Source organism: Lathyrus oleraceus, chromosome 4, assembly GCF_024323335.1.
Source record: "Lathyrus oleraceus cultivar Zhongwan6 chromosome 4, CAAS_Psat_ZW6_1.0, whole genome shotgun sequence".
Lineage (NCBI taxonomy): Eukaryota > Viridiplantae > Streptophyta > Magnoliopsida > Fabales > Fabaceae > Lathyrus > Lathyrus oleraceus.
The window spans coordinates 19,079,881-19,151,969 of NC_066582.1; the positions used below are offsets into that span (position 1 = coordinate 19,079,881).

Genomic DNA, 72,089 nt, shown 5'->3' on the forward strand with positions numbered 1-72,089 from the left:
AGGAGAGTCTTCTTCAGCAACTTATAAGTTATTACGAGGATCACATGCCATGAGCCTTAAGTAGTAAATGAGTCAGAGTGGAGCATTCATATCCTCATTTTGGATACCTTTGGGTACGAGACGAATGACTCAGTTTCTCATCGTATTCATCTTTACTCATAGACTTTAGTGTGATTTGTAACACCCTTCTACCCCAAACGACATAATTAAATAGATTATCAGAGTACAACATGTAGAAGAGTTTACATTTCTTACAACATAACACTTTTATCATATCACAACATAAAACATATTATTTATTAAAATAAAAACTTCGCAGCGGACAACAACACAATTATAATCTTTCAACATATAACAATTCATAATAATGTTTCATTATCGTCTCAACAAACATCTCAACATAATAGTCATCATAAACAACGTAATAATAATCAATTCTCTATCGAATCCCATAACCCCGGTGTCACATGACCAGAGCATTTGACTCGACTCTGTAGAATAACTCTACACTTATTCTTCAAACCTCAACAATAGCTACTCCTCTTTATCTGCACATTGCTCATCATAGATGAACATAAACACATGCAGAAGGGGTGAGAATTACATTATTAAATAATAATATAACGACAGAAATATAAACATAATATATTTCCCCTATGCCAACACAGCTCATCATAATCATCATAATCAACATACTCATGAACATCAGCAAAACAACATATCAAATGCAATGCACACACCCATGCATGACTCAACACGACTCGGTATACCCATTTTGTGACCACTACAGGATCACCACTCCCAGATTCACCACCATAGAATCCGAGTTCCCCGCAAGGAACCAAGTCTCTCAACAAGCCCGGAGTCAACATCATCATTGGAACTCAGTCCGTTAATCACTAGGCATCGGCCTTTCATGAATGCATGCACACCAAACATGCATCATCATCAACATAGCAACAACAGCATCATATAGTCATGTTATCATCATCATTAATAGCATGACATACAACTCAACAAAACAACAACAACATTACAACAATATCATATCGTTACATAACACATTTATAACTAAACACGTCAATTCAACATCTCATCATCATAAACACCTCATACACAATCATATAATCACTATTAATTGTTATAATACAATTACAGCGACTTACTAAGAGTCTCGCAACTCAACGCACTCAAAAACTCACCAACATCAACTTCTGCACAGCACAGTTCGCGCCGCGCAGCAGGGTTCGCGCCGCGAACGGTGCGTTACAGAACTCCTCTGGATTCTGCCCAGTTCGCGCCGCGAACTGGGCTTCGCGCCGCGAATCGCGCGCGAACAGAAGCCCTCTGCTACAGAACCCAACGCAGCTTTGCTTCTCTACTCGCTATAATTCATACCCCACGGCTAACAACCCAATATCAACATTTAACAGTCATATATACACAACATACTTCGATTATAATGCCTATAACTCAACCAGACTCACAGATCGGAGAATTTCCATCAAAACCCCAACTTTCCCAATCTCCCTAAAATCCCCAAATTCATCAACAATCCAACATATATCATGAATTTGCTCGCATATTATCATTTAATAAGGTTCAGACCCCTTACCTCTTTGGATTGAAGGAAGCTCTGAGCAATCTTTGGCCTTTTCCTCTTCCTTCTCTTTCTCTTCAGCGGTTCCTCTCTTTCTCTGACTCTGAGGCAAAATACGTGACAAAACTTCTGAGTTCTCACTTTGGCCTCTTATATCCAATTCCACTTTTACCCTTCCACTCTTCATATTCCATTTATTTTATTTATTTAATTAATATTAAAATAAATAACATCAATAATAATATTTCCCAATATTATTTAATAATTCCTTTTTCCTTCCAATAATCTTATTAAAATAATATTTAAATTAATCCAAAATATTGGGGTGTTACAACTCTCCCCCACTTTAGAAGTTTTCGTCCTCGAAAACATACCTCAAGCAAATAGAGCCGGATACGACTCCTTCATCTGATCTTCACGCTCCCAAGTCAAGCTCTCACCAGCTGGACCTTCCCAAACAACTTTCACTAGAGCAATCTTCTTACCTCTCAGGGTCTTCTCTTCTCGGTCATCTATCCGAATTGGCAACACCTCAACGGTCAAATTATCTCTCACCTGGATATCATCCAACTGAACAACATGCGAAGGATCCGCAATATATTTTCTCAACTGAGATACATGAAACACATCATGCAGATTAGAAAGCGACGACGGTAAAGCTATCCGATACGCCACTTCCCCAACCCTCTTCAAAATCTGATACGGACCCACGAACCTCGGAGTAAGCTTTCTAGACTTTAAAGCTCTACCCACACCTGTCGTCGGAGTAACTCTCAAGAACACATGATCTCCCTCTTGGAACTCAAGTGCCTTTCTCCTCTTATCATGATAACTCTTCTGACGACTCTGAGAAATCTTCATCTTCTCCTGAATCATCTTAACCCTTTCAGTCGTCTGCTGCACAATCTCAGGTCCGAGTACAACACTCTCACCTGACTCATACCAACACAATGGAGTTCTACACCTCCTACCATACAATGCTTCATATGGAGCCATACCGATACTAGCATGAAAACTATTATTATAAGTAAACTCCACCAACGGCAAATAACTATCCCAAGAACCACTCTGCTCCAACACACAAGCTCTCAACAAATCCTCCAAGGATTGGATAGTTCTTTCAGTCTGACCGTCAGTCTGAGGATGATAAGCTGAACTCAACCTCAACTTAGTCCCCAACGCTTTCTGCAAACTTTCCCAAAATCTAGAAGTAAATCTGGGATCTCTATCAGACACAATACTGGATGGAATACCATGCAGCCTCACTATCTCCTCAATATACAACTCTGCCAACTTCTCTAAAGAGTGATTAATCTTCATCGGCAAGAAATGCGCCGACTTAGTCAATCGATCCACAATCACCCAAATAGAATCATTACCTTTCACCGTCCTCGGCAGTCCCGTCACAAAATCCATGGAAATGCTATCCCACTTCCATTCAGGAATCTTCAAAGGTTGCATCATACTTGTCGGTTTCTGATGTTCAATCTTTGACTTCTGACAAGTCAAACAGGCATACACAAACTTAGCAACATCTCTTTTCATACCAACCCACCAAAACAATTTCTTCAAATCTTGATACATTTTAGTTGCACCTGGATGGATACTCAATCCACTCCTATGGCCCTCTTCAAGAATACTCTTTTTCAATTCCGACACCTCAGGAATACAAACTCTACCTTTAAATCGCAGGATGCCATTCTCATCAATCTCAAAATTACCACCATTACCCTGGTTAACCATAGTAATATGATCAACTAGAGCGACATCAACTTGCTGACCATTCCGAATATCTTCCAGAATTCCACTAGTCAACTTCAGCATACCCAACTTTACGCTATCAGCGGAAACTTCACAACCCAAACTCATATCACGGAACTGTTCAATTAACTCAAGCTCCCGAACCATCATCATAGACATATGTAGAGACTTTCTACTCAGTGCATCTGCAACTACATTAGCCTTACCGGGATGATAACTCAATTCAAAGTCAAAATCCTTCAGTAATTCTAACCACCTTCTCTGCCTCATATTTAACTCTTTCTGATCAAACAGATACTTCAGACTCTTGTGATCACTGAACACTTCGAATCTGGAACCATACAAATAATGCCTCCACATTTTCAACACAAATACAACAGCTGCAAGTTCTAGGTCATGCGTAGGATAATTCCTCTCATGAACTTTCAACTGACTAGAAGCATAAGCTACAACTTTACCATTCTGCATCAAAACACCACCAAGACCCATCAAAGAAGCATCACAATAAACAACGAAGGACTCACCAGGATTAGGCAAGATCAACACTGGAGCACTGGTCAACCGCCTCTTCAACTCAACAAAACTCGCTTCACAAGCTGCATCCCACACATACACTTGACCCTTCTTAGTCAACTGCGTCAACGGCAATGCCAACTTAGAGAAGCCCTCAATAAATCTGCGATAATAACCAGCTAACCCCAGAAAACTACGTATCTCAGTAGCAGACTTCGGAGTCTCCCACTGTGATACAGCATCAACTTTAGCAGGATCAACAGAAATCCCACCACCCGAAATCACATGGCCAAGGAAACTCACTTCCTTCAACCAGAACTCACATTTAGATAACTTTGCATATAATTTCTTTTCTCTTAACACCTGCAGAACAATTCTCAGATGTCCTGCATGCTCTTCTTCCGTCTTAGAATATATCAATATATCATCTATGAACACCACAACAAAATTATCAAGGTACGGATGAAATATACGATTCATATATTCCATAAACACACCTGGAGCATTAGACACACCGAACGGCATCACAGTGTATTCATAATGACCATACCTCGTACGGAAAGCAGTCTTCGCAATATCCCCTGACTTCACTCGGATCTGATGATAACCCGACCGCAAATCAATCTTACTGAAAACATGAGCTCCAACCAACTGGTCCATCAAATCATCAATCCTCGGCAATGGATACCGATTCTTGATAGTCACCTTATTCAACTGCCGATAATCGACACACAACCTCATCGTACCTTCTTTCTTCTTCACTAACAATACTGGTGCACCCCAAGGAGAAACACTTGGACGCACAAACTTCTTCTCCAGCAATTCCTCAAGTTGCTTCTTCAGTTCAACTAATTCAGTTGCCGACATTCTATAAGGAGACATCGACACTGGACTCGTACCTGGTACTAAGTCAATGGCAAATTCGACTTCACGTTCTGGAGGTAAATCACTTACATCCTCCGGAAACACATCCTGAAATTCACAGACAACAGGCAAATCTACACTCACTACTTTCTTATCTGCTTGCAGAGACGCAAATAAAGCGAATACCTGAGCTTCATCTTTCACAAAATCCCCCACCTGCCTAGCAGATAGAAATCTTGCCTCATCATTCTCACCAACTTCAGAAAACCGCACCGTCTTCCTATAGCAGTTGATAAACACGCCATAGAATTCTAGCCAATTCATTCCCGGAATAATGTCAATTTGGTGCAAGGGTAAGCACACCAAATCAACCACGAACTCTCTCTCAAAGATCGTCAAATGACAACCTCGACAGACAACAGAAGTCTTCACAGAACCATTAGCAGGAGTATCTATCACCATACTTCCGCCTAGGGACGACATAATCACACCAATCCTGGTCGCACACTCATACGAAATGAACGAATGAGTAGCACCAGTGTCAACAATAGCAAGCAATTCAACATTATTAATCAAGCAAGTACCTTTAATCAGATTATCTTCTTTAGGAGCTTCAGCCCCACTCAGAGCAAACACCCTACCAGTAGTATGAGCTGCAGTAGCCGCCTTCTTCGGTTTCGAGCACTGCGAACTGATATGGCCTTTCTCGCCACAATTAAAACACGTCGGACCAGCATCCTTACATTCAGTAACTCTATGACCAGCCTGACCGCATCGGAAACATCTCAGCACTCTCTTGGTACAGCTATCAGCACGGTGGCCTGGCTCGCCACACTTGAAACATTTACCAGCTATGGAAGATCCTCCCCCACTTGGCTTCTTCTCATCTACCACTTTCTGCTTACCTTTACCATTCGGAGATGCATAAGGACTACCACGATCCTTATTCTTCTTCTCACTAAGACTCTTGTAATGAGCAGTCCTAGCCTTGCTATCTTCATCAAATATCCTGCACTTATTAACCAGTGTAGGAAACCTACGAATCTCCTGGTAACCAATGCCTTGTTTGATCTCGGGACGCAACCCGTTCTCAAACTTGACACACTTGGATCCCTCAGCACCAGCATCATTATAATGAGGACAATACTGCACCAGCTCCTCAAACTTCGAAGCGTAATCAGCAACAGACATGTTACCCTGTTTCAGTTCTAGAAATTCCATCTCCTTCTTACATCGCACATCAGCAGGAAAATATTTCTCCAGAAAGACCGTCTTGAACCTTTCCCAAGTCATCTCAGCACCTGGTACTGAAATTCTCTGGCGAGTGTTATCCCACCAGTTTTCAGCCTCTTCAGATAACATATGCGTACCAAACTGCACTTTCTGTGCTTCAGTACACGTCATCACCCGGAAGATCTTCTCAATTTCCCTCAGCCAAATCTGAGCACCATCTGGATCATAGCGCCCTTTGAATGTAGGAGGGTTATTCTTCAGAAACCTTCCCAAATTCTTAAACTCGTCGACCGGCGGATTCTGCTGCGCCTGCATAGCCTGCGCTATAGCAGCCAAAGCCTCAGCAATCGCACAGTCATTTTCTCCAGCCATACTCTACACAACACAACCACAACCGTTAAATATCGATAGTGTCATTTACACTAATCGACCAACAGGGAAAACATCACATTATGACTCGACTGGACTGACCATGCTCTGATACCACTAATGTAACACCCTTCTACCCCAAACGACATAATTAAATAGATTATCAGAGTACAACATGTAGAAGAGTTTACATTTCTTACAACATAACACTTTTATCATATCACAACATAAAACATATTATTTATTAAAATAAAAACTTCGCAGCGGACAACAACACAATTATAATCTTTCAACATATAACAATTCATAATAATGTTTCATTATCGTCTCAACAAACATCTCAACATAATAGTCATCATAAACAACGTAATAATAATCAATTCTCTATCGAATCCCATAACCCCGGTGTCACATGACCAGAGCATTTGACTCGACTCTGTAGAATAACTCTACACTTATTCTTCAAACCTCAACAATAGCTACTCCTCTTTATCTGCACATTGCTCATCATAGATGAACATAAACACATGCAGAAGGGGTGAGAATTACATTATTAAATAATAATATAACGACAGAAATATAAACATAATATATTTCCCCTATGCCAACACAGCTCATCATAATCATCATAATCAACATACTCATGAACATCAGCAAAACAACATATCAAATGCAATGCACACACCCATGCATGACTCAACACGACTCGGTATACCCATTTTGTGACCACTACAGGATCACCACTCCCAGATTCACCACCATAGAATCCGAGTTCCCCGCAAGGAACCAAGCCTCTCAACAAGCCCGGAGTCAACATCATCATTGGAACTCAGTCCGTTCATCACTAGGCATCGGCCTTTCATGAATACATGCACACCAAACATGCATCATCATCAACATAACAACAACAACATCATATAGTCATGTTATCATCATCATTAATAGCATGACATACAACTCAACAAAACAACAACAACATTACAACAATATCATATCGTTACATAACACATTTATAACTAAACACGTCAATTCAACATCTCATCATCATAAACACCTCATACACCATCATATAATCACTATTAATTGTTATAATACAATTACAGCGACTTACTAAGAGTCTCGCAACTCAACGCACTCAAAAACTCACCAACATCAACTTCTGCACAGCACAGTTCGCGCCGCGCAGCAGGGTTCGCGCCGCGAACGGTGCGTTACAGAACTCCTCTGGATTCTGCCCAGTTCGCGCCGCGAACTGGGCTTCGCGCCGCGAATCGCGCGCGAACAGAAGCCCTCTGCTACAGAACCCAACGCAGCTTTGCTTCTCTACTCGCTATAATTCATACCCCACGGCTAACAACCCAATATCAACATTTAACAGTCATATATACACAACATACTTCGATTATAATGCCTATAACTCAACCAGACTCACAGATCGGAGAATTTCCATCAAAACCCCAACTTTCCCAATCTCCCTAAAATCCCCAAATTCATCAACAATCCAACATATATCATGAATTTGCTCGCATATTATCATTTAATAAGGTTCAGACCCCTTACCTCTTTGGATTGAAGGAAGCTCTGAGCAATCTTTGGCCTTTTCCTCTTCCTTCTCTTTCTCTTCAGCGGTTCCTCTCTTTCTCTGACTCTGAGGCAAAATACGTGACAAAACTTCTGAGTTCTCACTTTGGCCTCTTATATCCAATTCCACTTTTACCCTTCCACTCTTCATATTCCATTTATTTTATTTATTTAATTAATATTAAAATAAATAACATCAATAATAATATTTCCCAATATTATTTAATAATTCCTTTTTCCTTCCAATAATCTTATTAAAATAATATTTAAATTAATCCAAAATATTGGGGTGTTACATGATTCACATCCAATAACTATGCATTTATCATTACAATCCCTTAGTAGTATTGTATTGTTTCCTCTTTTGATCACTGATTATACTCTCTTTTATATCCATACATCTTTTGGGATCATTACCTTAGCTCACACACCCATTTCATAATCAATTGCTTCATACCTACAGTTACAAACTTTGGCATCCTTTTCTTATTTCTTCATGCCATGCCTACAATTACAAACTTTGGCATCCTCCTTTCATTGCCCATAAAGTGACAAAATTTGGCATTCTGTTCCTTGCCCTACAAAGTTTCAGACTTTGGGAAGCTCTTTTTTCCCCTATGGAGTTTCAGACTCTGGCAACCTTGCTTTTTGCCTACACAATTATAGACTTTGGCAAAGCCCCATTTCATTATACCTATACAATTACAGACTTTGGCACTCTTTCATTCTGCCTACACAGTTACAGACTTTGGCAAAGCTCCATTTCTTTATGCCTATACAGTTACAAACTTTGGCATTCAGTCTTTATGCCTATATGGTTACAAAATATGGCTATCTCTTTCAGTGCCTATGTAGTTACAGACCATCACATCATTTCTCTTTGCCCTTATAGAGTTTCAGACTATGGCATTCATTTCATATTACCTTGTATACTCTTTATTTTACCTAAGGAAGTTTAATTACTCAAAAACATATATTTGCTGCCCTTTTACCACATCCCCTGAGAGATAAATAGCTTTCAACTCTAGAAGTTCCGATGACGGTAACACATGACAAATAGCTTTCAACTCTAGAAGTATCTAAAAGCATAAACAAAAGAACTCAAGATCAAATGCTTATACAAAACATACACTATCAAGTAAAAGTCTTGGGAGCTTCTTTGATGAAAGGTGTGAAAGTTCGTTAGGTCATGCCAGTCTGTCTGTTTGAGTGAATTGAGTAATGTAAAAGTAAGATAGTTGCTTAAGAGTACTAAGGCAACTCACACACACGCCTTAAAATATTTTTCTACCTTGAAAATGATTTTCTAAATAGAGAATAAGTGATTAAAAAGTTATTCAAATATTTTCTTAACCATCTAATCGATTAGAAATATATGTTAATCGATTAGCAAAACTTTTTAATCTATCTAATTGATAAGAGCACTTGTACAATCGATTGGAAAGATGATAATTCGATTGTATAATCAACAAAGATAGCACATTAATGACTTGCAATTACTCTATATCCAAACTTTCTTATTTGGGGTTTACAAACAATTATATTTGAGTTGTTTAATCGATTAGAGTGTTTTTCTAATCGATTAGATAATCAATTCAGTCCATGGATTGTTTCCTTTCTTGGTGTTTCCAACAACTATATAAAGGAGGGCCTCCCTCACTTTATATCACACCATTTTCCAACATTTTCATATTTATTTATAATTTATCTTTTTCTCTCATTTGAAAAATATTTTCTATTTCACTTCTAATTGCATTAGTGCTACTAAGTGAAGTTTTACTTGTGAGGAAGATACTTTTGTAAGTGGTCGTATTGGTCGTTTATATTCTTAAGGGTGTGATACATTTGATAGATAGAGTTTGGTTCTTGAGATCAAAATTTATGAAATCTTTGTTATTGGTTTATTAAGCTTTGCCAGAAAAACTTTGTTTTGGTTATTGAGATCAGCCATAAATCTCTAAACGACTCGATAGCGTAGTCAGGATAAAAGTTATCATTTGACTGGGGATAAGTTTGTATTAAAGGTTTGTGGGTATAACCTTCAAAAGCTCAAATTTTATAGTGAAACTCTCAAGAAGACCTCTTGGGGACAAGACTATGTCAACGTTCGGCCAAATCTGTATAAATCTCTTGTGCAATCTTTCTAACATTATCCTTTTACTTTTCTGCAATTTAGTTTCATTATTTAACTTTTCGCTACAATTACTCACATAAAAATATTAATACGGTCTTAAACGAGAAAAGGTTAAAATTTATCATGAATTTTGAATACCACAATTCATCTCCCTCCTTTGTACTTGAAGTCACTTGTCCAACACTAAGATGATCAGTCAGAGTAATAAGCATATATCACTTAATCATATGACAAAATAAATCATAACATAACATGACATCATACAATAGAGTTACTCTTTATTAAACTTCCCTTAGCTCAACATAAAGAAAGTTAGCTCATAGTGAGCAGAAGAAATACGCCAATTTAAGTCTTCAAGCCTAACATTTCTAAGCGCAAAGAAAAGAAAGTTGAAACCTAAAAGTGTCAATCCTACTCCTTATGGTCTTCAACCAGCAAGAAGAAAGTTGTGGCACACCAGATTTAGTGTTAGCCTTCAGGAATGACAAGGTGAGAGATGCATCAAGAGCTGGTTCAACTTCCTTTCCTTTTGGTGAAATATTTTCTCTTAGTGATTTCTCAATTTTTGAACCCTTTTTCAAATCCCAATATGGCTCTTTTATAGACTCCTTCAATATTAGGGTTAACCTTGGACTTTAGAACATGGGCCTTTTGATAATTGCTTGATGTGGCCCAAAGAATAAGGTATATTTCATTTCTTATACAATAGTACATGTACTAGGTTAGTACACAACTACCTTCAGGAGACAACACGTCTCATAGTCGACTTGTTGTGCAGGGTGGCACCCCAGTTCAACTTTTCAGAATTTATCATTTGACGTTTCATCCTTATCCATTTAACTCCTCCAAATCAACATATTTTTTCTCAAATCTTATCACGTCAGCATTATCATTAATGTTGAGAACTCTTACCATCAACAAAACTTGTCATCAAAACTAATTCTAACACTTGATTTTTTCTCAAATCTTTATCACGTCAGCATTATCACTAATGTTGAGAACTCTTACCAACAACAAAACTTGTCATCAGAACTAATTCTGCACAAACACAAAATTAGGAGTGACAAAACAAATCTGACACGCCTAATATTGTCCGTACTTTTTGAACATAAACAACATAGACTATTCATTTTCACCGAAAACAAACAAGATGCTAATAGGGTGGCATAAATCACTACCAGAAAGGCTATCGGGTCCATTAAAACAAATTCACACCTACTCTATATTGAATTCTAGTGTTTCTTTTACGTGTGAAACATTTATGAAAACGTGTCACAATCAAACACTTTATGATAATATAACAATAAAAATCAATCCATTCCATTTTTATGACAAAATTAATTATATACTGATAATTTAGAAATTGTTGTCAACCAAAAGATTCATTTCAATAAAAAAAACATTTTAGTATTAGTACCAGTGTCGGCAAGCTGTACTTTACAGCTGGAGAAATCTATCCAATCCCACAAAATCCAACGGCTATTAGTACTATCTGTCCTGCACCTCCACTACTCTGATGTGGATCCCATCACTAACAATTTAACCCCCACTTATCACTATCATCTTAGCTGGCTCCACCTTTCAATTCCCTCACTCAAAATCCACCATTCATTACTCCCTTTAGTTTATCAACTAATCAACCTTTAAATCATTCATAATCAATACACACACCATCCGAAAATTACACTTCAACCAAGATTTTAATGAATCAAATATTTAAACACCATTAAAGGAGACAAAATTAACTTCAACTTTCTTTACATATGAGGGAAAAAAAATGTAAAATAATAAATTAACATAAACAAAAAAAAGAAAAGAAATAATCTAAGGAAAACAGCTGTATTATGATTTCGCTGTAACCTCATATGAAGTAAAGAATAAAGAATTGGATTCTTTCTTCTTTCTTTCTTCTTTCCTTTGTTTTTTCCTTTCTCTCCCTTTTCTTCTTCACCGGGATTCTTTCTATTCTTCTTTTCTTCTTCCCGTATAGTATTTTTACATCCACCTTAATTAAAAATTCTAACCGACTAAAAAGATTTAAAAAAAACAAATTAATTTACAGGTTTGCCATATCCGTAATATGAAAGATACCATTTCACGAATTTCTTCAACCCGGTTTGTAAATCGGTTGTGGGTTTATATCCGAGTTCTCTTCGCGCCGAACTAATATTCGCATGTGTAAACGGAACGTCGCCGTTTCCAGGCATATCCAAAATATTCCTCTTCGCCTTCACCTTCAAATGCCGTTCTAAAATACTCACCAACGTCGGAACAGTCACCGGAGAAGTATTTCCAAGGTTGAAAATCCGGTAAGGTGCGGGTCCTCGTTTCTTACCACCGGATCCAGTGCTCTTCCCTGAAGTATCCAACGATCCGATACAACCTTTCACGATATCATCAATGTATGTGAAATCACGAGCTAGATCGACGTGATTCTTGCCGCGGTAAACCGTTATAGGCTTTCCCTGGAGAATGTTCCGGGTGAACGAGAAATAAGCCATGTCAGGTCTTCCCCAAGGACCGTAAACGGTGAAGAACCGTAATCCGGTGATGGAGAGACCGTAGATGTGATTGTAGGTGTGAGTAATTTCCTCGCCGGCCTTTTTCGTCGCCGCGTATAGGCTCGCCGGTTGATCGGTCCGATCTGATTCGGAGAACGGAGATTTCTCGTTTAAACCGTAAACCGAGCTTGACGAAGCCCAAACAACAGACGGCTGAGGGTTAGCCGTTTTACAAGCTTCGAGAAGCGTGACGAGTCCGGCTATATTGCTGTGGACATAAGAGTGAGGATTCTCCATTGCGTAACGAACACCAGCTTGAGCCGCGAGATGCATAACATGAGTGAAAGCCACAACATCGAATAGCTTGGCTAATAGCTTAGCGTCGTTTATATCACCTTCCACGATGAAAACGCCGTGGCTTGTTAAAAGAGCTTTACGAGCTTTTTTAAGTGAAGGATCGTAATAGTCGTTGAAGTTATCCAGTCCAATGACGCCGTCTCCTCTTCTTTTTAAAGCGAGCGAGACGTGGGACCCAACGAAACCTGCTGCGCCGGTGACGAGAACCGACATGCCACCTTGCCGGTGGATTTGAGCGGAGGTTCGAACTTGTTTCTCCCACTGGATTCCGCCCCAAGAGGCGGAAATATAGCGGCTACCGGAATCGACGAAGCTTTGGAAACTTAGATAAGATGCAGTTAGAGCGATGAGAAAAAGGGCCCACAAGAACATAGTGCTGGTGGAAGCGAAACAACGGTAGACTTGCCGGTTCATCATGCCGTGATTTCTCTCGATCTTGAACTTTCCTGGTGTTGATGGGAAGAGTTCATCCTCCAACGATGACGGCATTTTCTTCTTTCCCAGATGAATGGTATTCAATTTCAATAGATATTATCTTGATTTGTTTGAATGATTTTCAGGGAGAAAATGAAAATGATATATGAAAATTGAAAAACAGATGCAGGTAAAGGATATTGAAAATGGAGATTTGAAAATTTCCTGCACCTGGTTTTTGAGAAATGGAGAAGGTTGTTATATATAGTGGTGATTCCCTTGGAAGCGACAAGTATACGCGTGAACGCGTTAAAGAATGGACAGAGTGGAGGAGAGAGAAAATAAGGAAAACAGGGATTTAGCGGAGTTTCTCTCTCTATGGACTTTCCTTAGATAGAGAATCTGCATATGACTCATTAGTCTGAATCCAATTTTTTTTAATTGTATATATATTTTTATTACCTCATTAGTGTGTAATAAATGTCACGGTAAAATTGGGCTATGATTCATTCATTTCATGTGTCGTGTAGCAGTGTACAGTAATAGTATAATAATTGGAGAAAAATAACAGTCAAAATTAAGCAACTATTGTTAGGCCACGTTTGTCACTTACTTATTTTACTATTTTATTATTATTAGAATTTGGAAACGAAATGGATACATTTCAACAAGTATTGAGAGGTGTGAGACGGTAGTATTAGATTTAGATAGACTGTGGTAGGAAGAGAACAGGAAGATGAGGTAACATTATAACTATTGGCTGTTTGTGGATAGAAAGAAAGCAAACCGTGTGCTATTCTCACTTCATCACTGGCTGACAGTAATACTACCACTATATTAAAATAAGTATTGTTATCATGTGATACTATGTTTTAATATATTTATTATTTTTATAATAAGTTTAAAGTAGAAAATATTAAATTCAAATAATATTAATTGAATGATACATTTGAAAAAAAAATGAATTGTATCAAAAATGGAAAGAAGTTCGTTATTATATGACTTTATATTAAATTAAAAATATATCAATTGTTTTAAAATGGATAGTAAAACTTGTTAATTATTTTTTATCTTTTTTATTGAATTAAAATTGACCAGACTCTTTAAAATGATAATAAAATATGTTGGTTATTTATGATTTTTTTATTAAATTAACAAAATAATTATTTAAAAACTTTAGGTCACTTATTTTAAAACAACAACAATTAAATTTTTTTCTATTTGACGGGGTTGACTACAGGTCAATTTTTGTTATGATTATTTTTATCTAAATCATTAATTTTGAGATTTTTTTCAATAATTTTATTTATAATCTTTATGGTTCATTTTTTTAAAAATGTTTGTTTTCTCTCCATCTGATCTATTCTCATTATATAATCTACATATCTTTACTCTACATGTTCAAACCATCTAAATCTATTTTCTATCATCTTCTCTACTATAAACGATATCCCTATACTCTTTCTAATATTTTTATTTATAATTTTTCCTGTCTTTTTGTTAGTCTTTTTTGTTCTAATTTATAAAATATCATTAATATTTTTAAAGAAAAACTATATATACATCTCAAATATTATTTAGCCGCGAAAAACTATATATACATCTCAAATATTATTTAGCCGCCCCAGGTATGAAATTGGAGTTTCTAAATTTGGTCAATATATCCATTTCTTGTCGAGATGATCATGTAGGAACCTCAGATTGGCACACTTAGACCAATCCCAGATGACGGACAACCGAATTGTGATATGGCTGGTGTGTAGTCCGAGATTCTCAGAGTCGAGTTATGAGTCACTAGGTCCGAGGGGTGAAGGTTCGGTACTTGAGAGATAATCGAGTTGCTACTTATAAAAAAATAAGAGGTCGGGTCATAGAGCTCTTAGATGCACGCTCCTAGTCGATATGTACAAATTAGTATAATAATTATTAGGGTATATACTCCAGATCCAGATATGCATAGGAGATTTACTCGGACAGGAGGCATCCATATCGGGTTCTAGAAGGGATAGCCAAAGGCCAGTCATCGGTTATAAAGTTAAGAGATTATCCGTTAGAGCATTCTTCAATGAATTATGAGTGTTATGACATCCATTTAAGAGACGGATGTAATTGTTGGGGTCCTAGGAGAAAGGGAGAATAAAAGTATAAATAAGAAGGTCCTGGAGACCAAACAAGGTTTATTAGAGACCTTGGACCACTAACAATGGTGGTCATGAACCTCTTACCCATTATAGACACTCCAACCAGACATTGACGACCTTATCTGGATAGCATCAAGGAGGTTAACCAGTTTTAATATTTTTAGCAAGAACATTTGACGCCCACTGTGGGGCTCTGGTAAAATTAACATGGGCCACACTATTCTCAAAAAATCAATTTATATTATTGACTGTAGGAGACGATAATGGTACTGTAATAGATCCTTTTCATCTTAACAAATTACTTTGTACATTTTATATTATGTATGTAATATTGATGTTTGTAAATGTTGTGTGTCCATATGTCTTATGTTCTCGGTGCTAATTGATGGATTTGATGAATATCGGCGCCGCCACGAGAACCAACGGGGACGTTATACAAACCAAACGAAACATCTCCAGAAAGGACTTCATTCATGTCTCCATATTCAGATCACTCCTATGAGGGATAATCGAGGTTTTCCATCTGATTTCGGAGTCACCATAGAAGCAACACTCGCGAGTAGATGTATTAAGAGATCGACTTACCGACATGGTAGGTCTACGATCCAAATCGGATGGGTCGATATACAGACGCGTCGGCTCAATTTACCAGAAGAAACAAACTGAGGTGTTTGCGTTCCTTGAAACATTTATCTTATTATCATGTGTTGGTTTTGATTGTTATAAAACATTAGTATTATCATATGCGTTCTATTTTCTCATGTAATATAACCAAACTAATTGTGATTAATTGTTATAAGGTGTCTAAACAAATATTTGTTTAAAGTCGTTACTTTTTCGTAAGCATATTGATACAATTAAGATAATTGGTCTTAATCAGGTTTTGGTTATGGCAATTTCTGAGAAGGAAACAATGAATGGGTTGCGGTGTTGGATTCGAATGACACTGTGTCAGTGAATTCCATAAATAATACTTAGTGGTTAGTTGAAGTGAAATCATGGAGATAAGTTGTTGGATGAATGTAGTCGATCCGTAATGCATTGAAAATTGATCTAGTCGGCCGAAACATCGCGGAGCAAGGTGTATGAGTGATAAAGCTCGGGTTAGAGAGGAGTCATTGTGAAGAGCTCTCATTCGGTGACCATACTAGTAAAGAACACAAAGTATTCAACAGAATTCCTGAGCAAAAATTGGAACAATTCCTCAAAGCTTAAGGAGAAACAGAGCCCAACTTCTGGAAATTAAGTCACACGGACATCAAAATGATGCCCGAACCAGTCGATCACATAGTCAACACCGTCATTCAGAGATAAATCATTCTTACATATTTTGTTAATTGATCGAATTTTGCTATTTATGGATTCTGTTGATATGGTTATCATTATATAATGAGTCATGTTTAAGTGATGAATCAATTATTCTATCTCACAACATATGTGTCACAGAGGGAAAATTTTTGAGATTAAGTTATTATTAACTTAATTCAAAAAAGCAAGAGTCGTCGCCGAACTTTATTGTTTCAAAAAGAAAGGGGGGAAAGGTCGAACAAAACCCACAAAAGGTAAATCAAAAGAGGAATCTGGATACGGGGGTTGGTTATGCAAGGGGAAGGTATTAAAACTCCTCGCATCTATGGTACTCCATAGGGACCACTTGTAAATTTGTGTTTGTGAAAAAGATGGATTGTTTATTAATTAATTTTAATTTGAAAATACATTTTGTCGTATTCGAGTGGAAAACTCAGCTTACTACCCACAAGTATGAGGAAATGAGCATTTGCATCATCTTGATATGGAGAACCTTTACTTGGACTTCCTCACAAGCGCGTCTCAACATTCAAGTGGAAAATGTCAAACATTTCTCAATATATTGTAGAAGTATAATGGTTTGCATCACTACAAGAATAGACTAACATACAATCTTTTCAAAAAAAAAGCTCTTAAAGGAAAGTGCACAAATGCACAAAAAGAAGTTTGATGAAGTTTTTCTTTTTTTAGAAGTTTGAAAAGAGTTTAAGTATACTTAATTATTTTACCATTTATTGAGAAAAAAAATTTCTGGATCACTTGACAAAGTCAAGGTTTATTAAGAAAAGGTGTGAAGTTTGAAAACAAGAGGTTTTTGAAATAGGGAGAAGTTTTAAAAACTGAAGAAGTAAGGGGGAGATAAAGAGACTATCCTAAAGTATAAAGTAAATGACATGAAATAAAATGTCTCATTGTAAGGTAGCCTAAGAGAAAGCCTTTGTGTGTGCAAGTGTACTAATCACAATATGGAGTAAACATTTGAAATTGGTCAAAACAAGCATTCCTTTCTCTTTGGATTGAGACATAAGATAAAAGCACATAAGCATGTGAATATTAAAAGATCCAGATGAACAGAAAAGCCACAGAGCCATTGAGAAACATCCAAAACTTGAATTGGAGATCAAAAGGGTCAAAAGGGATCACAGGGTCTTAGATAACACTCCAAGCAAGGGGATGCACTAAGTCCTAAGGTCCAAAGTCCAAAATACTCCTCAAGCAATGGATAGTAACATAAAGTCTATAAGTTCATGATGTGCCTAAGAGGGGGTGGATTAGGCCCAATTAAAAAATTTGGTTTTAGAGACAAGTTTGTTCTTATTTTTCTAGTTTGGTAATGAGTTTAGAAAGTGATAGAGTGCGAAAAAATAAAGAACACAAGGATGTATCCTAGTTCTGAAGGTAGAGAAGAACAAGAAAGGGGGGGGGGGGGTTGAATTATTTTCACAGACAATAATTTTTTTTGGAATTTCTACACACACACAAACTAAAGATAAATAACACAAAAGTTATACTGGTTCACTTGAAATTCAAAGCTACTCCAATCCACCCTACCAAGCTGATTTCTCCTTCAAAAAGGATTTAATCCAATTATCTTGAAAGATTACAACAACGTCTAAGAGTACAATGATCTTTTAGCCCTCTCAAGTCTATAGACTTCACAAGTCACTTGAGGAACTTTACAACAACTGTTATAGAAATACAAGAAGGTGTTTAGTGCTTCTAGGTAAACAATATTAACACAGTAAGAACAATTGAATCTCATACTAAGTGCAGCAACTCGTGAGATAATGTAAACAAGAATTAGTGAATGATTGAAATTTTGATGAACAAAATTCTTGTAGGATAGCTTTGTGTTTTGGTATGATGATGGTTGGACCTTTTATAGTGCTTGGAGATGATATCATTGAATGTAGCATTGCTGCTGATATCTTATCAATAATGAGACTTAATGACATTAAAAATGTTGTCATTTCCATAGCAGTTTAGGAGAGTATTCAATTTTCTCCATATAGAGATGTAGCACCTCAAATTTGCCCCCCTCATTCATGCATTCATTTTAGGTCATTTAACATTTCATATTGCATTTCATCATGTCAATCAGAATTAAATCCAAGAGTTTGTCTTCTAAGAAGTTTGGATATCATCCAAGTCACTTTGTGGGTTCTATCTGAAGGACCAATCCACACAAGGGAGATTGTGCATCAACTAGAGGTTTTCTTTAAAGGATCAAGCTTAATGGGCTCAGTACAGTTCAAAATTCAACGGTGAAGTCAAAAGTCAATTGTTGGTCAATCGAGGGTCAAATGGCTAGGGAATGACTTGAGTTACTTCCAACATGTTCAAATGGGGTCTATTCATCATTCAAACGTTCATCTTGAAGGGACAAAGGTATGTTCCTGAGCTGTCATGCTCGCTAGGCGAGCAGAATGGTTCACCTAGCGAGTCCCAAGAAAAGCCACCAAAATCACCTGCGCTCAGAAGAACTCCCTGAACTGTCGTGCTCGCTAGGCGAGAAAATTCTTCGCTAGGCGAAGCCCACGCGTTTTGAAAATAAAAAATATAACAGAAAAGATCATGGGCTTGAATTGCCTTCATTCTGAGCCCACCAAGCCACGAAAATCAGAGTATAAATTCTAAATTTCATTGAAACAAAACCCCAGAGAGAGAGAGAGAAACTAACTAATCTGCAGCAGCCTCCATACACTTTGACTCTCACAATTTTCACTCTGACTCACGCATTTCTCACTTCCATCTCACATAAACCCTAGCATTGCTTTGCAAACCCAACCGTGCAATTCAATTTCAATCGATCTCCCCAATCAGTTTTTCCCTATTTCCACTACTTTATGCTTTCAATTTGAAATTTCTGAATGTATGAGGCATTATGGGTGAATTTGGAAGAGTGGGTATCGTTAGGTTTTGCATGTGGGTTTAGATGTGCATGAATGTGGAGAACAATACCTTGAATGTTTAATCACTTCGTTTCTGAGATGGATACCATAGGGTTTGGGGTTTCTGAAATCGGACTGTTATCAAGGAAGAACCCAGAACCCGCAGGCATTCGCTAGCGCCTCGCTAAGTGAACCTGTAGCGAAGCTTCACTAAGCCTTCGCTAAGCGAAGCAGTAGCGATTGCGACAGTAGCTTTTTTTTCTGTTTGCTCTCCAATCTATTTCATGCTTTGTTATGACATGCTTTCTATTGCGTCCGGGCACCTGTTTTAGTATGTATGTCATGTCTTGATGTGCGGATCCTTGCCTCCTGACTTTGAGTTTTGATACCCTTTTGATGCATTTGTTTGACAAGAGGTTTAGGCCTCCTACCCTTGGTTGCTTTTTGTGAGCTTTTTGTAGCATGGTTCATGTTGTTGCTATGATTCTTTTGTTTGGTGTAACTCTTGATTGCATCCATCTTGTTATTCTAACGTGTTTGTTGAGTTTTTGTGAGGGCTCACATGACTCTTGAAGAGATAGCTTGCTTGGTATTCCACTTTATTTGTGGGATACCATTTGGAGATTTATTCTGATTGCTTTGTTGACTTGTTTTCTTTGATGGTGCTAGCCTAAGAGATCTCCGGGTTTCTTATTTCTTTAGTTGTTGTTACTTCGGATCTTTATCCGTGTGGTAGATCTCTTGATCCCTTTTACATCTTTCCCGCATTTTACCGCTTTCTTAGTTGGAAGACCTCGATAGGAGGCAATGTTTTCGTATGTTTACTTTTGTGCCCAAAGACCTCCAAGAAGAGGCACCAGTGCTAAAGACCTCCATGAAGAGGCAATTGACGGATAAAAGGGATTAGTAGTCAATCCCCCGTTATTCAGTGTGTCGTTCTTTATGCTCGCACTACGTGTCGATGCTTCAGAACAAAAGCCTAAGATCTTTCGTCCGGTCAGTCAGTGGAGAGGGTTCCATCTTTCAGAATCCCCACGCTTTGTCATGAGCTCACCCTGTCCAAGGTTAAGAGCTATGAGGTCTTACCCTCATTACCCTTTTGATCTGATCACCCTGACGTTCAATGTCAGTGGTTAAGAGCCCATTTGATTACCTTTCCATGGCTTGTTTGTCGAGGTTGATATGACCCCTCTTGACTAAAGCCCTACCCATGTATGATTGAACCCCCCTTACTGGTGTGTTTATTTTATGCTATATGTTTTTGTATGGTGTGATCGTCTCACCCATAAGACTGCTAGGCTTCGTATAGTCTCTCGTCTGCATGTCAATTAAGGTAGCACGGTTCCTTCGTCTAGGACTTCCTTTTTGCATGAGCATTCCTAAAACGCAAACAAACTCATTGATTTTTCTTCTCCTAAGAATACGTTGAATCCTTCTACTACAGGTGAGTAAGTCTCCCAAGGTCGAGCATCCGGTAGATTGCGTAGTAACGTCGTTCATCTAAAAAACACAAAACAAACGAAAATAGGTTAGTCGAGCTACGGTGCTCTGATTCTCAATCCTTCTTGAGATACGTATGCAGCAGGGTAGGACCTGTGCAAGCAATGACTCTTTCTTTTCCCTAATTTGATTTTATCTCTTTCGCATCGTATATAGGACTTTTTATACACACACTTTAGACATAAATAGCAAGCGTGGATCCTGTGGAGTACCACAGACGTGAAGGGGTGCGATAACCTTCCCTTCACGTAACCGGCCCCCTTACTCAGTTTTCTTTGGTTCGAGACTTTATTTTATCCGTTCCCTATTGGTTATGCAGTACTACCTTTCCCTCCTCTTGGGATAAAAGTACATAGCTGGCGACTCTACTCTTTTTCCGCCACTCTCATCGCGTTTGTACTTGGATTTGGGAAATCCGGGGAGCGACAGCTGGCGACTCTGCTGGGGACTTATTTTCCCTAGTGGGCCTTTCCTAGCGTTTGTTTGTTTATCGTCTATTGTGTGTTATTTATTTATTGCCTTGCATACTTATCTTCTTGCATTGCATCCTATGTGCGCTTTACTATTTCATGCATATTGTGCTGGCTGTGCATCTGTTTCGCTGTTGGGTGGGAGTCACAAGAGGTAAAAGGCCCAATACACAGGCTATGAGTGGACTTTAGGACACCTAGGAATAGAGTGATTCATGGGAAGCGGGTGGTATGGCACCACTTAGCGGAACATGGTATCACGAGCAGTTCAGATTCTGATGGGGTATTATCGTTGCATACGCCTGGTGTGCATATGATGATATTCTTGAAAGGATTGTTTATCCTGCGTTTCTCTTGACCTTACCCTGGCCTAGATTACACCCGTGAGTGGGGCGGGAATGAATCATTTACAGGTACTGATGGTGACTTGTTTTGTTGGTGACCATGTCCTGTTGGTGACTTTTGTTTGGTTCTTGTTGGTGACCGTTGGTTCTGAAGTATGGGTTCTAAGTTGATGACTGTGTTATATGGTTCCCGGTTCTGAATTCATGTTGAAGTTCTGATCCTGCGCCTTGTGATACACAACCGACCATCCATTATTTCATCATTTTGCATCATAGCATGTTCATTTTCAAAAAAAAATAATGCATAAAAAACAAAAACAAAAGTTAACCCGCATATGCATATCATTTTTCGGGTTCATTCATGATAAAACATAGCATATGCATCATACACATATCATTCGTGCATCATTACAGGTGTTCTTGGAGAGGATTTCTCATTCTGGTTCCCGTATCAGGCAGGATTGCTGAGTATCGTCCTCACCGTTACGCAACAAGGAAGAATCGACAGAAGACCATGGATCAATTTCAAGCAGATCTAGCAGAGATAAGGACCAACATGACCCAATTCATGAGCATGATGCAAGGGGTAGTGCAAGGGCAAAAGGATCTCCGAGCCTTGGTCTAGAGACAAGAAACTGTGATTTCCCCTGTCGGTCAGAATCCGCCAGAAGGGACCCCTGTCGATGACGCTGCTATTACCAACCCTGTCAACAATTATGCTATTGGTGACGATTTGCGTGGTATTAGAATCAATGGACAACCCATCATTACAGAGGCTGCTAACGCTCAAGCGGCACGTGCTCCAGTTCACCATCCTTCTCATTTGGTTGACAAGCAAGAAGATATGTTCACTATTCCCAGCGATGATGATGAATTTGGAAAGGCGGAAGAGAGAGATAGAAAGGTTGACGCCCTTGCTGAAAAGATTCGCGCCATGGAGTGCCAGAATTCTTTGGGTTTTGATGTTACTAATATGGGTTTAGTTGATGGTTTGAGGATCCCGTACAAGTTTAAAGCGCCATCTTTCGACAAGTACAATGGCACTTCTTGTCCCTGAACTCATGTGCAAGCTTACTACCGGAAGATATCCGCTTATACTGATGATGAAAAAATGTGGATGTACTTTTTCCAAGACAGCTTGTCTGGAGCCTCTTTGGATTGGTACATGGACTTGAGAAAAGAATCTGTCAGAAGCTGGAGAGAGTTAGGTGAAGCTTTTCTAAGGCAGTACAAGTATAACATGGACATGGCTCCGAGCAGAACCCAGTTGCAGAGTTTGTTTCAAAAGACTGGTGAGAGTTTCAAGGAGTACGCCTAGAGGTGGCGTGAACTAGCTGCGAGAGTACAACCTCCGATGTTGGAGAGAGAATTGACTGATATGTTCATTGGAACCCTGCAAGGTGTATTCATGGATCGTATGGGAAGTTGCTCGTTTAGTAGTTTTTCGGATGTTGTGATTTGCAGAGAAAGAATTGAAAGTCTTATCAAAGCGGGAAAAATCCAAAACCCTGGTTCTTCAAGTTCTTCAAGTACTAAGAAACCATTTTCAGGGGCACCCAGAAGGAGAGATGGTGAGACAAATGCTATACATAATCAGAGAAATGGAAACAGAGGACAACAATACCGTCAAGTTGCTGTTGTGACTATTCCAGCAACCCAACCTCAACAACAACAAAGAGGATAACCACAACAACAACAGAAACGCCAATTCCAACCAAGACAAAGAATGCCAGATCGTCATTTTGTTCTGTTGCCAATGACTTATGCTGAATTACTCCCTGAACTGCTCAGGTTAAAGTTTGTGGAACTTCGCACTATGGCTCCATTAACAAGGATTCCCGCTAGTTATGATGCTAATGTCCGTTGTGATTTTCATTCTGGTGCGCCAGGGCACCACATCGAGAATTGTCGGGCTTTTCACCATAAAGTTCAAGATTTGATTGATGCCAAGACGATTAACTTTGCTCCTACTCCGAATGTGATGAATAATCCTATGCCTCAGCATGGAGGGCCCAGAGTAAATAGTGTGGAAGATGGGGAAAATTTGAACTTGGTAGTCAATGTTAATGATGTTCAGACTTCGTTGTTTGTAGTGAAGGAACGTCTGCTTAGAGGGGAAGTATTCCCAGGATGTGACGAGAATTGTTCAGATTGTGGTAATCATGAAAATGGCTGTGTGAAATTGAGAGAAGATATCCAGGAATTGATGAATGAAGGTTGTTTACAGTTTGATCGAGTAGTGAAAGACCGTGAAGAGGTTTCGACCGTTACCATTTACTTTACACCGTCAGAAGGTCATGCACGTGCTCCAAGAACTATTAGTGCGCCTGTGACTATTGGTACTCCTGTGACCGTAGCTGCGCCCGTGACCATATCTGCTCCGGTGACTGTTGGTGTTCCCGTGATTGTTAATGCTCCAGTAACTATTAGTACCCCTACCATTATTGCTGCTTCTAGTGGAAGACTTGTTGAGAATAGTAGAGCAATTCCGTGGCAATATGACAATGCTTCTTGCAGAAATAGAAGACCAGAGAACCAAACCAAATCAGTAAATCGTACTCCAGTGACGATTGGTTCGTCAAATAAGACTCCGGTAACAGTTGGTTCGGCTGTAGGTAATGTGGGAGGACCCGGAGGATTTACGAGAAGTGGTCGTTTGTTTGCACCACAAGTTCCAAAGGATAACAATGCTGAGGCTCTCGCTAGAACAAAAGGAAAACAAGTTGTAGTTGAAGACGAACCAGTACGAAAGGAAGTGCCCGAGAATTCTTTTGAGAAGGACGTGGAGGAATTTATGAGAATTATCAAGAAGAGTGATTACAAGATCGTGGATCAGTTGAACCAGACACCGTCAAAGATCTCTATTCTCTCTCTGTTAATGTGTTCTGAGGCACATCGTAGCGCCCTATTGAAAGTGTTGAATATGGCTTACGTGCCTCAAGAGATTTCTGTTAACCAGCTTGAAGGTGTTATCGCAAATGTTAACACAAGACATGGTTTGGGATTCACGGATCTAGACTTGACACCTGAGGGTTGCAATCACAATAGAGCTCTGCATATCACGATGGAATGTAAAGGTGCCGTTTTGTCGCATGTTTTGGTTGATACCGGTTCTTCTTTGAATGTGCTGCCCAAAAAGGCTCTGAGTAAGCTTGACGTCGAAGGGGTTGTTCTCACACCTAGTGATCTTGTTGTCCGTGCTTTTGATGGATCCAAGCAATCAGTCTTTGGTGAAGTCACGTTGCCTGTGAAGATCGGCCCGGAAGTGTTTAATATTGTCTTCTATGTGATGGATATTCAACCAGCATATAGTTGTCTGTTGGGGCGTCCCTGGATACATGGAGTCGGAGCAGTTTCTTCGACTCTCCACCAAAAGCTAAAATATGTGTGGGATGGTCAAGTTGTGACCGTGTGTGGTGAAGAGGACATCTTTGTGAGCCATTTATCCTCCTTCAAATATGTGGAGATGGATGGCAAAATTCATGAAACTCTATGTCAAGCTTTTGAGACTATCAGTATTGAGAAGGTGGCTTTTGTTGAACAGAAGAAACCAGGTACCTCAATTGCGTCCTATAAACAAGCTCTGGAGGTCATTCATTCAGGTAACGCGGAAGGCTAGGGCAAGGTGATTGATGTGCCCGTAAAAGAAGACATGTTTGACATTGGTTATCAGTCTTTTCAATCATCAGAGCAAGGTGTCCAGAATCAGAAAGGGCCGTGTACTTTCACTAGTGCTGGATTGATGAATCACGGGGACGTCTTTGCAACAGACAATGAAGATGGTGACAATGATTATGATATGGATAATGGGGTGCGCCCGTGTGCTCCAGGGGAGAAGATCAACAACTAGACTGCTGAAGAAATAGTCCAAGTTACTCTTCAGACAGAGTAATTTTCTTTTGTTTTTCATTTTGCATGAAAGCCCTACGCTCTGCCCAGAGCGTAGTGGTTCATTGTAGGGCCACATCATGTTTTGAATTTTCAATGATTATCATCAATAAAGGACGTTTTGCAATCAAATTTGTGTTCACCGTCTTTCTGTTTTTATTACTTTCATTTTCAAAACAATAAAAATGGCAATGTTTTTTCTGTGACTTCCTTGAACTCTTTTCTAAAATAAAGCATGAAACATCATTCGTGCAAAATTGATCTTGCGGATTCCATTAAAAACAGTTCTGTCATGGCTCAGTATGACTTCGATAATCCCATTTACCAAGCCGAAGAGGAGAGTGAAGAAGATTGTGAACTCCCTAGAGAATTGGCCAGACTATTGAAACAGGAGGAAAGGGTCATTCAACCTCATCAGGAAGAGTTAGAAGTCATTAACCTTGGTACTGAGGATGCAAAGAAAGAGATCAAGATAGGGGTTGCTTTAGAGGAAAAGGTCAAGAGAGGGCTGATTGAAATGCTGCAAGAATATGTGGATATATTCGCATGGTCGTATCAAGATATGCCTGGTTTGGATACAGATATTATGGTGCACAAGCTACCTCTCAGAGAAGATTGTCATTCGGTAAAACAGAAGCTTCGCAGAACTAGTCCTGATATGGCTGTCAAGATTAAAGAGGAGGATCGGAAACAGTTGGATGCAGGTTTTCTAGCAGTTACCAATTATCCCCCTTGGGTGGCTAACATCGTACTCGTTCTGAAGAAGGATGGTAAAGTCAGAATGTGTGTCGATTACCGAGATTTAAACAGAGTCAGTCCGAAAGATGACTTCCCATTACCTCACATTGATGTATTGGTCGATAACACTGCTCAGTCCTCGGTTTTCTCTTTCATGGATGGATTTTCTGGCTATAATCAGATCAAGATGGCGCCAGAAGACATGGAGAAGACGACATTCATTACACCTTGGGGCACGTTCTGTTATAAGGTAATGTTATTTGGGTTGAAGAACGCCGGTGCTACCTACCAAAGAGCTATGACGACTCTCTTTCATGACATGATGCACCAAGAAATTGAAGTGTACGTGGATGATATGATTGCAAAGTCTCAAACAGAAGAGGAGCACTTGGTAAACTTGCAAAAGTTGTTTGAAAGATTGAGAAAGTTCAAACTGAGGCTGAATCCAAACAAGTGTACATTTGGAGTGAGATCGGGAAAGCTGTTAGGTTTCGTTGTCAGTGAGAAAGGGATTGAGGTTGATCCAGCGAAAGTAAAAGCTATTCAAGAAATGCCTGAACCAAGAACGGAAAAGCAGGTTCGTGGTTTTTTAGGGAGGCTGAACTACATTGCACGGTTCATATCTCATCTAACAGCTACGTGCGAACCAATATTTAAATTGCTAAGAAAAGATCAAGCAATCAGGTGGAACGATGATTGTTAAAAAGCTTTTGATAAGATAAAATAATATTTGCAGAAACCTCCAATTCTTATACCTCCAGTTCCTGGGAGGCCTCTGATAATGTACCTTTCAGTAACAGAGAATTCGATGGGGTGTATATTGGGACAGCATGACGAGTCTGGTCGAAAAGAGCATGCAATATACTACCTTAGCAAAAAGTTTACCGACTGTGAAACAAGATATTCGCTGCTCGAGAAAACTTGATGCGCTTTGGCATGGGCTGCTCGCTGACTAAGATATGTTGAACCATACTACCTTGTTGATTTCTAAGATGGACCCAGTAAAGTATATCTTTGAAAAGCCGGCTCTTACCGGGCGAATGGCTCGTTGGCAGATGATTTTGACAGAGTATGATATCCAGTACACGTTGCAAAAGGCCATCAAGGGTAGTATTTTGTTTGATTACCTTGCCGAACAACCAATTGATGACTATCAGCCGATGATGTTTGAATTCCCCGATGAAGATATCATGTACTTAAAGATGAAAGATTGTGAAGAGCCTCTTGTCGAGGAAGGACCGGATCCCGATGACAAGTGGACACTAATGTTTGATAGGGCGGTAAATGTGAATGGAAATGGTGTTGGGGCAGTACTCATTAATCCTAAAGGTGCACACTTACCTTTTTCTGCCAGATTGACTTTTGAAGTAACCAACAACGAAGCTGAGTACGAGGCTTGTATCATGGGGATTGAGGAAGCCATCGATCTAAGGATCAAAACTATGGACATTTATGGAGATTCTGCTCTAGTGATTGACCAAGTCAATGGAGACTGGAATACTCATCAGCCGCATTTGATTCCTTATAGAGATTACACCAGAAGGATCCTGACTTTCTTCAAGACAGTAAAGTTGTATCATGTACCCCAAGATGAAAATCAAATGGTTGATGCCTTAGCCACGTTGTCTTCCATGATTAAAGTTCATTGGCAGAATCATGTGCCACACGTTACTGTGAATCGACTCGAGAGGCCTACGTATGTGTTTGCAGCCGAGTCTGTTATTGATGAGAATCCGTGGTTTTATGATATTAAGAACTTCCTCAAAAGCCAATAGTATCCTGAAGGAGCGTCAAAGAATGACAAGAAGACACTGAGAAGGCTAGCTGGAAGCTTTTACTTGAACAAGGATGATGTGTTGTACAAGAGGAACTTTGACATGGTTCTGCTCAGATGCGTGGTGAGACACGAAGCAGACATGTTAATGCAAGAAGTACACGAGGGATCTTTCGGTACCCATGCTGGAGGTCATGCAATGGCCAAGAAGTTGTTAAGAGCCGACTATTACTGGATAACCATGGAATCTGATTGTTTCAAATACGCTCGGAAGTGCCACAAATGTCAGATCTATGCAGATAAAGTGCATGTACCACCAAACCCTCTGAATATTATGAATTCTCCTTGGCCATTCGCGATGTGGGGCATCAATATGATTGGAAATATTGAACCTACTACTTCTAATGAACATCGCTTCATCCTAGTCGCGATTGATTACTTTACCAAGTGGGTGGAAGCAGCTTCCTATGCCAATGTTACCAGACAAGTGGTTGTTCGATTCATTAAGAAAGAAATTATATGTCGTTATGGGGTTCCTGAGAGAATCATCACTGATAATGGTTCGAATCTCAATAACAAGATGATGAAAGAGCTTTGCAAAGACTTTAAGATCGAACACCACAATTCTTCTCCTTACAGACCAAAGATGAATGGTGCTGTAGAGGCGGCAAACAAGAACATTAAGAAGATTGTGCAAAAGATGGTTGTGACGTACAAGGATTGGCATGAGATGTTACCTTTCGCTTTGCATGGGTATCGTACCTCAGTGCGTACGTCAACCGGGGCAACTTCGTTTTCACTTGTGTATGGCATGGAGGCAGTCTTACCAGTAGAAGTTGAAATCCCTTCTTTGAGGGTGATGAGGGATGTAAAACTTGACGAGGTTGAGTGGGTTCAAGCCAGGTTTGATGAGTTAAATTTAATTGAGGAAAAGCGATTAGCAGCGGTGTGCCATGGACAGCTATATCAGAGAAGGATGAAGAAGGCCTTTGATCAGAAAGTGCGTCCTCGAAGCTATCAGATAGGTGACTTAGTTTTGAAGAGGATCCTTCCTCCCGGTATAGATAACAGGGGCAAGTGGACTCCGAATTATGAAGGTCCATATGTTGTTAAAAAGGTCTTTTCTGGTGGAGCCTTGATGCTTACAACTATGGATGGTGAAGATTTTCCGTCTCCTGTGAATTCAGATGTAGTCAAAAAATACTTCGCATAAACTGACCCGCTGGACAAAAAAAAAAGAGTCCAGGCAAAAAAGGGCATCCCGGCGAACCAAGAGAAAAAGAAAAGAAAAAGGTTCGGGCAAAAGTTAGGGATAAAGAATAAAAAATAATATGTACACCCGGTAAGTCGAAAACCTGCAAAGGCGGCTTAGGCAAAAATGGGTATCCCGGTGGATTGAAAACCTGAAAAGGCGGTCCAGGCAAAATAGGGATTAAAGCGAAAACTATAGTCTGAGTTATCTGTACTTCATCGCGTTTCAGTGTCTACCATCTTGAAGGATATGATTGGTCCAATCACTCTTCTCAGAAAGCAAAGAATTTGGGGAAATTGAAGATCTATGAGTCATAACAGAATTGGAAAATAGTGGAATGTCGTGTTCACATTGCCAATAGGACAGTTTATTTTCTCTTTTGGCGCAATTACCTCTTCCTATGAATTGCTTCCTGATGTATTTGCCTTTCTAGGCCTTTTTCAATCAATAAAAGTCGTTATTCAGTCAAATTGCTCTCTTGTTTTTTTTTATTCTACTGTTTTATTTGCAAAAAACGTCCGAATTTTTTATAATTTTGAATGTTGAGCACACTTGAGTATATTTTGTCCATACGATCCCCTGGGGCATGTATGTCTTGCCGTTTTGCAGGTTACTATCTTTGATTAATGGCTAAAGCAGATGAGCCAAAGTTTGTTCGAAGGAAGACCCTTTTGTTTCAACGCTGTCCAGTCGTGTAAGAAGTTGGGTCGTCTAAGTCGAGTTCAGAATTTGTTTCCTCAGCATGGTCGAGAGGTTGGTGTTTTCCCAACAGGTTACTCCCTAGTTGAGTTGGTTTCTCTACCATTCCGAGAATGTCAGATCAATAAGTATCCTCAGCAGAATTGTTGTATGTCCCCACAGAGTTGGAAGATCGAATCAGAAATTGTGTGCTCAGTAAAGTGATCATTTGCTTTCCCAGCAGGAGTGTTCCTCCCTTTGCATCTTGCATGTAGTAATCATCATTTGCATTCGCATTCTCAAATCGCGTAGCATTTCCATTCAGTATGGAGCATTACGCCATAGAAAACTCAAACATATACATACATGTATTAAACCAGATTGGATCATATCTCCGGAAGAGACGGATCATTTTTCAACATCAGTGTAGCACAGTTGCAGTAGTTGCTCTTGCCAACATTTAGAATCGATAATCCCAGTGAGATTTATTTTCTCACCAATCCGTGAAAGGAAAGCTTGATTCCCTTTCGAGTTAGTCACCAGTAAGTGTCTGCCTTATTTTGACATATGTAAATGCCATCCTTGCGATACCGATAAGTGTCGTGTTGATCCCCGTAAATGTTTGTGCTTTTCTTTGATGTCGGTGAACATCATCTTTCGATGTCGGTAAACGTCGAATTCCAATCGTTGGCCATCAGTAAATGGCATGCCTCTCATGGTGTCTACAAAAATCATTCTGTCAACACCCATGTGTGTCCCTTCCTTGTTCGGTGTCGGTAAACATCATTGATTCGATGTCGGTAAACATCAACCGCTTGTTAACCATCGGTAAATGGTTTTGTCGTTTAAGATTCCCCAGCAGATTCGCTATCCGTAAATATTGAGTATTTCGTTAGCCATCGGTAAATGGTTTCGTTTCATAAATGTTTCCTTCTTTGGTGTCGGTAAACATCACTGTTCGATGTCGGTAAACATCGAGTTCCTTCCCAGTCATCGGTAAATGTCGGGTCGTGTAGCGCCTTCCTTGATATCGGTAAATATCAAATTTGTTTTGACCCAGTCATCGGTAAATGTCTGGTCTTGTTTCACTTTTAAACATCATTGTTCGATGTCGGTAAACATCGAGTTCCTTCCCAGTCATCGGTAAATGTCTGGTCTTGTTTCACTTGTAAACATCTTTTTCCTCCCCATTGAAGCCGCCATCGGTAAATGGCCTCGCCTTCTTTGATATCGGTAAATATCAAATTTGTTTTGAAGCCGCCATCGGTAAATGGTCTCGCTTTCTTTGATATCGGTAAATATCAAATCTGTTTTGAAGCCGCCATCGGTAAATGGCCTCGCTTTCTTTGATATCGGTAAATATCATATTTGTTTTGAAGCCGCCATCGGTAAATGGCCTCGCTTTCTTTGATTCATCACCTACAGAGTGCAAATTCTCCGGTTCTTTTGGTATTCAATCCCTATTTACCTTGAAAGTCTGATAGCCGCTGCTTTCATCCGTTCAGGTCCCTAGTTGATTGAATAGGGGCAGCTGTAGCACCTCAAATTTGCCCCCCTCATTCATGCATTCATTTTAGGTCATTTAACATTTCATATTGCATTTCATCATGTCAATCAGAATTAAATCCAAGAGTTTGTCTTCCAAGAAGTTTGGATATCATCCATGTCACTTTGTTGGTTCTATCTGAAGGACCAATCCACACAAGGGAGATTGTGCATCAACTAGAGGTTTTCTTTAAAGGATCAAGCTTAATGGGCTCAGTACAGTTCAAAATTCAACGGTGAAGTCAAAAGTCAACTGTTGGTCAATCGAGGGTCAAATGGCTAGGGAATGACTTGAGTTACTTCCAACATGTTCAAATGGGGTCTATTCATCATTCAAACGTTCATCTTGAAGGGACAAAGGTATGTTCCTGAGCTGTCATGCTCGCTAGGCGAGCAGAATGGTTCGCCTAGCGAGTCGTAAGAAAAGCCACCAGAATCACCTGCGCTCAGAAGAACTCCCTGAACTGTCGTGCTCTCTAGGCGAGCAAATTCTTCGCTGGGCGAAGCCCACGCGTTTTGATAATAAAAAATATAACAGAAAAGATCATGGGCTTGAATTGCCTTCATTCTGAGCCCACCAAGCCACGAAAATCAGAGTATAAATTCTAAATTTCATTGAAACAAAACCCCAGAGAGAGAGAGAAACTAACTAATCTGCAGCAGCCTCCATACACTCTGACTCTCACACTTTTCACTCTGACTCACACACTTCTCACTTCCATCTCACATAAACCCTAGCATTTCTTTGCAAACCCAACCGTGCAATTCAATTTCAATCGATCTCCCCAATCAGGTTTACCCTATTTCCACTACTTTATGCTTTCAATTTGAAATTTCTGAATGTATGAGGCATTATGGGTGAATTTGGAAGAGTGGGTATCGTTAGGTTTTGCATGTGGGTTTAGATGTGCATGAATGTGGAGAACAATACCTTAAATTTTTAATCACTTAGTTTCTGAGATGGATACCATAGGGTTTGGGGTTTCTGAAATCGGATTGTTATCAAGGAAGAACCCAGAACCTGCAGGCATTCGCTAGCACCTCGCTAAGCGAACCTGTAGCGAAGCTTCGCTAAGCCTTCGCTAAGCGAAGCAGTAGCAATCGCGACAGTAGCTGTTTTTTCTGTTTGCTCTCCAATCTGTTTCATGCTTTGTTATGACATGCTTTCTATTGCGTCCGGGCACCTGTTTTAGTATGTATGTCATGTCTTGATGTGCGGATCCTTGCCCCCTGACTTTGAGTTTTGATACCCTTTTGATGCATTTGTTTGACAAGAGGTTTAGGCCTTCTGCCCTTGGTTGCTTTTTGTGAGCTTTTTGTAGCATGGTTCATGTTGTTGCCATGATTCTTTTGTTTGGTGTAACTCTTGATTGCATCCCATCTTGTTATTCTAACGTGTTTGTTGAGTTTTTGTGAGGGCTCACATGACTCTTGAAGAGATAGCTTGCTTGGTATTCCATTTTATTTGTGGGATACCATTTGGAGATTTATTCTGATTGCTTTGCTGACTTGTTTTCTTTTATGGTGCTAGCCTAAGAGATCTCCGGGTTTCTTATTTCTTTAGTTGCTGTTACTTCGGATCTTTATCCGTGTGGTAGATCTCTTGATCCCTTTTACATCTTTCCCGCATTTTACCGCTTTCTTAGCTGGAAGACCTCGATAGGAGGCAATGTTTTCGTGGGTTTACTTTTGTGCCCAAAGACCTCCAAGAAGAGGCACCAGTGCTAAAGACCTCCATGAAGAGGCAATTGACGGATAAAAGGGATTAGTAGTCAATCCCCCGTTATTCAGTGTGTCGTTCTTTATGCTCGCACTACGTGTCGATGCTTCAGAACAAAAGCCTAAGATCTTTCGTTCGGTCAGTCAGTGGAGAGCGTTCCATCTTTCAGAATCCCCACGCTTTGTCATGAGCTCACCCTATCCAGGGTTAAGAGCTATGAGGTCTTATCCTCATTACCCTTTTGATCTGCTCACCCTGACGTTCAATGCCAGTGGTTAAGAGCCCGTTTGATTACCTTTCCATGGCTTGTTTGTCGAGGTTGATATGATCCCTCTAGACTAAAGCCCCACCCATGTATGATTGAACCCCCCTTGTTGGTGTGTTTATTTTATGCTATATGTTTTTGTGTGGTGTGATCGTCTCACCCATAGGACTGCTAGGCTTCGTATAGTCTCTCGTCTGCATGTCAATTAAGGTAGCACGGTTCCTTCGTCTAGGACTTCCTTTTTGCATGAGCATTCCTAAAACGCAAACAAACTCATTGATTTTTCTTCTCCTAAGAATACGTTGAATCCTTCTACTACAGGTGAGTAAGTCTCCCAAGGTCGAGCATCCGGTAGATTGCGTAGTAACGTCGTTCATCTAAAAAACACAAAACAAACAAAAATAGGTTAGCCGAGCTACGGTGCTCTGATTCTCAATCCTTCTTGAGATACGTATGCAGCAGGGTAGGGCCTGTGCGAGCAATGACTCTTTCTTTTCCCTACTTTGATTTTCTCTCTTTCGCATCGCATATAGGACTTTTTATACACACAACTTAGACATAAATAGCAAGCGTGGATCCTGCGGAGTACCACAGACGTGAAGGGGTGCGATAACCTTCCCTTCACGTAACCGGCCCCCTTATTCAGTTTTCTTTGGTTCGATACTTTGTTTTATTCGTTTTATATTGGTTATGCAGTACTACCTTTCCCTCCTTTTGGGATAAAAGTACATAGCTGGCGACTCTACTCTTTTTCCGCCACTCTCATCGCGTTTGTACTTGGATTCGGGAAATCCGGGGAGCGACAAGATATTTTTACCATTTTTGGAATACTTTGTTGTTAAGTCTTGATCTAATCTGTTGGGCGTGAATCAGAGTGCGCGGAATTCAGATACTCCTCTTAGATCTTGTATTCTTCAGATAGTTGCCTGATGTGTGTTGAAAAGTATATCTTCGGCAAATATTTTTATATCGTATCCACAGAGATTGGTTGTTATTACCACCGTTCTATAATCCAAATTGTTATAAGTTTGAAAAGTAACAAAGTTGTTTTGTTTGGAAAATTATCTTGTGAGTAAATATCACTAAAAACAGTAAAATGGTTTTAATCAAATGTAAAAGCTTGACAAGATTGGAGTTCACTATTCTAAATGCTTATGATTCCTTATGATAACTATATAGATTTAAGATTATTGATGATGTTCAAGTATCCTCTCAAAGTCATTTATGTCTAAATGATATCGTGATAATCACTATATTGATCCTTAGACGATCTCTCCACCTAACTATCAATATAGCAATCTTTAATGTTTAATACCAAAGAAGAGTAATGAATAAACCTATCTCTACAACTTATTCATTACTTGAAAATCTGTTTTATGTCAAGACTCAAATAATCTCTTTCAACAACTACTCAAATCTGGTTTTCAACTTAGGGCAAAAACAGTATTCAATACATCAACAATCTTTATCATATATAAAAGTCAAATGGAATACATAAACAAATGAGAATAGCTACTACCTCCAATCTTGACAAAATGGAGTTTAGCTCCTCATCATCATTGTTACAAAGCAGAATGTTAATGGAAGAAAAACTCTCTTTTTCTCCCTTACCAAATAGCTCAATGTATCAATCTATGAATAATAATAATGAATAATCTGAATAATGTGTTTTTCTCTCCTAAAAGAGTTGACATTTCCTTAATTGATCATTTCCATCAAAAGCAGAAAAACTATTCCAAGACAGACACCAAAATGGCAAGACAGATGGTCATGAAGGACAACACTTTTGGCCCAAAATCAGCTTGCTGGATTCGCAACCTTCGCGGTGCGAAGGAGGTTCGCGGCGCGAACTGAAGCTTATCTAGCTTCCTTGCTTTGCAAGCTTCATCCAAAATCTTCCAATTTGTGATGTTGCTTTCCAAAAGCTCTTTCATCTAAAAATTCTACAAAACTAACAAATATGTGAAATAACTATTCAAAACAAAATAAATTAAATCTAATTGCATTTATACCAATTAATAAGAATAAAAGTGTGTAATTACATCAAAGTTTGGTAAAAGGGACCAATAAAATGATATAAAAAGTAGTACTAATTGGTCCCTAACAATGTGTTTTCTTTAGAAGTTCTTGATTGATCTCTAATTTGGCATTCTTCATATGTAATGATCATTAGAGAATTCAGGTGTGGGATCCTTTAGATGCAGAATATCAGAGTCTTCAGATGTCAGAGCGAATACTTTCAGTTGTTTTGGACTTGTGTGATGTTAGATGTTATTTCATCAGATTCATTTATCGTTAGAGCCTTGCACACTTAGAGAATTTTATTAGCGTACCAAAATGTTTCATCCTTTGTTATCATCAAAACTTAGAGATAAGTTGCAGAACCAAAATCTTGTTCTAACAATCTATCCCTTTTTGATGATGACAAAACTTTAGACTGTTGATGAAGCAATGATACTTCATAACAATTAAAGGAAGGTAATTTCAGAGTAAGATATACTATGACTCCCCCTGAGATAAGCAATCTCCCCCTGAATCTGATACTTCAGAAGGTTTAGAGTTTCTTATCGGAGCCTATTACGTTACTTAGCTTGTTTCTCAGATGTTTTACTCAGATACTTCCTGCAAGAACTTAGACTGCGCAATATATTTAGATGTTTTAGAATGTAAGCAGTGCATTATGAGGTTGAGATATTAATTTCATCAGAAGGCTATTTAATTATTTCTCCCCCTTTTTGTCAGACTCAAAAAGACATAACCAAGAACCATATAGAGCAAGACAAAAAAAACTTCGTTAGATAAAGAAAACAGATACAGAGAAGGAAAAACAGAGAAGCTAAAACACTTACAAGAACAAAATCAAAAAGTAGAAATCCTAAGGTGCCTAAGGATTTGGATGGGGAGGCATCCTCTGAAGCAGTTGAGTCAGGGGATTCTAAATACTGGAGTTGACAGAGTCCTTGTTGATCCAATCTGGCTCTTACAATATGTTGTTCTTTCTGGAGTTCCTCTAGAGTCTTCAAGACCAGTGGAGCAAGATCAGAGTTGGAAGATTCCCCTTGAGTCAGAGCAACTTCTTTTTCCTTAGCAACTTCTTCTGCAGCAATGTGTGCTGCTTCTTCAGCATCAACCTTGGCTTTGGCTTCGGGTTCAGCAGCAGCAGCCTCAACGATAGCTTTTGCTTCGGCTTCCTTTCTTATCTGCTCTTCAGCTTCCTGGCATGTTTTCTCTTCAGCTTCTCTGGCCAAACGAGCCTCTAGCCTCTCCCTAGCTTCTCTGATATAGTCATTTTTGACTTGCTCAAAGAGTCCTTTCAGCTTGAAGACCTCACATGCCATCCATATGAGAAATCCATTCCAGTGATGCCTCACTTTAGAGGGATTATCACTTTGGTTGGATTGTTCAAACAGCGTTCTGAGCTTCACAGCTGATGATTCAGAAAATAAAGTAACTGACTCTTCCAGGGTAGGAAACGATGGTTCAGGTGCAGATGGTGTATTAATGGGTTATGACGAGGTGAGGGTGGTTTCAGTGGGAGGGTTAGAGGCTTGTGCATTAGGGGATTCAGATGTAGGTTCAGTAGGAAGTGCATATGGTGATTATGGTTGAGGTTCAGATTGTGGTTCTGTTGGATGTTCATATGGGGAGTGCATTGAGGTTTATGGCAGAGATGGGGGTTGGTTAGATAGTGCAATGGCTTGGAGTTGGGCCAATGTTGGAGATGGAGGATCAGTGGTTTTTGGCTGGTCAGAGTCAGAAGATAGGTCATTGTAAGGTGGTGATCAGGGAGTTGAAGGGGGAGGTGATATGGGTTCATTCAGAAGTAAAGCTTCAGATATGGGAAGTGTTGTGGTAGTGAGATTAAATAGTTGAAGGGGGTAAGGAAGGGTTAGAGTTGTGAGGCTCGGAGGGAGTTGGAATAGATGTTGTGGGTTCAGTGTTTGTGTAGGTGGATGATGGTTGAGGTAGAGAGGAAGATAGTTGCTTTAAATTAGAATTTAAAGGAGTTTCAGAGGTAACTAACTTACGTGAAAAAGAGGAGTTCAAAGGCACAGGCGGTCTGGTTTCTGACGTTTCTCCTAGCTTTAGAGTCTTCTTCTTTGACTTCCTTTCAGAGGTATCTCTCATCCTCTTCATGAAGTTTGGTGGATGTTCTGGTAGCTAATCCATCGAGAACTCTGAGATGTCCACTCCTTGGCTGCCAGATCCTAGAGGTAATAGGCAATGACCTTAAGAGGATCTATCTTGGAGAACAAATAAAGACCATTTGGAATCTTTCTCTGATCCTTCAGAGCTTCCCAGGATGTATCCAGAGTAGGGTCTAGCTAAGACTCTTTCAATGAACACCATGCTCTTCAGATTCTTGGCATTCAGAGGTTTGCCATCATCTACAGTCATATCTTCCATCAGATTGTGGGATACCATATGGTCCACCAACCCGCTTTCAATCAGAACATCAGAGATGAGCCTTCCCAAAGGAATGTAGTTTTTGGGCTTCATGTGATTCCTTGTGTATCTGACTGAATCCCTTAGGTACTTGAAGAGTAACGTTGGAAGATTCAACTTTAGCCCCTTGTGAAGGCAATATAAGATGCACTTCTGATCGGTGTTGATGTAGTCAGAAGAGTTTGAAGTTGGACGGTGGTGGATGGTACTCAAAATGATCTTCAACCAGACTCTCAGATTCTGGTGAAGTTCCTTGTTCTTAGAGGATTTGCCTTCAGAGCTTTCTTTGAAGATAGTGGGAACAATCTCCTGGGACATGTATCTTGCCCTAGGGTTTATGTTGTAAGTTCTTCTACCCCCAGTTTTCTCCATGTTCAGAAGCTTGGCAATAGATTTCTCGATGATGACCATCTTCACACCCAGAACATATGAGACTATGCAGTGGCCATCGCAGTCTGCGAATCTCCTGAACTCTTTGATGAGGAAGGTATAGATGGGACCATAGAGCCTCTGAAAATAATTTTCCCAGCCTTATTTCTTTAGTTCCTCAGTGAGATCAATTCCATTTAGCTTTATGTTATCAAAATCCGCCAGTGATTCACATAGTACCTCCAGCTTTTCAAAGGGTGTGGTAAGGTTTATATGGGGTGAACGATCAAGGCCGTGGGGTTCCTTCTAAACCGTTGTTGAAGTTATAGTAGTTACAGTAGAGGTTTGTTGTGGAGCTTCAGCAAGTTGTTCATTTGCTTCCATTTGTTGGGAGAAGTTGTATACCTATTGTTATTGAGAAACCATTTGGAGAAGATAAAGTTGTTATTGAAGGTTGATGAAGATTGAAGAATGTTGAAGAGCTTTAGAGATGTTGAGTACAAGAGGGTTTGTGTAGGTTCGTAAAGTGTGAAAGTGAGAGTTGTGAAAGGTATATAAACACATTAGTAGCATGCAAAATGACATCTTTATTATAGAATAGTAAACAACACAATTAATTAGCGCAGAATTTTGAGTTGACGCGCTTGAGGAGAATTAATTTCAGCTAATGATGGATGCCTAATCCCAAAAATATGCACACTGCTCGAGGAGATCTCAATTGTCTGGCTCTTGAGTTTTGTGCTAGATAGTTGTCTAGAAGATCCAAGGTCAGATGCTAGAGAGACCACGTGTTGATATTTCTGACATCAAGAATAGCAAGAGATTTTTGATTCAGAGGGTTTCTAATTCAGATTACATCTAACTGGGTGAAGTATCAGAACCAGATGCCAGTGATAGATTTTAGTTAGAGCCTATTTTGACACTTCAGAGGAGAAACACCGGTTTAGAATCACTTTGGGAAATCTGCCATGTTTAAATGTTTCAGAATAAAGGAGAATCTATCTACAACTAGGGGTTTTGTGAAGATATCGGCCCATTGGTGGTCTGTATCAATAAATTTTAAAGTTATTACCCCTTTCTGAATATAGTCTCTGATAAAATGATGTTTAATTTCTATGTGCTTTGCTCTGGAGTGCAGAATAGGATTCTTACTTAAGCATATGGCAGCAGTATTGTCATAAAAGATAGGAATGTTACTCTTATATATTTGAAGGTCCTCAAGTTGATTCTTCATCCAGAGCATCTGAGTGGTGCATAATGACGCTGAAATGTATTCTGCTTCTACAGTTGAGAGTGCAATGGTTGATTGTCTTTTGCTAGCCCATGAGATGAGGTTTCCTCCCAGAAACTGACAGTTTCCATATGTGATTTTGCGTTCCAATCTGTCTCCAACGTAATCTGCATCACAATATCCAGAAAAACTATACTCTTATGTTTTCTTATACATCAGGCCAAGGTTAGGTGTTCCTTTCAGATACCTTAGGATTCTCTTAACAACAGTTAGGTGAGATTCCCTTGGATCTGACTCGAATCTGGAACAAAGACAAACACTGAATAATATATCTGGACGTGTAGCAGTCAGATAGAGAATAAACCTATCATACCATGATAGAGTTTCTGACAAACCTTTTTACTTACATCTTCTTTCTCCAGAATGCAAGTGGGGTGCACAAGAGTCTTTGCTGGTTTGCTTTTTGACAATTCAAACTTTTTCAGAATGTCTTTTATGTATTTGCTTTGATAAACATAAGTAGCATCTGATGTTTGATTGATTTGTATTCCCAGAAAGAACTTTAGTTCTCGCATCTGACTCATTTTGAATCCAGCCTGCATTAGCTCAAAAAAATCTTGACATACATAGGGGTTAGCAGAACCAAAAATTATGTCATCAACATATATTTGAAAGATCATGGGATCATTTCTGATGTTTTTACAGAAGAGTGTAGAATCAACTTTGCCCCTGATAAAATCATTTTCCAGAAGGAAAGCACTTAGTCTTTCATACCAAGCTCTAGGAGCTTGTTTTAGACCATAAAGATATTTTTTCGGTTTAAAAACGTGTTCTGGACATTTTGAGTTTTCAAAACCAAGAGGCTGATGAACATACACCGCTTCAGAAGTATATTGATAACACGAAATTATATCGCTTTTTAAGACTTAATTCAATTAAATTATTTTATCATTTACGCTAATTTATCCCATTTCATCAGATATTATGCAGTATTTCTTTTCTATTTACATCAGGTACCCATTTTGAAGCAAAAGTGAAAAAGGGAAGAAAAGGAGGTGTAAAAAGCAACAAAAAGGAGAGAAAAGGAACCAAAGGCCAAAGCCCAGCCCAAAGCGCACAAGTCACCAATGATGTGCCTGTGACGGACGTCACAGGACGCGTGACGAGCGTCACGCGAAGTAACCTTGTGACGGACGTCACACATGGTGTGACGAACGTCACACCAGTCCTCTATATTTTTGGCGCAAGGAACTCAACTGACCACGTTGAAGCCCACTTCCACGCACGCTTAACCCTCGGAAGCCTACTACCATGCACGCGGAAACCCTTGAAAAGTGGTTACACCAGCAGCTTATAAATAGCAGCAAATTGGGAACTTCCAGACACACAGTTTTTGCACGCTCAGTTTTGCGGAAGCTCTGCCAAATTTATTTTTTTACGCCTTTGCCTATTTTTCTTCCTTTCCAGCATCGTTCACTTTATTTATTTTATTTTGCAAGCTTTATTTTCTTTTTCCCTTGCAATTTATTTTCCCCCGTTCTTAGCTTTTAGATATTTTTCGCGTAGTAGTTTCTACACCGGAAACTACTGTGCAACTTTATACCGGATTTAACCTTACGTTATATTCGAGTTTTTTTATTTCCTTGATTTAATTTACTGTTTAATTGAAGAATCGAAGAACAAATCCTACCGGCTTGTGGAGGAGTGTTCAAAGACCATTGTATTACGCATTCAGGTTCTTTAATAGTTATTTAATTTTAATGTTTTATTCTACTGTTTATTTACATTGCCTGCCTGAAATGAGTCTGTGTATGCATGATAATAATTATTATTTAGTTAGCATGTCTGGCTAATTTGCCTAGGTATCGGTATGTAAAGTAAGCAGAATAAGGGGTCAAGACTAAGTCGGTCTATTCAAACTTAAAATCAGAATCAATCTTTTTATGGTCTTAACTTACAGGTTTAATAACAAGATTTTTTACAAAAGTAAAAGGCATAAAGAAGTTGAAACCAACAGAGCGAGAGTTTGAGGTTTTAACTGGACAGTGTAGGTTAGTCATTAAGTCTATCTCAGGGCGAGAGCAAGTTTTAGAATTAATTAAATTCTGACTTTTTTCCAAAAAGTATTTTTTAAAGATCGAATGTGAGGACGAGAGTTAAGCATTTGGATTTAATTGTATAACCTAAGTCAACAGAGCGAGAGTTTGAGATAAGGGTGTTTAAAACGGTCAGTATTTTCTTAAAAAGAGTTTCTGCAACTTTATTGTTTTCAAAATATGATTTTTGACTTAATTATAAGTGACAGCTACATTAATATAAGATCATGGTTTCTTCAACAGAGCGAGAGTTTGAGATAAAACCTTTAACCAATAAAGTTAATCGAAACGATTTATTTTAAAACCGAGAGACCGACAAGGAATTGATTCCCTAGTTTTGACGAACTACATACCGATATCCGTTTTATTAATATTTAATCTAGATCTTAGTTTAGCTCTTAGCTCCTTTCCCCAAACAATCAAACATTTTCACCTTAGATTTACGTAGTAACCTTAGATAACGGTACATCGATTCATAAGTCCCTGTGGGATCGATATCTTTAAAACTACGCGATAGAACTGTGCACTTGCAGTTTGTATCCCATTCTCGACTCACACAGTCGAGCGATCAAGTTTTGGCGCCGTTGCCGGGGACTTTTATTCAATCGATATCGTAACTCTTCCGTTACGCTGTAGAGACTAAGGTTTCTTTTTCCTTCTATTCTTTCTTTCGTTGATTTGTATGCCACGCACTCGCTCTCAAGGCGAACCGCTCTATTTACGAATCAACGATATCGAACTATATCTCCGAGTCTTACGACGAATTCGGGAATATCGTGCTGAGAACAATCTCCCTCCTATAAACCTTCCTGATATCAAAAACATTTTTCCTTCTTTAACCGAGATGGCAGAACCAGCTCGTGCTCTTAGAGATTACGCCGCTCCATCGCAAGATGAACCGCATTCAAGTATTGCTCCGCCCGCAATCGAAGCAAACAACTTTGAACTTAAACCTTCACTGTTGCAGGCTGTGCAACAGAACCAATTCTCTGGAAATCTTACCGAAGATCCAAACCTTCATTTATCCGTATTTGTTCAATATGCTGATACTGTTAAAGCTAATGGTGTCACTTCAGAGGCAATTCGACTTCGTCTTTTTCCTTTCTCATTAAGAGATAGCGCTAGAAGATGGCTTCAATCTCTTCCTTCCAACTCAGTCACCACCTGGAACGAGTTGAAGAAAGTTTTTCTTGCCCGATATTTTCCGCCAAGCAAAACAGCTATGTTAAGAGCCCAGATAAACGGATTTAAACAGAAAGACAACGAGTCTCTTTTCGAAGCATGGGAAAGATACAAAGACATGATGAGACTTTGCCCACACCATGGTTTGGAAGACTGGTTAGTAATTCACACATTTTATAATGGTCTCTTATACAATACAAGGTTAACAATAGACGCCGCTGCAGGTGGTGCACTAATGAACAAACCTTATGCTGATGCTTACCAGCTTATCGAGAGCATGGCCCAAAACCACTATCAGTGGGGAACCGAACGAACAACAGTGGAAAAACCTCAACCGAAAACTGGCATGTACGAGATAAGTAACCTTGATCACGTCAATGCAAAAGTGGATGCTTTGGTCCAGAAGATTGAAAGCTTAAACGTATCACCACCGACCGCCGTGGTTGCTATAACTCAGAATTGCGAGGTCTGTGGAATCCAAGGCCACACTCCTGCGGAATGTCAACTCTTGACTGGAATCCAAACAGAGCAAGTAAACTATGCTCAAGGAAGCCCCTATTCGAATACCTATAACCCAAATTGGAAGAACCATCCAAACTTCTCATATAAGAGTAATAATGCTTTATACGCACCTGGACAGTCTCCGAATCAAACCCCATCTATACCTCCGGGATATCAGAAACCAAATCCTAACAATAATACCCCTAGAAAATCCAACTTGGAAATCATGATGGAAAACTTTATAGCTTCCCAACAACAAACCAATAAAGATTTCTTAAACCAGAACATACACACTGGCGAACAACTTAAACAACTAGCAAGCAAAGTAGATGCCTTGGCTACCCATAACAAAATGTTAGAAACACAAATATCTCAAGTAGCTCAACAACAAGCACCTACTGCTGCACCAACTGGTACATTCCCTGGACAGCCCCAACCTAATCCGAGAAGCCAAGCTCATGCAATTATATTAAGAAGTGGAACGGAAGTGGAAGGACCGTCTGATCCAAGGATAGAAAACCAAAACCCTAAGAAATCTACTGAGGAAAGTGAACCTAAGGAAAAGGAAGAGAGTAATAAGGATACCCTAGAAAAGAAGGAACCTTATGTACCTCCACCACCTTACAAACCACCTATACCTTACCCTCAAAGGCTTGTTAAAACCAAAGATGTAAGTCAATTTAGAAAATTTGTTGATCTCCTTAAACAATTAAACGTTACAATTCCATTTACCGAAGCTATTACGCAGATGCCCTCATATGCTAAATTCTTAAAAGAAATTCTTTCTAATAAAAGGAAACTTGAGGATAGTGAAACCGTTACACTCCCTGCCGAATGTAGCGCTATAATCCAAAACATGCCTCCTAAACTCAAGGATCCAGGTAGCTTCTCTATACCCTGTCACATAGGAAAATTTGTCATCGACAAAGCCTTATGCGATTTAGGAGCCGGAATTAGCGTTATGCCTCTATCCATATGTAAGAGACTGGAAATGGGAGAATTAAGACCGACCAAGATGTCTGTACAACTAGCGGATCGTTCCATCAAATATCCTGTAGGAATCCTTGAAAACGTTCCCGTACGCATAGGTCAGTTTTACATTCCCACTGACTTCACAATTATGGACATTAGAGAAGATGATACTACACCTATTATACTAGGAAGACCATTCTTAGCAACTGCCGGTGCAATCATAGACGTAAAACGAGGAAGACTCACCTTCGAAGTAGGTGAAGAGAAAATTGAATTCATTCTTTCCCAATTCTTGAAAGCACCTGCAATAGAAGATACATGTTACTTCATGGATATCATCGATGAATGCATAAAAGAAGCAGAGTCAGGAGAAGACAAATCATCAGACTATCTTTTAGAAGACAAATCTAAACAATGCTTAGCAATAACACCAGATCCTACGCAGTGTCTTAACAAACCAACCCCTGATTTGAAAACACTTCCCAAAAATCTGAGATATGAATTCCTAGACTTAGAACTTGAACGACCTGTGATAGTTAATGCAGATCTAGGAAGACTCGAAACAGAAAAACTCCTACATATCTTAAGAAAATATCCAACCGCACTAGGATACCACATAACCGATCTTAAAGGAATAAGCCCTTCTATTTGTATGCATCGCATCATGTTAGAAGAAGACGGTAAAACCTCTAGGGAACACCAGAGAAGACTAAATCCGATCCTAAGTGAGGTAGTAAAGAAAGAAATAACCAAGTTATTAGAAGCAGGTATTATATATCCTATATCTGATAGCAAATGGGTCAGTCCTGTACACGTTGTACCAAAGAAAGGAGGCATAACCGTTATTGAAAACGAAAAAGGAGAAACTATAACTAAACGAATCGAATCGGGATGGAGAATGTGCATTGACTATAGGAAACTAAACAAAGCAACCCGAAAAGATCATTTCCCTTTACCATTCATTGACCAAATGTTAGAACGATTAGCTAAACATTCGCATTTCTGTTATTTAGACGGTTATTCAGGCTTCTTTCAAATACCAATTCACCCTGATGACCAAGAAAAGACAACATTCACATGCCCTTTTGGTACCTTCGCGTATAGACGAATGCCGTTTGGTCTGTGTAATGCCCCTGCAACTTTTCAAAGATGCATGATGGCAATTTTCGCCGACTTTCTCGAAAACATCATGGAAGTATTCATGGATGACTTTTCTGTATACGGACAAAGTTTCGAAGAATGCCTTGAAAACCTGGAAAGAGTTCTTGAACGATGTGTAAAAGTAAACTTAGTACTTAATTGGGAAAAGTGCCACTTTATGGTACAAGAAGGAATTGTTTTAGGACACATCATCTCGAACAGAGGAATTGAAGTAGACAAAGCCAAAATAGAGGTAATCGAAAATCTTCAACCCCCAAGAACCGTGAGAGAAGTACGAAGCTTTTTAGGACACGCCGGTTTCTACCGACGATTCATCAAAGACTTCTCTAAGATAACTAAACCCTTAACTGGACTATTAATGAAAGATGCTGAATTCATATTCGACGATAACTGTTTAAAAGCATTTCAAACTCTTAAACAAGCATTGATCTCCGCACCCATTATGCAGACACCAGACTGGAATGAACCATTCGAAATAATGTGCGATGCCAGTGATTATGCTGTAGGTGCTGTTTTAGGACAAAGAAAGGATAAAAAGCTCCATGTTATATATTACGCTAGCAGAACCCTGGATGAAGCACAGATGAATTATGCCACAACCGAGAAAGAACTCCTAGCAGTAGTATTTGCGCTAGATAAATTTCGTTCTTACTTGGTAGGAGCCAAAATAATAGTTTACACCGATCACGCTGCTATCAGGTACCTTCTAACAAAAAAGGATGCTAAACCTAGACTCCTAAGATGGATCTTGTTACTACAAGAATTCGACTTAGAAATCAAGGACAAGAAAGGAACTGAGAACGTAGTAGCAGACCACCTCTCTAGACTTGAGAACCTTGAACCAGAAAGAACATCCATTAATGATGATTTCTCGTATGACAAACTCATAGCTACTTTGGAAGAGAGCAACTCCGACATGCAAGTAGAAACCACCTTAGCTATATCTGTCATACCATGGTACGCTGATCTAGTCAATTATTTAGCTGCCGGAATAGTTCCACCTACTTTATCTTACCAGCAGAAGAAAAGATTCTTCCACGACATAAAACACTATTACTGGGATGATCCCTTACTTTTCAAAAGAGGTCCCGATGGTATTTTCCGTCGATGTGTACCCGAAGAAGAGGTAGAAAATATAATCCAACACTGTCACTCCGCGCCTTATGGTGGACACACAAGTACATCCAAGACCTGCTCTAAAATCCTACAAGCTGGCTTTTATTGGCCAACTATATGGAAGGACGTACATGCGGCTATTAAGGAGTGTGACAGATGTCAACGCACGGGAAACATATCTAGACGTGACGCGATGCCACAAAATGGTATTTTGGAAGTAGAGATTTTTGACGTGTGGGGAATAGACTTCATGGGACCATTTCCATCCTCTTTCGGTAACAAGTACATACTCGTGGCGGTCGACTACGTATCAAAATGGATCGAAGCTATAGCTTCTCCAACTAATGACACCCGAGTAGTAACTAGACTCTTTAAAAATATAATATTTCCGAGATTTGGCATCCCAAGGATAGTAGTCAGTGATGGTGGATCGCACTTTATATCCAAGGTACTCGAAAAACTACTACTTAAATATGGAGTGAGACATAGGATAGCAACACCTTACCACCCTCAAACCAGTGGACAAGTGGAAGTATCTAACAGAGAAATCAAGCAAATACTAGAAAAAACGGTCGCCACTTCAAGGAAAGATTGGTCATTGAAATTACCAGAAGCTTTATGGGCATACCGAACTGCTTATAAAACTCCCATAGGGACGACCCCATTTAAGCTCATTTATGGAAAATCCTGTCACCTCCCGGTAGAATTAGAACATAAAGCCTATTGGGCTATTAGAAATTTAAATTTGAATTATAAAGCCGCCGGTGAAAAGAGAATCCTTGACATAAACGAATTAGAGGAACTCAGAAGAGACGCCTATGAAAATGCCAAAATCTATAAAGAAAGAACAAAACAATGGCATGATAAGCGTATATCAAGGAAAACCTTCAAGCAAGGCGACGCAGTACTCTTATTTAACTCCAGACTAAAATTATTCCCGGGAAAACTACGATCCAGATGGTCAGGACCTTTCCATATCACTAAAATCTTTCCCAGTGGAGCGGTAGAAATTAAAGGACAATCTACAGAATCGTTCACCGTAAACGGGCAACGTCTGAAACACTATCACTATGCGGAAACCAACGAGGATTCGCAAATTCTACACTTAGACGAAACGCCCCCAGGACTCGTAGACAATATTTAACAGTTTCTTTGTCGAGCTTGCGACATTTAAACAAAGCGCTTAGTGGGAGACAACCCACAAATTAATCTGTTATTTTATTATTCTATTATTATTATCATTTCTCTATTTCTCTCTTAATTATTCTTTTAATTTCTATTTAGTATTCATTATTGATTTATTCAAAAAAAAAAAAATATATATATATATATATCTATATATAATAATAATAATTCTTTTCTTCTTTCGGCATTTGGCCAAATCCTGACTTAAACTCATGTTTTCTTTTCTCTAGTTAACACTAACCAGATGGGACATTTTGACCGTATGGGTATCAAGTTCAGAGGAATGGCTCAGAAACGAAGGTTTGAAGAACTAGCCACTAGAGAAATGCTACCTAGTTTATATGCTGATGATTGGGCTATGACTGCCCTTGGACTGAGACAGAGTGTCCTGTTTTTGCTGAATCAGATAGGATGGGAGACCTCCCCTATCCTGAGACCTTTCACCACCTACCGGAGACTCACATTAGAATTCCTTAGTTCATTAATCTATCTACCTAGCCATGGAAAAGGAATTACCAGAGGCTTTATCCAGTTCAGAATGTTCAATATGGAATACCAATTTAATATTAGAGACTTCACCAACCTTTTGGGTTTTCCTACCTCCTTTGATACATTCACTATAAGCCAGGATGAACTTTTTGAGTATAGAGAGCTGGAACACTTTTGGGGTAAGCTGACTGGAAATGATGAGCCCGAAGAACATGAGTTTCTCTCTGGAAACATACATAACCCGGCTTTTCGCTATTTCCATAAGATCCTGACCCACACTTTATTTGGGAAGAAGCCAAATAGTACTTCAGTTTCACGTGATGAACTCTTCATCATATTTTGTGCTTCCCAGAACCGTCCAGTAAACGGTGCTACTTTTATGTTAGCTAATTTGGACCACCTTATCCAGGATGAGAGAGCACCCATTAGAATAGGCGGCCTGATAACTATGATAGGTAATGCTATTGGATTACGTCAGCCTATGCTTGACCTGAACCCTTTTTGTGGCATTACCACTATGAGTATACCTTTCCTCTTCAACACTATGTTTATAGCAAACCTAGGGTATGATGAGTTCGAGCTTGTTATTGATAACCAGGTTCTCTGCCTATTCACCCTGCCCGATCCTAGGACTAGTGTTCATAACCAAAAGAACTGGCTCTATAACCTGAATGAAACCCCAACTCCTGCTGGATCCACTGAATCCATCCAGGATTATGAGATTTGTGATGACTACGAGCATTATGTTGACCATATCTCTCTTGCTGAATCTGACCCTCAGACTCCATCCGGCTACCATGATATTGATCCTCCTCCTCAGCCTGTCCTGACCGAAGAATCAGCCATGCCTGATCTCCGACATCATATGCCAGGAACAGATATTAAAACCGTCATTGAAGCTTTGATGTCAGAACAAAACGCCCTCAGGGAAGATTTCCACAGCTTGAGACTTGCAGTCCTAGAACACATGAGCAGTACGGCAAGCCAGTTACGTATGTTACGGCATCATGTTAACTCTTTTACTCCTCCGGCCAGAGATCCGAAGATAGATGGAATTTAGTTATTTTTTTCTTTCTAAGTTATTTAGTTTTAGGCTAGATTATTTCATTAATGCTATTTGAATTCATGTTTATTTCTATTTCATTTTATTATTTTCCCTTCCTGTAATACATTATGATCCTTTTTGTTGAAGCTGTTTTAGTTAATTTGATTATGCAATGGCTATTATGCTCTACTGTTATTACTTATTATTATTATTATACAAAGCAATTAAGCATGCATACTAAATTAAACTACAGACTAAAACGTTCATAAGCTAAATAAAATATTAAATTACGCTACCAAAGTGATTCTGTGAAGCGCTACTAAGCCTTCCCAAAAAGGAAGTGTGACGAGCGTCACACCACCCATAACGAACGGCACGCAACACTCTTGTTACGAGCGTCACAGCTTTGTGACGAGCGTAACGCCCCTCAGACATGTGAACGTTAGGGAGCCGTTGGAGACGAACGTTACACCCTTACCTTTTTACATTCCCCATTCATTTTCTATCTACCACAATTAATTACTTTTCAACCACTCTTTCTTTTCACCTCCCACATTTTTCTCCTATAAATACCCTCCAAACCTCCTTCTTTCACCACAAACAATTCTCTCATATCAAATATACAATTCTTTTCCTTTCCAAATCACTCATTCAAAAATTCATCACAATGGCGGGAAATCAAAATTTCGGAAATATCATCTTCCGATCCGAAGATGACAACTATCAGCAAGAGCAATTCGAGCGCTTCCAACAGCGAGGCGTCGCTCCCACCAGGTACCCCGATTTAACTTGTTTACAACAATTGGGCTTACTCCAAGGTATCGAGTGGATGCTCCGTAAAGCCGATTTAACCTTCCTTTGCACCCATAACCAACCCACCTATCCTTCCCTAACCTTAGAATTCCTAAGTTCTTACGACTACACCACTCCCGCCGGTGAAGGTGAATTTCTAACCGGTACAGCAACCTTCCGAATGTTTAACACCGAGTACTCTCTAACCCAACGCGAATTGAGTGCCATGCTACAATTTCCCACAGAAGGTCTGCTCCATGCCAGAATCCCTCCAACCTCAAACTGGAACACAGTTCTAGTTTTCGACCTTTTTAAGAAAATTTCCGGTATAAATACCTACAACTGGGAAGAACTCCTTCTCTCCCACATCCATAACCCCACCATCCGTTATTTTCTCCGTATCCTGCAAAACACACTCTTTGGAAGACCAAACAACAGTAAGGTCAACTCCAAAGAACTCTTTTTCCTCCAGTGCGTTTTCGAATCGGATACCAAGGTAAACGCCGCCTCTTTTCTCCTTCATCATATCCGCACCTTATGTGCTAGAGGCCGGCAACCATTCATAATTGGTGGACTAATAACCTCCATAGCACTTGGCCTGAACCTAGGGGATAAACTCCAAACTTTAGAATCCCTACCACCCCTGTCTATGGATATCAGCTATTGTCGCTCCAGCCGCCTGATTAAAAACAGAGTAGGCGGAGGATACTATCTTATCGTGAACAACCAAGCTGTCCCAAGTGTTGTGCTACCCAATACCACCCTAACCGATGTCACAAACCCGAACCGCCACCTTTATGATCTCAGCGCTCCTGAAACCACCGAGCCTTCACAAACAAACCAGCAAACAGATGAGTTTGAAGAAATGGAACAAGGTGATCATCCGCCAACACAACAGTCAGTCCCGCTCAACCCTTCCAGTAATGCAGCCGGCCCATCCTCCCAACGTCGTCGACGACGAAGGCCTGCGACCAACGATGACATTATGGATGCTATCGACGGAATGCAGGCACAGAATGCAGATATGATGCAGATGATGCGTCAAATGCAACAGCAACAGGATGCTCGGAATGCCATAACCGACCAGCGGTTTACTGAGTTGTTTAGCAGATTCGACAGCTTAGACATACGTCAAAGATCACCAGGACCAAGAACCAGAGGTGGCAGGCAGCCTTAGTTATATTTTTTTCTTTTCATCTCCATTTTGTATTTCTTTCCCTTAAAACATCGAGGACAATGTTTAGTTCAAGTATGGGGGGGAAATTATTCTTTCCATTCTCATTTTTGTTTCAAGTTTGTACTCTCCCTTTTCATTGTTATTTCCTTATAAAAACAATATATTTTTTTTTTTAAGTCCTGAATGTGAAAAAGTTTCTATTATCTAGTTCCCTCAACTTTCTTGAGCCATAACAAAAATTTTAACACACCCAATAAGTATAAAGGTTGCTCACTTTATAAAATTTGAGTGAAATCAAAACAAAATCATTACCATAACAACGCTCTGAGAACCTCGATATGTTAGATCAGGATAAGTACCTATTATACCGATTCCTTGAACTTTTAGTTCTATGGTAACCCCAAGTAGTTTATACAGAAGTCAGCACCATCTTAATAGCAAACTACGTGGAGAGCCGATGAATATAAGTGAATGATCCCCAAAGTAACCTGAGACACATAAATATATCAAGAAATGCACTAATTAAATTAGGTGATCCTTACCGGATCATTTAATCTAAAGGTTGCAGATCATACAAAAGCATAATATGAAAGATCCATTATGAGTTGGTTCAGCAGGTATCTGGTGCTGAACTTGGTAGGGCGGACTACGGTTCGATCCCCCGCAATTTGCAATGGACTGAATAATGAAGTTATCCGACTTATGTACCAGAACTTCTAGCTAAAAGCGGATCATAGTCACTAACCGGTTACTCCACTATGTGCGCGAAAGGATAAAGGGCTTAATGTGATTTCGCTAGAATGAAAACGGGCAAAATAAGACTAAAGGAACCAGGATAGCTATCATAGGGTACTTGAACTGATTGGCATAAGGTAGGGTTATCTGAGGTTGTAACGGTAGTTGTTGATGTCAAGATTAAACTCAAGTCCTCCTAAACAAAAATCCATTGGCAACCTAGTACGAATTGATGTGTGCTTTAAAATTTCATCCGGCTAAAACTTTTAACAAGTTCTATACTGAATTTTGCTTGAGGACAAGCAAAGATTTAAGTATGGGGGAATTTGATAACACGAAATTATATCGCTTTTTAAGACTTAATTCAATTAAATTATTTTATCATTTACGCTAATTTATCCCATTTCATCAGATATTATGCAGTATTCTTTTCTATTTACATCAGGTACCCATTTTGAAGCAAAAGTGAAAAAGGGAAGAAAAGGAGGTGTAAAAAGCAACAAAAAGGAGAGAAAAGGAACCAAAGGCCAAAGCCCAGCCCAAAGCGCACAAGTCACCAATGCTGTGCCTGTGACGGACGTCACAGGACGCGTGACGAGCGTCACGCGAAGTAACCTTGTGACGGACGTCACACATGGTGTGACGAACGTCACACCAGTCCTCTATATTTTTGGCGCAAGGAACTCAACTGACCACGTTGAAGCCCACTTCCACGCACGCTTAACCCTCGGAAGCCTACTACCATGCACGCGGAAACCCTTGAAAAGTGGTTACACCAGCAGCTTATAAATAGCAGCAAATTGGGAACTTCCAGACACACAGTTTTTGCACGCTCAGTTTTGCGGAAGCTCTGCCAAATTTATTTTTTTACGCCTTTGCCTATTTTTCTTCCTTTCCAGCATCGTTCACTTTATTTATTTTATTTTGCAAGCTTTATTTTCTTTTTCCCTTGCAATTTATTTTCCCCCGTTCTTAGCTTTTAGATATTTTTCGCGTAGTAGTTTCTACACCGGAAACTACTGTGCAACTTTATACCGGATTTAACCTTACGTTATATTCGAGTTTTTTTATTTCCTTGATTTAATTTACTGTTTAATTGAAGAATCGAAGAACAAATCCTACCGGCTTGTGGAGGAGTGTTCAAAGACCATTGTATTACGCATTCAGGTTCTTTAATAGTTATTTAATTTTTAATGTTTTATTCTACTGTTTATTTACATTGCCTGCCTGAAATGAGTCTGTGTATGCATGATAATAATTATTATTTAGTTAGCATGTCTGGCTAATTTGCCTAGGTATCGGTATGTAAAGTAAGCAGAATAAGGGGTCAAGACTAAGTCGGTCTATTCAAACTTAAAATCAGAATCAATCTTTTTATGGTCTTAACTTACAGGTTTAATAACAAGATTTTTTACAAAAGTAAAAGGCATAAAGAAGTTGAAACCAACAGAGCGAGAGTTTGAGGTTTTAACTGGACAGTGTAGGTTAGTCATTAAGTCTATCTCAGGGCGAGAGCAAGTTTTAGAATTAATTAAATTCTGACTTTTTTCCAAAAAGTATTTTTTAAAGATCGAATGTGAGGACGAGAGTTAAGCATTTGGATTTAATTGTATAACCTAAGTCAACAGAGCGAGAGTTTGAGATAAGGGTGTTTAAAACGGTCAGTATTTTCTTAAAAAGAGTTTCTGCAACTTTATTGTTTTCAAAATATGATTTTTGACTTAATTATAAGTGACAGCTACATTAATATAAGATCATGGTTTCTTCAACAGAGCGAGAGTTTGAGATAAAACCTTTAACCAATAAAGTTAATCGAAACGATTTATTTTAAAACCGAGAGACCGACAAGGAATTGATTCCCTAGTTTTGACGAACTACATACCGATATCCGTTTTATTAATATTTAATCTAGATCTTAGTTTAGCTCTTAGCTCCTTTCCCCAAACAATCAAACATTTTCACCTTAGATTTACGTAGTAACCTTAGATAACGGTACATCGATTCATAAGTCCCTGTGGGATCGATATCTTTTAAAACTACGCGATAGAACTGTGCACTTGCAGTTTGTATCCCATTCTCGACTCACACAGTCGAGCGATCATATATCCATTCAGAAACTCACTTTTGACATCCATCTGATATAGTTTGATGGAGTAATTTACAGCAAAAGATATAAGTAAATGGATAGATTCTAACCTGGCGATTGGAGCAAAGGTTTCATTGTAGTCAATACCTTCTTGTTGACTATAACTTTGTGTCACCAGTCATGCTTTATTTTTTACCACTTCACACTTTTCATTCAGTTTGTTTATGTACACCCATTTGATTCCAATCACATGGGTTCCCTTGGGCTTTGGTACAAGATCCTAGACATTGTTCTTTGCAAATTGATCAAGTTCTTCTTTCATTTCTAGAATCCATTATTTGTCTTGAAGTGCTTCGTCATAGTATGTTGGCTCTATCAAAGATACTAGTCTAAGAAGTGTTTCTTCAGAACCCCTTGAATGTTTATCTTGTTCTGACAGGTTCGTCTTTGTTTCCTATAATCCATTATTCAGATACATTTTGTCTAGTTCTATCTTTTCTGATTTAATGTGATTTCAGGTGCTTCTGAAGTTCCCTTTTCTGCTTCTTCAGATTCTTTAGCCTTTTCCTCAGAGCCTGCAAGTGTTATCTCCAATTCTGCAAAATTCTCAACTAGCTTTGAGTTTTCAGAGTCAAGCTTATCATCGAATCTGACATGTACTGATTCTTCCATAATTAATGTTTTGGTATTGTATACTCTATAGCCTTTAGAACGTTCTGAGTATCCCAACATAATACATTTTTGTGCTTTAGAATCAAACTTATTCAGATTGTCTTTAGTATTTAGGATAAAGCAAGAACGTCCAAAAGGTTAAAAATAGGAAATGTTGGGGTTTCTTCCCTTACACAGTTCATAAGGAGTCTTCTCCAGAATAGGTCTGACGAAGATTCTATTCTGAATATAACACGCCGTATTCGGAGCTTCAGCCCAGAAGTGCTTAGCTACATTTGTTTCATTGATCATGGTTCTGGCCATTTCTTGAAGGGTCCAATTCTTCCTTTCTACGACTCTATTTTGTTATGGAGTTCTAGGACGGGAGAAATAATGAGATATTCCATTAGAATTAAAAAGTTCTTCAAAAAATTTGTTTTCAAATTCCCTGCCATGATCACTTATAGCTCTGATGATTTTAGAGTTAAATTCATTTTACACTTTTGAGCAGAAACTCGTAAACATAGAGTGTGACTCATTCTTGTGTTTAATGAATTTTACCCATGTCAAACGACTATAATCATCAACAATGATAAGTCCATACTTCTTACCATTGATTGAGGTTGTCTTAACAGGTTCAAACAAGTCAATGTGAAGAAGTTCCAGAGGTTTAGAGGTAGAAACAACATTTTTATTTTTGAAGGTTGTTTTAGAAAATTTTCCCTTCTAACATGCCCCACAGAGAGCATCTGAAGAAAACTTCAGCTTAGGTAGGCCTCTGACTAACTCAAGTTTATTTAGATGAGAAATCATTCTCATGCTAATGTGGCTCAAGCGTCTATGCCATACCCATTGCTCTTCATTTACAGACATCAAACATTTTACATTTTGATCTTTTAGATCTGAAATTTTAATTTTGTAAATATTGTTCTTCCTCTTACCAGTGAAAAGAATTATGCCATTTTTCTTATTAATAGCCTTGCACGTTTTTTGATTAAAAATTATATCATAATCGTTATCACTTAATTGACTTATGGATAACAAGTTATGCATTAATCCTTCTACGTAAAGAACATCAGAAATAGAGGGAAGAGATTCATTACCAACCATTCCAGATCCTCTGATTCTTCCTTTCTGATTTCCTCTAAAACCTATGAAGCTAGCGTCTTTAAGTTCCAGGCTTTGGAACATATGCTTTCTTCCCGTCATGTGTCGCGAGCATCCAGAGTCCAGGTACCATGATTGGTGTTTTAACTCTACTTCACAGGATATCTGCAACATATACTATTTTATCTTTTGGTACCCATAATCTTTTGGGTCCTTTATGATTAGTTCTCCCATAGTTTTTGGAAACTTTGGGTTTTCTAGCATTATTAAAACTTTGTGTCTGTATGTGTGTAATGATATGAAAAAGGAGACTTTGGCTTATCCTCTGCAGATGGTATTTACTCATCTGCATCAGAGTCATATCCAATTCCTTTTTTCTTATTGTGACTAACACCATAAATCGTAGAAGCCATTTTGATGCTTTCAAGCCCATTTTTCAGAAATTTCTGAAATGCCTTTTCATATTTGTATATGATGGTGTCAGAAGTTTGTGGAGCTTTGGAAAAAGTTTCTTTAAGTTTTAAACATTTTTCGGTTGAAAATTCATTTTCTTTTTCCATAACAAAAATCTTTCCTTTAAGTTCAGAAACTTCTATTTCAAGCTTATCACATTCTTCAACAGTTTCTTCATGGACCCTTTTTAGGATCTTGAATTTCTATCGAATCTTCTGATAGGAGCTTAGAGATTATTATAAACAAGCTTCTAGATCAGAGCGAGAGAGATCAGAAAATACCTCTTCAGAGTCAAATTCTTTCTCGAATGTACTTCCAGATATGGTAGCCATGAATGCAACATTTGCCTGTTCTAGTTTGGAGTCTGATTTTGAGGCGTCAGATTCAGAGTCATCCCAGGTAGCCATTAATCCCTTCTTAGTTTTGAAGGAGTTTTTCTTGAATCCTTATTTTCTGGAACGATCTTTCTTGAGCTTTGGACATTCGTTTCTGTAGTATCCTGGTTATTTACATTCATAGCAAGTTACCTCTTTGCTTGGTCTGCTTCTTGAGGTAGATTCTGAATGATCTCCCTTCTGCTGGGCCTTTTGAAGTTTGAAATCTAGAAAACATTACCTCTACAGCTTCATCATCCTCCATTCTGAAGGCTTCATATTTTTGGATTAGGGCCAAAGCCTTAGTCTCTTTGACTTGATTGTTGCCTTCGTGAGTCATCTTTAGGGAATCAAATATTTCTTTAGTTGTTTCCCTGTTGGTGATCTTTTCATATTCATTGTAGGATATGGCGTTCAACAGAATCGTCCTGGCTTTCTGATTATTTTTGAAGTCACGCTTCTGATCATCACTCATTTTATTTCTAACAATGATAACTCCAGGAGCAGATACATGTAGTTCATAACCATTTGTGACAATGTCCCATAAGTCAGCGTCATAGCCTAGGAAGAAGCGTTCGATTCTGTCCTTCCAATAATCAAATCTCTCTCCATCGAAGACTGGAGGTTTGGTGTTGGAGCTATCTCTTTCATTGGTGGTAGTCATTATGTTTTTCTCATACTGGATCTCTCTATAATGTTAAGTGTTTGATTTGAAAATCAATAACAGATCTGAAGCTCTGATACCAATTGAAGGTAGAGAAAAACAAGAAGGGGGGTGAATTGTTTTCACAGACAATAAAAACATTTGGAGTTTCCATACACACACAAATTAAAGATAAACAACACAGAAGTTATCATGTGTGGGATCCTTCAGATGCAGAATATCGGAGTCTTCAGATGTCAGAGCGAATACTTTCAGCTTTTCTGGACTTGTGTGACGTTAGATGTTATTTCATCAGATTCATTTATCGTTAGAGCCTTGCACACTTAGAGAAATTTATTAGGGTACCAAAATGTTTCATCCTTTGGTATCATCAAAACTTAGAGATAAATTGCAGAACCAAAATCTTGTTCTAACAAGTTCCCTTCACAATCCGAAGGTACGTCTAGTCCCTTTACCACATGTAAGAGATTTTATTATTGTTAGATATTCCTACACAAGACTCTAACCAAGTTATCAAGAACAATCCTCTTGAAAAATATCACCATAAGAAAATAAAACAATCCTCTCTTTTCTTGCAGATACACTTGTTTCCAACAATCCTGGAAAAATAAGCAATACACAATAAACAATCTTATTTTCAACAACTCTGAAAAATAATATATGGATTACAACAATAGTTTTTTAGTGTAAAGTTTGTAGTATAATTATCACACTAAGTGATATCAATGTACTTGATCTTTTCTTCCAATGACAATAATTCACAAACACAAAGGTGTTAGATTGCTCAAGTATTTTCTGGTTTGAATGATGTGAAAATATGCAAAAAATATCTTGAATAAAAGTTGACAATAAGAAATGTGAATTCAGAAAATTCTAAGAGTTTTGATTGGAATTTGAATTTGAAAGATCATGTATTTATATGTGTATAACACCTCTAATGAATCATGGTCAAGGTATGAAAAATATCATGAACCATTGTCAAGTTGAAATGAAATGATTCCATGAAGTAGTGCATGAAGAGGTGTTAGTAAAGCTACTGATTTTTCAAAAATGCACAGAGGTAAATCGGTTTACATAGTGGGTAAATGGATTTCCCAGTGGCAACATTTAAAAAATATTTCAAAAACTTACAATAGGAAATCGATTTTCCTAAGAGGTAAATTGATTTACCTAGTTGAAAAATTAATTCTTTGCGTTTGGAAATGTATCGGCTTCAGTGGTAAATCGATTTCCCTAAGAGGTAAATCGATTTACTTAATTAAAAGCATGAAAAATATAAGCCTAAGACATTGTCCATGCACAAGGAAAGGTTATGCAATGATTGTTTGAGTACTTGATCATCTAAGACTTTAGTAAAGGTAAATATTCTCATTATACCTTCTTGAAATGCAATAGCTTAAATTCTTGAATCATGATGCTTTATCTTTGAGTAACATTTTTGCCTTCTTGTCACTTGGAGCTTTGTTTTCATCAAAATACATTCATCATAGAGAAGTTTGACTTCACATTCCCCCCCTTTTTAATGATGACAAACAATCCTCTTTGATGCATTGCAATTTCCGGGAAACAAATTCTCCCTTGGAGGTGTATAACTCCCCTTTAATTTGAGAAACTCATAATCATGTTGACTTGATCATCTTGAAGGAGTATTTGTATCATTTGTACCTTAGGAAATTCACAAGCATACAAGCATAATTCATAACACCTTTCTCCCCCATTTGACACTATCAAAAAGAAGGGAAAGGTTTTATGAATATGTCAGCAAGTTGATTATGAGTATCCATGAATATAACTTTAACATCTCCTTGAAGCACGTGATCACGAAGAAAAATGACGCTGAAGGTCAATATGTTTGGTTCTTGAGTGCATGACTGGATTTTTGGTAATATTAATCGCACTTGTGCTATCACAACGTAGAGGGATACATCCAAGATAGAATATGTAGTCACCAAGTTGTTGCTTAAGCTAAAGTATTTGTGGACAACAACTACCTGCTGCTATGTATTCCACTTCGGTCGTGCTAAGAGCAGCGCATGCTTGTTTCTTGCAAGCCTGAGATACTAATGCATTTCCAAGAATGTGACATGTACCACTAGTGCTTTTTCTATCAGTTTTACTTCCTGCATAACCCGCTTCAGAATAACCAATTAAATTGAAAATACTACATTTAGGATGCCATTGACCAACATTTGTTGTCCCTTTGAGATACTTCATGATCCTTTTAACGGCGGTGAGATGTGATTCCTTCATATTTTGCTTGAAATCGAGCACAAAGACAAACACTAAACATTATGTCAGGACGACTTGTCATCAAATATAATAAAGAACTAATCATACCTCGATATTTAGTGATATCAACTGGAATACCGAATTCGTCAATGTCAACATAAGATCCGGAACCCATGGGAGTAGCCATTTCCTTGCAATTATCCATATCAAATCTTTTCGACAATTCTTTGCAATATTTGGATTGGTTGATGAAGATGATATCCTTTAATTGCTTAATTTAGAGTCCAAGAAAGTAGTTCATCTTACCCATCATAAACATCTCGAATTCTCCTTGCATCATCAATGAAAATTCTTTACAAAGGTCTTTGTTTGTTGAACCAAATATGATGTTGTCAACATAGACTTGAACCAATAAAGTATTACCTTTGATCTTCTTAATGAATAAGGTTTTATCAACTTTACCTTTTTCAAATCCTCTTCGCATAGAAAGTTGTTAAGTCTATCATACCATGCCATTGGTGCTTGCTTCAAGCCATAAAGAGCTTTCTTCAACTTGAAGACATGTGAAGGATTATTGAAATCTTCAAAACTGGGAGGTTGTTTGACATAGACTTCCTTATTGATATAACCATTTAAGAAAGCGCTTTTGATGTCCATTTGGAAAAGCTGGAAATTTAGTGAACAAGCATAAGCAAGTAATAAACGGATAGCTTCTAACCTTGCAACCGGAGCGAATGTTTCTTCGAAGTCGATTCCTTCTTCCTGATTATAACCTTAAGCTAGGAATATTGCTTTGTTTCGAACAATTATACCATTCTCATCAAGTTTGTTTTTAAACACCCATTTGGTAATTATGATGTGTTTATCACTTGGCCTAGGAACAAATTCCCAAACTTGATTTCTCTCGAATTGATTTAATTCTTCTTACATAGAAACCATCCATTGATCGTCTCTTAAGGCTTCATCAATCTTGGAAGGTTCTACTTGAGAGATAAAATCCATGTTCAAGCAAGCATCCTTGAGATTTAGTCTTGTTGAAACTCATTTGCTTAAGTCACCAATTACTTTGTCTATTAGATGATCACGATGGATTCTCCATTCTTGAGGAAGATCATTTGGTGTAAGCCCTAGAGGCCAATACTTTTGGTACTTGTATCGAATTATTTATTAATAATAAAAGGCATTTTCTTTATTATGGTTGATTAATAAAGTCCCTAGAATAGATAGTCCGTTTAATGTATTAAGTGTGACTTAATCATGAGAACACATTAAACATAAGGGCACTATTCTTAAAGTATCCGTAGTCGAGCTTTAATGTGAAGTGGGATAACATTAAAGCATTAAGACTATTATGTTTGTAGACTGATGATCACATCTCATGGATCATGGATAAAGAGTTATCAAGTCTTAAACATAGGTATGAATATTAAGAGTAATATTTATACCGGATTGACCCGCTATGAGAATACTATATAGAAAGTTATGCAAAAGTGTCATAAGTTATTCTCATGGTGATAATAGTGTATACCACTCTTCGACCTGAAACCGCTATGGATCCTAGATGTAGAGTCGAGTGCTTTGTTGCTGATCTAACGTTGTCCGTAACTGGATAACCATAAAGACAGTTGATGGGTACTCCACGAAGCATGCTGAGGGACATGAGTGTCCTAGATGGAATTTTCCAATCCTGCGTAACAGGATAAATGTCTATGGGCCCAATATTGAACTGGACAAGGGTGACATGGTCTATACCTTGTGTTCAATATAGACATAAGGGCAAAGGGGTAATTATACACATAATTATTATCACAGGAGGTTTTGTCAGATCACATGACATTTTCGTGACTTGGGTAGCAGTGATGTGTTGCTAGATACCGCTCACTGTTTATTATGTTAAATGCGTGATTTAATATAATTGCCAACGCCGCGAAAACCTATAGGGTCACACACAAAGGACGGATTGATGAGAGATAGAATAATTAAGGAACATCGTAAGGTACGGTGTACTTAAGTAGAATACGAAATATGGTAAGGTACCAAGTACTTAAGTGATTTTGGCATATTATGAGATATAGGCCAAAATGCACTTAAGTGGGCTTTTTGGCTTGAAGCCCACACAAGTGGTTCTATAAATAGAGCTCTTGTGCAGAAGCTTTGTATGGGAATACAACACAACTGAAGAGTTGGAATTTCGTATCTCTCTTTCTCTCACTCAAAGCCTTCATTCACAAACAGCTAGCACTGCGATTGAAGGAATCCGTTCGTGTGGACTGAGTAGAGACGTTGTCATCGTTCAATGTTCGTGATCGCCCCGTGGATCTGTATCAAAGGTTTTGATCATTATCAGAGATCTGCACCAAAGGTTTGAATCGCCACAAGAGGTAACGATTCTATCACTGATCATGCCCATTCGTAAGGATCACTAAATGGAGAAATTTTTAAATTCCGCTGCGCCTTGGATGGCAATTCTCCAACAGTGGTATCAGAGCCACTTACGAAACCATGAATCTGATAGCTGTTTTTGTTCTGTAATAATATGATTAAAACAGAATGAATCAAAGGTTAAATTGAGATCGATCAAGTTACATATATGTGATATATGTAACCCTGATGCAAAATACATTATATATGATATAGTGTTCTTGTTTCGTTCATTCAAACCCTCGATGATTGTTTTCCTTTGAGCGATCAATGGTCGTTTGCTTCTTGATCCGACATTAGTATGGTGAAGCAATGACGTGTTGATCAATCATACTGAATTAACAATCGAGATGTGTTTGACGGTCTGAAATTGGTGCATCAGGGTTAGTGACGACACAAGGGTTGTGTTGTCAGAGAGTTATGCGATTGGGGTATGACTGCACAAGAGTTGTGCGTTCTAAACACTTTTCCGAACAGTGTTAACCGGTTAACGCGTATGGTTAACGCAATGCGAAATAAAAAAATTTGAGTTTTCAAACAGTGTTAACCGGTTAACGCTTTTGGTTAACCGGTTAACGCAAGACGAAATTCAGTTTTCTGAGTTTTTCAAACAGTGCTAACCGGTTAACGCATATGGTTAACCGGTTAACGCAAGGCAGAAAAGAATTTTCTAAAAGTGTTCAAACAGTGTTAACCGGTTAACGCATATGGTTAACCGGTTAACGCAAGGAAAAATTCACCGGTTCGGCTAGAAAAGGTGCTTTGAAGTATCAAGTGTTGATACGAAAGACGACGTCAATTTTAAATGAATTGTTCATTAAAATTTTCGAGCAGGGGCGCTGCCCCTTAGACCCCGCAAGGGGCGCTGCCCGGGCAGCGGAACACCCGTTCCCGCTGTCCGGGCAGCGGACCCCCGGCTAACTCTGCGTAGTGTGATCGGTTGTCGAAATTTAATTTGATTTTAATTAATTAAAGGAATTAATAATAATAATAATAAAGTGTTTATTATTGTCTTGTGGTGATCGGTTATGGCCTTAGTTTTCCTTTGTTTTGTTTTGGATTTTAAAATACGACCTGCGTGTCGTGCCTCTCTCTTAATCTCCCAAATGTAACTTCTTTTCTCATCTCACTCCCTCGTATGTAAAACGAGTTTCTTTCATGTAATGTAATGATATGAAGAAAGCAAAGAAGTCAGTGCCAAAGGAGGACAACCTTGAAGATCTTGCTTGGAGAAGCTTAGATCGTTGTAGGTTAGCTTAGGTTCTCTCATTGGCTTGGGAGAACAATTGCGCTAGGGGCCATAACTGTTTCATTTTGTTTGTATGTATGTTGATGCATGTGAATGTATGTTGATGCATGTGAGAGACGGTTTATATGATAAACAAGCCGGTGAGATCAGAAAAAATTGCAATTCCCTCAAAATAAATATTAAGTTTTAAGCTTTCCAAGTTTTAACACTTATCAAGACTAGTATCGAATAATGTAGGTTTCGCCTACGCGAGGTGCATGTTCTATATTAGTAAGGTGCGATGGGATAATTGTAATATCCAACTGTTAAAACAATGGGTCAAACTTAACTAAACAAATTATAATAAGATTATATATATGTTTAGAAGCAAGAGTTGGGAATGATCCATATGATGGATTGGAATAAGGAGTTATTCACCCAACTGAAATTTTCGAGAGTTGTATGAGATACAATTGGAAGGAGTTCCTACCTAAATAACCTAGTTTTGTGTAATCCGCCTACGCGGACTTAGAACGAAGTGAAATATGGATCTCGACCCACTAGAAAATCTTCCAACGGGATTTTCCGAATCAGATGATGAGGGTCATTTGTTTTGAGTAAAATAGTGGGAGCATATTTAATTAAAGGCCTAATTGGATATGTCAATGATACTTATATTTTCATTAATCCTTATGTAGATTACCATGACATCAAACACCTCTAACAACATCCTGCGGTCAATCCTTGATAAGGAAAAATTGTCTGGGACAAATTTTCTGGATTGGCACCGAAACCTGAGGATAGTCCTCAAACATGATAAAAAGTTGTATGTCTTGGAGACACCTGTTCCTGAAGAGGAACCTCCTAGTTCTGCACCTAAGGCAGAAAGAGATGCTTATAAGAAGCATGTCGATGATGCCAATGAAACTGCTTGTCTCATGCTGGCTACCATGAACTCAAAATTGCAAAAGCAACATGAGAACATGTCAGCGTTCGATATGATCGAACACCTGAAGTTGCTCTATCAAGAGCAAGCAAGGCATGAGAGGTTTGAAGTTTCAAAAGCCCTTTTTCAAAGCAAGTTAGCTGAGGGAGCCCCTGTAGGTCCCCATGTACTCAAGATGATTGGGTATGTGGAAAACCTTGAGAGATTGGGTTTTCCCCTCGAAAAGGAACTTGCAACTGATTTGATCTTGCAATCGTTGCCAGATAGTTTCAGTCAATTTGTCCTAAATTTCAATATGATTGATATGGACAAATCTCTTCCTGAACTGCTCGCCATGTTAAGAACTGCCGAGCAGAATCTGAAGTCAAAAGGGAAGTCCATTCTGATGATCGGAAATGGAAAGAGACAGAACAAAAGGCCCACTAAGCAGAGTGATAAGGGGAAGGGCAAGGAAGTTGCCAATCCCAGACCCACTACTGCTTTGAAGCCTAGTGGAGGCATAGCAAAAGAAGGCACCTGCTTCCATTGCGGTAAGACCGGACACTGGAAGAGGAACTGCCCAAAGTACCTGGAAGATAAGAAGAATGGAGTAGAGACTTCAACTTCAGGTATTTTTGTTATTAATTTATCTACTTCTACATCATGGGTATTAGATACTGGATGAGGTTCTCACATTTGTACAAATGTGCAGGAACTAAAAAGGAGTAGAGATTTGGCAAAAGGTGAAGTCGACCTACGAGTTGGCTATGGAGCAAAGGTTGCTGCTTTAGCCGTAGGAACTTTTGTATTGACTTTACCTAGTGGTTTAATAATTCAGTTAGAGAACTGTTATTATGTACCTGCAATTAGCAGGAATATTATTTCCATTGCTTGTTTGGACAAGTTTGGTTTTTCATTTATAATAAAGAACAATTGTTGCTCAATTTATTTGAATGATATATTCTATGCTACTGCACAAATGAACAATGGACTGTATGTCCTTGATCTTGAAATGCCTATTAATAACATTAATACAAAAGGGTGAAACCTAACGAGTTAAAACCAACTAGGTAAGAATATTAAAACTCTTCGATCAGATCGAAGTGGTGAGTATTTAATCCTAGAGGTTGATGACCATCTGAAAGAGTGAGGGATCCTATACCAACTTACTCCTCCTGGCACATCCCAATGGAAGGGTGTATCTGAGAGAAGAAATCGAACCCTGTTGGACATGGTCCGATCCATGATGAGTCACACCAATCTTCCAAACTCCTTTTGAGGACATACACCATTGACATTAGCTTACACACTTAACCGTATTCCATCCAAAAGGTTGAAAAGACACCATATGAGATATGGAGTGGTAAGAGACCACATATGTCTTACATGAAGATTTGGGGTTGCGAAGTTTATGTGAAACGACAAATTTCAACTAAGCTTGAGCCCAAATCTGACAAATGCTTATTTGTGGGGTATCCTAAAGAAACAAGAGGATATTATTTCTACAATCCTTCTGAGGGCAAAGTGTTTGTCGCTCGAACTTGAGTTTTCCTAGAAAGGGATTTTATTTCCAAAGGAATCAGTGGGAGGAAAGTAGAACTTGAAGAAATTCAAGAATCACAAAGTATCGATACACCTATGGAGGAATTAGAGCAGGAAACACAAGTAGTTGTGTAAGAGCAACCTGCTCAAATAGAACAAGACCAGCGTAGGTCAGGCAGGATACGTCACCTACCTGAGATATATGGATATCTGATCAAGGTGATGTATTACTCATGGATCAAGATGAGCCTGTGACCCACTCATGGAATCTTCGCCTTGATGAAACAGTAAAGCTGTATGGATTCATCAAGAACGAAGATGAGCCTTGTTGTCGCATCCGCGAAAAAACAACCGGCGGGATGAAACAAAAACACAACACAGAGCCGCCACTGCGCGTTATTTATCCCAAGATAGGGAAAGGAAACGCTCAGAGAAACCTGGAAAGGAAATGGTCTCACGACCAAAGAGAAAGGGTAAGGGAGTCGGTTACGCAAGGGGAAGGTATTAGCACCCCTCACGTCCGTCGTACTCGACGGGATCCACGCTCTAAGAAAAGAAAAGGTTGCTAAAACACCACACACACACGCACCGAAGACAACACAGATGGGGTTAAGAGAAAGAGAGCTCGATAGGACATCGCATCCTATGCCTACGTATCTCGTCTGGAACGAGAATCAGAGCTGCCGTAGTTCGGCTCACGCACGCCAAACAAGCAAACAAACACACCGACAAACATGGAGCCTGAATGCCAATCACTGGACTTACATCAGCATCCGAACCAAAACGCACACAAGAGGGCAAACGTGGAGCCCGACCGCCAATCATTGGACTTACGTCGGCATCCGAACCAAACACACAATCAGATAACAAGCAAACACACACAAAAAAGAAAAAAAGGTGCCCGGAGAGGTCTCGCACGACCTCCTGCCTACATACCTCGTCTGGAACAAGGATCAGGGCGATGTAGTTCCCCCTCAAGGGAAAGAAAATCTAGCCAGAAACCGAGGGAAGACACACTACCAGGGAGCTGGACTCGAGCCTAGTGTTGTCATGCATCATTACCCTATGTTCAGGTTTCTACCTACTTGCACAACTGCAAGCTAATCCTATCCAGGAAAGAAGCAAGCATACAAGCATACAGATCAAAACAAGCATTTCAAGCAAATATTCACATAGCACACACTATAACCAATCAAGTGAGGCTCAAACAATGGGTTTGACTGCCGAAGCAAGTCATCTGTACATAGGTAGTATTCGCTCTTAACCTTGCCATTACGGGGCTAAGGTGAAGCAGGTGAGAGGTGAGTGAAGATTAGACTTCACAGCTCTTATCCCTGTCCAGGGAGAGCTTTAGACAAAGGGAGCGTGGGTCCAGAATGGAGGGACCCTTCTACGCTCAAAGACTCTGACTCGATTGTGCAACAGCACAGGATCTTGGGTTTGTGTCCCAATGCATCAACACACAGCCGTGTGAGCAGAGGGACGACTCACAGAATAGTGGGGGATAGATTGCATATCCCTTTGATCCACCAATTGCCTCATAGAGGTCTTTCACCTGCTTGGCACAAATGTAAACAACCACAAACATCGCCTCTTAAGGAGGACTTCAGACAATTGCCTGGCCAGGTAACAGGCCAGGTCTTCCAGACTACATGAAGTATAGAAGTCCTACCTCAAGCGGTTTAAAAACCAAGCAGCAGCAAGCAAGTTCTTAAAGAACTGTAAGCGACTAAATGTACCTGAAATCAATCAAGTATCATCAGTACTCAGACAAACAACAATAAACAGCAAATGTTAATCAGTCAGACTATACAGATTAAGCAACACAGGTTAATGCACATAAGTGCAAGCTATAAGCTCAAGCTCAAGCTTCACAACCTACAAAACAAAGTCAAATTAGTTCAAAACATCCAACAATCTCAATTTAATTGACTTGAAGCATTCTCCTTGAGCATTATGCATTTCATCCTGAAAATCCACACCAAATGTGAGAAACTAGACCACTAGGCCAAGCCTAGGGTCCAAAAGGGAGAAAAAAAATTCTAAACAGCAAGTAATTCTCAACCAAAATCACATTAACACAAATCAAAAGCAAATGCAATTGATCCCATGCTCATACCATTCACCATTATCATTTCATGCACAATTTAACATCAAACATGCAATCTGCAACTTCAATTGACCAAACAGAACTATTTCAATCAAAAGCATACCAAAACAATTCCAAAAATCCTCAAATAATTCACACCTAAACAGGACATATTCAAGGTATAGCATGTCACTTTTCAGCTCAATTGGACAAAAGGAACTAGGCCAATGAAAATCAAGAAATCCAGACACAATTATTCAAGCCAAACCAAGACATTCAAGCAAGCACCCACTTCAAAAATTCATAACAGAGTGAAAACAATTAAGAAATGAATGGGACCAAAAGCATGATGTCCTACAAGGTGTCTATAACCAGCATACCAAATTTCACATTCATCCAAAACCATATGAGAATTTCACACAAGATATACAAACATGTGTCACACAAGCTTGCACAATGAACATACAGTGAAGAAAATTATCAATCAAATGGAAAATGCCATAGAAAAATCCAGAAAAATTCACATGACATCTCAACATATCAATAATCACCCATGCAAAATTTCAATCCAATCCAACAATCATAGGTCATGCAAATAAATTCATGAATTTGACCTAGCTAGGTGTGACACAAATTGTCACACCTAGATTCAAAAAATCATATCTCAATCATCAGGTATCCAAAAATCACAAACTTTATATGTAAATCACCATTAACATGTCCACAATGAGCAAAAAAAAATTCAGGAATTTCTTTAAATGTATGAGCATTTCACAATGAAAATGGCAAAACATGTAAAAAATACACACAAGTCAAAGATCCCTAGGCCAGGTCAACATTTCACCATGCACAACTTATGAAACCATGCCTATAAAAAACTAGAGAGAATTTGGGATCTATCAAAAAAAACCTCACTATTTTTGGACTTGTAAATATTTTTTTATGATTTTTCTAAGTTTGATTAATTATTGAATAATTATTTAGAATGTTTTATTTAATAAAATGAAATCAGTGGCATAATGGTAAATACTAGGTCCAAGGCGCGGGAAACACGAATTTTAAAAGAGAAACGCAGAAAATGGATCAAACAAGCTTGTTCATCACTCTTTTTTCCAGAAAATTCCCAGCCACGCAAGAACATCAAGAACATCAAAGTTCAACCAAAATCTACAAACGAGTAACCGTTGGAAAGGTCTAATCGTCAGGAGCACGAATATATAACCTAATCAACCTAAATCTAACTGTATAAACCGGATCGATCGAATTAAGTTTTGACATCACAACTTCAAATCGAAATATCTCAATCTATGATTCATCATTCCAAAAACTAATCACATCACGACGATCTACATGCAACGCTCTTTCAAACGCACATCACAATTAAAGCAATGGTGAATTTCGAATTCTAACCTTGTTGTGATGGCAGAAGTTGTTCTTGAGGCTTTTCGATCCAATTGCCAAAAACAGATGAAGATGAATCCTTAGGAAGGTGATTGGAGAAGGCAGGTTAGCTCAAACACGATCCAAGTGGAAGAAATTGAAAAATGCCATTGTTGAGCATAATTGGACAGTTGCAAATTGGTTGTTCTTTCGATCCAAACTACCAAAACAGCATGAGAAGAAGATGATTGGAGAAGGCAGCAAAAAGAAATTCGTGATTTGGTGAAGAATTGGAGGAGTTTGGATGAGTTTTGCTCTTGAATGTTCTTGATGAATCTTGAAAATTGGAGGGAAAAGTTTGTTGAATTTCTTGTGAATTGTGTTTCTGATCAAGAGTTAGTTAGGATTAGGATTAAATACTTCCAACTAATCACCTCTTAATCATCCAATTAACAAAGTGACATGAGATTAGCAAAATTGCACTTTACTAAGCAAGGGCAAAATAGTCTTTTCACTTAAGGCTCTGTGACAGCTGTATGACAGCTCACACATTCTCTAAATATCAGTTATGATGTGTTGCAACTTGTCCCATGGTCATTGGTTGTGTAATTTGCATTTTCACTATGCCATGGTAAATTGTATACTTTTCAAATGCAATTCACAAGTGACTTGACCAAATAATGAACCTCAACATGTTATGCCAGTTCAAACCATTTTCAATTTGCATTTGTGAGGTGTTGCAAAAATCCCCATTCCAAAATTCTCATTATTTCTCAAGTTGGACCATTTTGCCCCTGGATTTTTAACTGTACACTTGAAAATTGACTTTTTGCATTGACCATTTTTGCTGAATTCCAATTATGCACCATGAAAGTACATGTCAAATGGAGTTTGCACATAAAAAGATCACTCAATTTGGACACTCCATGTGGAAGTTATGCCACTTTGATTATGGGTCATTTTTGAAATTGAATGGACCATAACTTGCCAACCATACATGGGAAATTCAAGTTCTTGGACTTTTTGGAAAGGTGAGAACAAGATCTACAACTTTCATGTTGAACAAATTTTCATTTGAAGCTTCCTTGGACATGTAATCTTGAGGTCAAAAACTTTCCATTTTTGGAAACTTCCATTACAAGTCACTTTCTATTTTTGGCAATTTTTGTCCTGACTTTATTTTCTTCATTCTTGAGCTTTGAAATGTCAAATAACACTTGTTCCAACATGAATGAAGTGTATCCAACTCTCTCCCACCTCCAAATCCATCAAATCAAGCACAGTTGACCACAGTTGACTTTTTCAATTGATAGATGAATTTGGCAATGCACTGATCAATCTGAACCCCAATCTTCTGATGCAATGGCTCAAGGATGAAACCCTAGCCTCAATAAGCTCCATAAAATCATGGAATGATCCCCATATCCATCATAGACCCCATCTCCTAGCCATGCCCTGATTATGGCCCAATGCAACTGATTAGGGTTGACCAGTGGTCAAAACCCTAATCTCAAGGTATCTGATCCCACACTTGATGATGTCAAACCATGATGATGATGATGCATCATTTCAAACAAGATGAAGACCAATATCTTTGAGAATCACAAAAACCCTAATTCATAGCCCAATCCTCAGATGGCTAATGATCAGTCAATAAAACCCTAGGCTGCACATGACCTCCCATCTTCTGATCAAGACTTGTGAGGATGATTTGCACAATGTAACCACATGATATGCAATATGTAATGCCTAATGACCTAAAAATGATATGCAATAAGTTAAGCTAGTCCCAAGAGAGGAGGGCAAATTTTGAGGTGTTACAGCTGCCCCTATTCAATCCACTGTGAACTGGTCGATATGAATAGCCTCGGCTTTCAGATGATCAAGATGAAGAGTGATTGAATACCAAGAACAGACGAACAATTTGCACTCTGATGGGAAAATAATTAACAACGCCTGTCAAAATCGGCGAAGAACACAATCTCAAAAATCCGTCTGGTACGGAGAAAGTCGGCCTGAATACCGAAACAGCAACGTCGACCTGGGTACCAAAATAAATGGTAACGCAGGGATAACCATGGCCTGAATACCACATCCGCTGAGAATTATCATTTCTTTCTTTTTATGCTTTTCTTGAACCCCAAAATTTTTCTGATAATCGCTTTTTTTCATTTTCTTGAACCCCAAAATTTTCTTCTGCGCAAATGATCCTCAAATCACTGCATTTGAACCCCGCTCTCCTATTTGCCAAATAATGAACCCCATTCTCCAGTTTGAACCCCAGTCGCCTGACGATAACTCGCGATCGCCAATGTGAACCCCGTTCTCCAGAAAATGCCGCAACATCTCCTTTTCTCCATTTGAACCCCATCTCCAAAAAATGCCTTAACATCTTCTTTTCTCCGTTTGAACCCCGGAATTGCGCTGATCGCGTAACATCTTCTGATATGATTTCCATCTCCGTCCGACGGAAAAATTTCCTCCAGTATCGCACTACTGGGGAACACTGCTGATCTGACGTCATGATGCTGAACTCCTCAGAGTAACACTTTCAACCAGACACTGACTGATGACTGGGAGAAAACTCGACGTTTACTGGACA

General features: G+C 38.9%; 1 protein-coding gene and 1 pseudogene across 1 annotated transcript; both read right to left on the minus strand.

The window, feature by feature from the left end:
- Window positions 1-11,787: 11,787 nt before the first annotated feature.
- On the minus strand, window positions 11,788-13,777 carry LOC127138483 (UDP-glucuronate 4-epimerase 1). The gene has a single exon (XM_051064945.1). It carries the CDS (start codon window positions 13,400-13,402, stop codon window positions 12,107-12,109), a length of 1,296 nt encoding a protein of 431 aa, XP_050920902.1. The 5' UTR covers window positions 13,403-13,777; the 3' UTR covers window positions 11,788-12,106.
- Window positions 13,778-43,212: 29,435 nt separating this feature from the next.
- On the minus strand, window positions 43,213-43,312 carry LOC127077154 (uncharacterized; annotated as a pseudogene).
- Between the last annotated feature and the right edge of the window lie 28,777 nt (window positions 43,313-72,089).

Coding starts and splice junctions, on each gene's coding strand:
- LOC127138483 (XM_051064945.1), bottom strand. CDS start 13,402: ATGCCGTCATCGTTGGAGGATGAACTCTTCCCATCAACACCAGGAAAG.